A 72,089-nucleotide genomic window follows, 5' to 3' on the forward strand; every position below is an offset into this window, starting at 1 on the left:
GCTTTTATTGATCGTCTTGTTAATTACTTTTATGATTGATTGACGATCAAATTATTCATTGATACTAATAATGAATGAACATTTTTCAATTCGTTAGTGAACTAGCGACTATTGACCATTGATAAAATTATACATCGTTAGAAAATATTGACAGGCTGGGATATAAATATTTAGTTTTGGATCATGTGATTATTGTAAATTAATCTAACTCGTAATAGTAACATTTTAATATTTTTATATTTTAAGCACTTCACATCCTTCTTCTTGTTTGAATCATTGTTCAAAAGCGGTATGATTATGTAGCATACAATTTGAACAAACAAGTGAACAACCTAACATCTTTTCCACCAATCACAATAAAGATGTTTGTAACAATTTTATAATGTATCTATCTTATTAACTCCTAGTAAATGAGCTCATCATGTATATAGACAAAACGCTTTAATTTGTCAATATTGTATCATCGTTACATTGTTAATGTTTTCTTATTTGCATTCATCTTTACTATTATTAGCACGCATATCAGATGTCATAAATTGAATTTATATGCTTTAAATTTTCGAAAAACAACCTATAAGGAAAAAGATAATGAAAAACTGAGTTTAGAGAAAACGCTTCTTGAAAATTTGATGACTCAAATCTACTAAAAAAATTGGTAACTTAATTATGTATTAATTTTGCTTGTAATTGATGCATCCACCGTAGATCTTGATAATCGAATGGCTTAAAATGGCTTGATGCATCCATTCCACCGTAGATCTTGATGCAATTTTTGCTTGTAATTGATGTAATTTTTGCTTGTATAAAATGGCTTGATGCATCCATTCATCTTTACTATTATTAAAATGGCTTGATGTAATTTTTGCTTGTAATTGATGCATCCACCGTAGATCTTGATGCATCCACCGTAGATCTTGATGATCGAATGGCTTAAAATGGTTCTCCGTTCTTATTTTATTATAGTGGTTCTTATTTGAACCTCTCCCTATATATATATATATATATATATATATATATATATATGAATTTTATACGCCTAGCTCAATTCATCAAAGATGTAATACCGAAAAAAATGTCATAAAATATATCAATCTAATTAACACTTCATCTGCCCACTAATTCAAGGATTAGGAAAGGAAACATGATAGTTTTGAGAAAAAAAAAAGTGTATTTTTATTAGTTGAGTGGAGAAAGGGACCAACATTTTATTAAAGTCAAAGTAAAAAAGAATGAATTGAGCGGAGAAATTGTATTTTTGTGATTAAAATATGAATAAATACTTGAATTGGTGGACAGACCAAAAATGCAAGTAGGCCTTGAATTAGTTGACGGAGTGAGTAATGTGTATATTAAGATAAATTTAATAAAAAAAAATTGGAAAACGTATAATTATAAATTCAAACTTGAAACTTTAATTAATTTTAAAAATTAATCACAAGGCAACAAATATGTTTAATTTTGGTGAGTGAAAAGGGTAAAAAGGAAATGAAGGCGAAAACGGTTGTGGAGCCCTAGATGTCGGGTTTTGACAGTGGAGTCAACCAATTTCATGATTGGTAATACTGTTATTTCGGGTGGGTGGGCCCGCTAACCCGCCATGTGACTTTGTTTCTTTGTCGGGTTCTCTTCTACCGGGTTTTGGGAACAAACCGATACGTGGCCGTTTCTGATAGGCCTTGAGTTCCAAACATGACCGTTATTAGCAAGTAAACGTCTGTCGCCACCGGCGGTTGCGGGTCTATTTAGCTTTAGTTCGAGAGAGGTTATTTGAGTTGATTCAAGTGTTCAACAATTCATTCCTAAAAGAATAAGATAGGTTGTCAAATTAATTTAAAAGAGAATTTCTATTACAAGCTTCTTCCATATTTACAAGATAAAAATTGAATATTCAAGTATTCGCAGTAGCTTTATCTCTAACAATTGAAATTATAAAAGAGATTTTTCTGTTATAAAAATTGTAAAAAGTCGACTTTGAATTTGGATAGGAGATTGTTAGATGAATGTTGTTTGGTTACTTATATTAAGAATGAAAGTTTTGTGACAATTAATAAATTTATAATGAGTTTATATTACATGCATCTTTCATAATATGAGCAATTGTAGAAATTTTTAGTAAAATATATTATTATTTTTTTATTTCTTTATATATGTCATGTTCCACCTACTCTTACATAATAAAGAATTTTTATTATTTAGATAGAACATTTTACCCCATTTGGAGTTGAATTATTAAAAGGCACAAGGTATTTGCATTCCTCAATTATGACACGATAATATTTATTTTGGACCTAATAACACCTTTTAGTTACTTATCCTTATACATCGATCTCAGCTGTCATGATAAAGATGATTTGACATAATCCACCAAAAGCATATTAGAATTTCCAATTTTTGTTGGTCTTTTACCAAATCCAATATTTGAACTTTCTTACTTTGGTTAGACATGGCATGTTATTTTATTAATGAGACTAATTGTGTTTTCCTATCCAAGTGCTAGTAAATTGACCACTGAAAGGATTTGATTAAACAAATCAGTTTTATCAGAAAGATTAATACGTATAGTTCACCTGTGATGGTATTATTTGATGCTAATTAATCACCAATTAAGACAATGGAATTAATGTTTGAAAATTCTTTAAGTGGACCTAAAAGTTCATTTGTGAATGTATATTATTTGATACGAGGCACACCCATAATTAGGTCATGTAAGTTGTGACTGAAGAAATGCATGATTCACCTAGCTCTATCGTGTTTTCAAATTCTGTATTTATTATAATTACTGAAAATAATACGCAAAAAAAATACTGAAAATAAAAGCCCCGCAGCGGAAATTAAGTTTCGGAATAATGTAACTATGAGTTTTGCCTGATAATTTTTTTTTTTTTTTAAATGTAGCTAGGTAAGTACGTACTTATTTAGTTGGACATCTAGTGAATCTCAAAAAAAAAAAAATATGATTCCCTGATGACACAGTACTTCATTAATTATTTATATATACAAAAATATTTAAAATATCTAGTAAATTTGCATCCTATTCTACTACATTAAAATTTAAGAATGGGCTCAACTATTCGATTTCGTAGTTCAAATTTGATTTTGAATACAGTTCAGCTCGATATTGAAAGACAGATTGTAAAGAGATTTTAGTTAAGCCTGAGCCCAACAGAACTAGGGCGGTCTAATTGGTTATCGGGTTTTGGATAATTTATTAATCGAACCGAAATTCTCGGGTTCGGGTATCCAATAACCGAAATTTTTGGTTATTGGATCGGTTTCGGTTATCACTTTAAAAAAAAAATTGGGTATCGGTTAACCCGAATCGGTATTCGGGTTAACCGAATAACCGAAAATTATTTAATTAATTATTTTTTAATTATTAATTAAAAAAAATGGTTTTTATCTAAATAAAATTATGATATATTTAAAGTACAAGAGTGGGCTTTAGTTTAGTGGATAAATTGCTCTATGTATATTTTGGAGACTAGGGTTCGCAAATTATTGTGAGTTTTAATTTTTATTGAGAGTTTTAATTTTTTAAATGGGTATTCGGATACCCATTGGGTAACCGAACACTTAAAACGGTTCGGGAATGGTTAGCGAAATATGACATATGTAACCGAACCCGAACCGATCGACAACCCTAAACAGAACACAATTGGATTAAAATTATAATCTAATTAATGTCCTAATTAATTAATAAACCATTAATGATAATCAACCAAGACGAGAGTGTAGGATTATAATTTATAAATATATAATATTACTCCCTTCGTCCCTGAAATAAGTTCATCTTTCTTTCTTTCCATTTTTGGACAACTACCCCACCACTAATAATACTTTATTTATTCTTACTTTTCACTTTTTCACCACTCCCGATACTAATTATAACACATTTTCATCTTTTCACCACTCCCAATACTAATTATCACACATTTTTCTTCACTATCAATACACTTTACCAGTTTTCCTTAAAACTCGTGTCGTCCCTAAAGAGGAACTTATTTCAGGGACGGGGGGAGTATAATATTATTTATATAATAAATATGATTAAAATTTCTGATTTTTGTGAATTTTAAAACTATTAATCCGAATCTATTCGATCCAAAAAAACCAAACCAAATTTCAAATTGGTTTGAATCGAATATTCAGATTTCGAGTATTTTGCTCACCCCTAAAAGCAAAGGCCCGTGTGTTCTCTTTAGTTGTAAATTTATCATGGGAAAAGGAAGTATAAATAAAATTTCACTCTTTAAATCCTTCCTTTCTTTTCCTTTTTTTTTTGATCAGAAAAATCAATATATTAGAAAAGAAGGTACCAGAGGTACCAAAATCAAAGATACAAGGCGAACGGTTCACCAGAGCACCAATCTAAGCAACACAAATCAGAATCAATGACTCTAAAGACTTTATTCCAGCTCCAAAGTCTACCCTTAATTTCCTGAACCAAGGGTTGAATCTCCCAAACCTTTCCATCAAAACGGCTTTCGTTCCTTGCCTTCCAAAGGAGCCAGATGGTGCAAATCCAAAGAGCTTTGAGAAAATCACCACTCTTCTTTCCTCTCCCCAAATTAGAGAATAAAAGGAAGTGTTGAAGAATACCTTGGGGACGAACCGTAGTCATCCCAATCCATTTCTGAACATAATCCCAGACGTCCCCAGCTTTTGGGCAAAGGAGAAAGAGATGATCGGCTGACTCAACGCTTGAAACGCAGGCATTGCAAAAACTCTCCTCGACGGACATCGGAATGTTTCTTTTCAGCAGATTGTCACAGGTGGCTAACCTGTTTCTGAGCAGCCTCCAAGCTGTTACTTTCGGTTTGTAAGGCGCCGAGGTCTTCCACACCTTTGTGATTGATTTCATGACAATGATCTCCGGCAAAGTGTCGTTCGTGGCAGCCACCAGCGAAGAGTAAGCTGACTTTGTTGAGAATACCCCTTCCTTAGTCGCCTTCCAATTCCATCGATCCTCAGTACCTGCACAAGGAAAAAGAGAGGATATTGCTACAAACAGAGAAGCGGCTTCCCCGAGTTCCCTTCCAAACGGCTCCCTCCTCCAATTGACTTCCCAGGACCACTTACCATCAGCCCAGCTCCCAGATTCCCCAATCGTCACATCCTTATTCAAACTTAATTGAAACAGTCTCGGAAAGACAACATATAGAGGTTTCTCCCCCACCCATCTATCTCTCCAAAACTTTGTATCTCGTCCGTTCCCGACCTCTCTCGAAATGTTCTCCCAAAACCATCCCCCTCCCGAACCCCCTCCTTTAGCCACTAGGCTCGGCCACCACCCCCCTTTACCAGATCTTTGGCCAGAACACCTCATCCCCTTCTCTCCCCACTCCAAATCCCCATAAATAGCTTTCACTACTCTCGCCCACAGCAGATTTCTTCCCTCAAGGAATCTCCAAATCCATTTCAAGACTAAAGCACAGTTAAACTCCTCCAATTTCCTAAACCCCAGTCCTCCCTCCCCTTTCTTTGCACACAAATCTTTCCATTTCACCCACGAAATACAATTCGAGTTCCCGTAACCCCCCAAAGAAAATTACCGCAGATCGAGTTAATAGCTTTCACTGTCGCTTTAGGAATGAAGGAGAGATAATATTATCCCTCCAAAAATGATGTGATAATATTATCTCTTATTTGTAGTGTAAATGAAGAATGAGTAAGGGTCAAGTAGAATATATGGGAAAAGAAAAAAAGAATTTAAAGGGTGAAATTTTGTTTATCCTTAGAGAACACGCCATGTATAACATATTTTTGCTAACTTTATAAAGTAGAGTTAATTGTTGCCAATGATCTAAATATAAACAAAAATTAGTTTAAGATTTTCAATGATCAGGGGCTAAACTCTCCTCAAAATTAATAAAACCACGATTACTTGTATCTGGCACCTAGTTTACAACTGTGTATGGTAACTAACAAACTAGTGGTTTTTTTTTTTCTCTATCTTGGACTAAAATAATGTTTGAACTGAAGATTCTTTGGACCTAATCAGGCTTCTGTTTGTTCCCAAAAAACATAGTAGTAAAAAATAGGTGTTTCTAATTATCCTGTGATTCCGCACGTTTGCTGCCTACATGCATGTATTTGAGGGTTGGGTTCCCAGATAAGAACATAATCACCAAGTCTGGGATTAATTATGGGTTTAAATTTAATGTAAGGCATCAAAATATAATCACCAACGTGGAACTAGTATTGCCCACTCACATGCATCTTAGAACCTATAAGATATCAGTAGTAAATATAATTTGTGCTTTCTTGATATATAGCACCAGCTCTGTTCCTAATGGATTCTAAGTAAAATAAGAAATGGACATTTTTTTATCAATTCGTGAACTTTCGTGTATTAAAGTAATTTTAACAACATTTTTGAAACATTGCAATTATTATTCACAACTTTTTAATTTGCTGCAAATGAACATGTCAATTTTTGGTCATCGAAAAGTTAATATGACATGTTTCATCGGAGTCGATCTGCGTCGCAGTTGCACGACTTCGATATTTTCAATCAAGTTAGTGTTATATGTTCAAAATGTCAAATATTTTACTACGTAAAGGGGAGATTAATTTAACAACAAATTTAAACGTGATAACATTTTAATATTATTTTAAATGCCATGTTAAAATTACAAAATAGATAAAAATTTGTGCATTGAATTTCATCATTAACCCAATAAGAAGTAATCAAGTAAAGTTAATTGTAGGTGTGTGTTAATTGGCCTAACGATAAATTGTTACTGTTATAGTATAAAGGTCTCAAGATCGAATCCACAATGATACAATCTTTAAATTTAATTATTAATGGATAAAATATAAAAATCAAAGACAATTGCATTGAATACTTAAACTCCAATTAAATTTTAAACCTCGAAAGAGTAAAAAGTCTATTGACAATCGAATTAAAGAACTATGGGAGCTGCTAATAGTTTTTTTTAATCAAATCGACTTTGTATGATTACTTCCGGTTGGGCCTAAAAGAAAATGAGTAGACAGTGGTGTATAAAATGTAGTATCATTCTTTTTTGTTTTAAGGTGTGTTCTCTTGGTTGTAAGTTTATTATAAGAAAAAATTAAAAAAAAATTAAAAAAAAAATTATCATATTTTAATGGTCCTTATTCTTTTTATCTTATACTAGTATTCTTTTTGGTGGGAAAATATAATGTATGAAAATATGAGAATGAAGAAAGAGAAAATAGAGAAAGAGAGTGGAAAGAAAGAACAGAAAAAGAGAGAAGGAGAAATATAGAGAGATGAGTTAAATGTATAATTTTTGATAGTAAAATTGAAGGATCATAAAAATATACAAGGATAAATATCATGAAAATCTTTGAACTATACCCACTTTATCAAAAATACCCTGAAACTTTGAAAATGTTCTCTAAACCCTCAAACTATTAAATTTTTATCAAATATATCTCGCATCTATTTTTCGATTACCAGAAACGTGATATGGCTGGTTACCACAATATAATTTGTATTCTATTTTTTTTAATTGACATGGAAAAAACGGCTTCGTTTCATACCATATTCTATCGTGTTTATTAGCGTGAATTTCAAACACGATAGAAGTTAATTTTAAATTTCAGAGTTGATTTTATTTAAATGATATGGTACGAAACGACGTCGTTTTTGTCATTGCATTTTAAAAAAATATAATATAAATTACATCGTGGCATCCGACGAGTCACATCACGTTTTTTTTGACCAAAAAATAGATGCGAGATATATTTGATAAAAACCTGATAGTTTGAGGGTTTAGAGAACATTTTGAAAGTTTCAGGGTATTTTTGATAAAACGGGTATGCTTCAGAAATTTCCATGATATTTACCCAATATACAATATAGGAAAATATTATCACACCTATAACTCGTGATAATATTATCATAAATTGGAGTGAAAAAGTGAGAAAAGAAACTATCCAGAAAAAATAAATTTGAACAAAAAAAGTGAAAAAAAATGAAAAAATTATACTACTATGTATTTCATCCTTTTCCATCAAAGGGCACCCCTAGGGCTGTAAACAAACCAAGCCGCTCGCGAACTATTCGAAGTTCGGCTTGAAAAAGGCTCGTTCAAGTTCGTTTAGAGAAGCTCAATAAATAAACAAACCAAAGTAGTATTCGGCTCGTTAGCTCGTGAACATGTTCGTCAAGTGATTCAACTTGAAAAATATAAATTATTAGTAAATACAATTTATATTTATCCATTAAAATTAAGGAAATGGGTCCCATCATCCACTTTAATCTTTTAATCTTACAAACACTCTTTATTTATAAAAAAACTCACTCCAAATTCAATCTCAACCACATTCATAAAGTGGTGGAACCATTTTTCCATTACATCAAAATCATCATCAATTTATTAAATCTCGTGTCCAACTAAAGTGCCCCACTTTTGACGAACGGAGGGAGTATTTATTATTATATTTATAAAATATAAATATAGTTTGATATACATTTATTTGTCACCCAAATTTATAAAGAATACTTTATATCTATAACTATTGATAAAGCTTATAGATAAATATATTCATCCAATAAATTATCTGTTATTTGGTAGTGTAGAAAATAGAAAGACGATAAATGGAAATGAGGCGAGAATAAATTCTCTCTCCGTAAGGCAAAATAACTTTCGCTCTGTGCTCGCGGATCTACAATAATTGCCCCCAAGATACAACGATTTAGGGATGATAGACGAGTCCTTAGCACTAAGAGATCGTTATCCGGTCGAACGGTTTGATATACGGGACTGAGTATGTAATCTAAACTAATATGACAAGATTAATTATCTGAATTTGTTGGTGTGTTTAATCTCATTCTGGAGGGCCCTATTTATAGTAGTCCAGGGGTTTCCTTGAACTGACGTAACTATTTGGCCAAACAAGTGGTCTGAACCAGCGTGTCTCTTCGGTCCAGAACCGCCGCCACGTGCCCTATTTGGATAAACAGATCTGAACCATCGTGTCTCTTCGGTCCTGAACCGTAAATATAATAGATTTGAACAAGTAAATATACCAAATTAATCTACTCAATATGTAGATTCCAAAAATATCATTTTAATTCCATTAATTACCAAAGTAATTATGGCATTAAAAAACTATTTATTCCAACATTATCTAATAAAAGTAATGAATTAATAGATTTTTTTAAATAATAGATTATCAATTAAAATAACATTAATTACACGTACAACGTATATTTTTTCTGCTAGTTGAATTAAATCTCTAATTAATTTTGTTTGTTATAAGAAAATAATTAATATATTTATTATTTTAAATAAAATAATTTATTGTTTTGAATAAAATAATTTATTTATAAAATAAAATAATCAATATTTTGAATATAAATATAAATTTAGAAAGTTCGTATAGGCTCGATTAGGCTCGTGAGCCTCAAATTATTCGTAATGTAAATTCGAGATTCGCTTCGGTATTAAACAAATCAAACTTGAGCACACCACTATTCGATTCGGCTCGGTTTGATTACACCCCTAGGCACCCCCTACTAGCTACTGGTAAACTTTTTTAGGGCCCCTTGGAATTCATTGCAAGGTCGCACCTCTCACCGGTATTGTCTAACACTCCCAAATTTGAAATTACTAGACATAACTTGTAACGTACGTAACTCTTGACATATAGTATATATTTTTTAATGCAGACTTAATTAATTAAGTATGCAAGAAAACAAAGTTTATAAAAGTGGGCGTTCATGAATTCCATTGCAAATTAATTAGCTGTATTGCAATTTGCAACTTGCTAGCAAAGATCAAGAATTTGCTGCCAAAACTTAAATGGAAGCAGGCTGTATCATCAACTGAGACAACAACAGTTCAATGAATATACATATTCCCATGACCTACTTCACAGTATGAGGTCAATTTTTTATTTTATTTTATGTTATTAGAATTGGATATTTTATCCAATTGAATATTCTTTTTTTTATATATAAATTTACAATATTAAATAAAGAAATTAAAAGGCTGCGGCACAGAGAATTCGAACGACGAATCCAAACCTTTGACATTAAACATTAACTCCTTACCGCTTGGCCAACACACGCACATGCCTCTTTCTCTTTAACACATTTTTAATTCGCCCTAGTTATGTATCTTGATTATCACATAAAATGTGTAATTAAATATATAATTATATCCACACACACGTGATATGAACATAGAAACCTTCACTTCGAAACGAACAAATAAATATTTATATGTGTGCGCGGGGGCCGGGGGTTCATGCACCAAAAATACCAGTTTCGAATCTTACGATATATACAGCTATAGCCTATAGCTCAAATAAATCGGATGAGTAATGAGTTATTTTGTCTGCACGCTCTTGGTGTCTTTCACTTTTATTAGTATTTTATAATTATTTACAAAAATATAAAATATACCATACATAAATTTTGATTAATATTTACAAAAAATATAAAATATTAATTAAAATCCAAATATATTGAGTTTCCACAAATTTCAAGCACAATAAAATACCTCGAAACCAACATGAAACAAACTATCACAAAAATATATAAGTACACTTGACTCATCTAAGTATCTGAAGTCCGTAAATAGTTATATCTCTCAAGTCTCACCTAATGTTCACTTGATTATGATTATCACTAAAGGTGGCGAAATGACGGATATACCCTTCAATTCCTAATTAACTGTTCCTAATCTTCTGTGGCAAGTCCTTTGAGAAGGTCCTTTGCGTGAAGCCCAATTCTCTTTGCATCTGATTTCTTCATGATTCTCAACCTTTTGCATGACTCAGCAAACATCCTACAAAAATAATATAATTTAGTTTAATATATTGATGCATATTTTCGTTTAAAGCTACAAAATTGTCACCAATGGCGTATGTTACACCAAAATATAGGAATTTACTATAATTATTATGACGCGTGGGAAAATTTGGGTGTTGTATTTGTATATACTGGTAAATGCATCATTACAATTTACAGAAATTAAGACGAAAACAATCTCTTTTTTTTTGTAGAAGTTGATAATTGTGTTTGGTGGGAAACGTGGGCCTGCATAACATTCTACATGCATAATGATGCTGGATTGACTTGGAATTTTTGACATTTCCTCTGTGAATTATCATCACAGTTTCGCAGGTGTCGGCCATACCTATTATATACATTGAAGGGTTATTTGCTATAAAATCCACCAATTTTAAGTGAATTCTGATTATTTTTTTCATAATTTTTTGATTTTAAAATAAAATAACACGATTTAAGAGAGTTTATGACACTACAAAATTCTTCCAAATAGTAAAAATAGAGTATTTTATTTTAAAATTGAAAAGTTAGGGAAAATACCAAAATTCGCTGAAAATTTGTGTATTTTACATCAAATAATATATTTAATATGTTGATTTATACATCACTAATAATAAAGAGAGTATATCCAAATTTTCAATGTCAATGTCACAAAAATTTGTGTGAGATTGTTTCAATGTGATTATATCACAGCCAGGTTAATATTTCAACTAAAATATTAATTCAAATCTTGACTTGTCTTGCAGCAGTGTGACAATCTTATATGGAGTAGTATATTATAGTTAATATTAATTTTTTTTTTACCTATGCACCTTTTTATTGATTAATTAAGTATTTATCTGTAAAACAAAAGGTGTTTTTGCATAAAATAATTATATGGATTCGAGAATCTTTTTTCTTATTATTAGTTACAACGACTTCATTATAATGAAAATTAATTAAGTGGCTGCCCAATAGAAAAAGTGACAACTAAAATGACTTTCAGGTTCAAAATTAAGAGATGAAATTGTGGGACCGGCTAAAATTCAAGAAAAAGTCACCTTAATAAATTACTTATACACCTAAATATTTATAGCAAGTTTTTATTTACCTATCCATTTATGACGACTTTACTATGCGTACCTAAATACTGTGAAATGATTCGTGCATGCTTGTTCTTTTTATGCATTCGACTATATATATTAAAATATTAATATTAAAATAGGATATAATTAATGAGAGAGAGGTACCCCCAAGGGACATCTCCAAGGAGCATCCAATCGCCATCTTTATCCTCATAGATAGGAACGTACTCACAGTTTTCTGCATCTTTCAATGCTTCTCCTGTTTACATTTCAAACCAAATTAAATCATAAACGCTTTGATTGATAATTTACAATTTTACATTAATATAAAAACAAGTTTCTTGTAATTAATTACCAATCACAAGTTTCATATATATATATTCCAAGGCAATTTAATAATATTTTTTCGACTGGGCACATTATTGGCTAAAAGAATTAGAATTAGAAGTATAGTATTCTGTATTAATTATATCTCGTTATGTATTATTTATTGATTGGACATATCATATCATTAGCATCATAGGTGAAACATGGCATGTATAATTAGATATGTAATGTAACATAAAAATCAAAAATGAATTAATTATGATCCTTTGTAACATAGAGTTCTAGCTAGCTTAACTAATTAAAGTTTGGCAGTTTTGAATTAATTAGGTCAATGAACCTAAACGTAAGTCCGTCCATTTATTGACGCTAATAGGAAGTAGGCATGTGATTTGGACTCGCCAAAATTAAATCATGTAATTGTATCTTAAATAAGTCTAATTAACGTGTGTTTGTGTGTGTATTAGATATATGGTCGAACATTATAAGGACTTAATTTTTTTTTTTTTTTGACTTGGGGGAGCAGTGGGGTTTGAACCCGAGACCTTATTGTTCACAGACAGGAGATCGCACTGATTAGTGTCCCCTTGGGGACATTATAAGGACTTAATTAATAGACATGCAATGGATATTAAACTCTTTAATTAATTTCTTTCAGATCTTGATCTCATATATATTCTATCGTATTCATGTAGAAAACATAAATTACGAGTATAAATACAACATTTAAGATCCTCTATATGTATATATATTGGTAGCTAGCTATTCTTGATTTTTATTTTTTTTTAAATCATACCACAATTTTGCATGGCCATGCATATTTGAAGAAGTATAAAATTTAATCTCAAAGAATAATAATAAATTAGTAAAACTTACCAATGCCAAAGCATCCAAAGAGTTGTTCAAGAGCCATAACAAGATGAGAATAGCACTTGTGATTGCTCAAATCAATCTTCCTGAGAAACGGCGCCCCATCGACGCTAACTTTGACGTACATTTTGATCCCGACATTCCTCCGGCGGTACGAGCACACCGGCGGCCAGCCCACGACGGGCGCGGAGATGTCAGCAAACAGCCTCTTCTTGTCCTTGACAGTAGCGCCGGGGAGCCCTAGCCTGAGCTCCGTCTCGAGTGCCAAACAGTTTTTGTTGTCCATGACTGTTTTTGGTTTATGTTTGAATGAATATTGGAATATGGTTGAAGAGAGGAGATAGGGTTTTATAGATGGAAAAGCCAGGTCACGCAAGCTAATTGGTCGGTCACATGAGAAACAATGGGTGGGGAAGTGTTTGTTGCATGTAGCAGTGGAATGAGCCGGCAAGATTAAAGTTGTGTATGGGCGCATCGGACGGCTCTCCATTTGGGATGGATTCTAGGGTTCCATCACCGCCGTTGGATGTGCCGCATCGGGACATTGCATGTGGCCTGCCTCCACATATTCAAATTTCTCTCTTTTTTTATTATGCCAAAATCAGAAAGTCTAATTTTATTTGATTAATTTGTACTCGCTGTTTAATTTTACCATGCATGCATTACCATATGATCTTTTTTTGAGAAGACAAGGACTGATTGCTTTGGTTACTTAATTACCATTTCTTTTGTTCTTTTTTTTGGTTTTTGTTAATTATACTTAGTTTTAACATTTTTTATTGTTAGATATCTCAAGGTTTGTAATGTTTTTATATATATAATCCCTGTCCCAAAATAAATATCTCCTGCTATTGAAACACATACACATGTCAAGGAATTAATTAAGTAGATATATAATTAAGTTTTACTCTTGTAGTCTTGTTAAAATTGAAATTAAAAGTAAAAAAATTGGGAGGATGAATGGTAAAATTGGAAGTTTTAAAACGAAACACTTGTGGATGGAGGGAATGTGTAGACACATGTTGTGTATTTGTTACTTGGCACATGATAATGTGATATATGGGATAGCATCTTAATTTTGCACATAATTTACATTCGTATAATTAGAGTGTTGAGATGCAACGTGTTTTATGACAAGCATGTTCCATATTTGTGATAATGATAATGCCACCACAAATATTATGTCACTCAACTCTTTATGCAACAAAGGATCAGCTACATATATATATATAAGACTTGCATACAATCGTTCCATATTGTCTTTTTCTTTTTTTAGCATAAATTCCATATTGCCCTTGAGTTTAAGTACGATATAAAGGCAAGTGGATTTGCAACAATAGGACTATCATAAAATAATTTTAACCAATAAATAGACGGTTCGACTCACCTAGAGATGTTAGCGTGTGTAGCTTTGGTCATAGTATAACATGACCAAATACAAAAATTGAACTTACATGAAAATAAAAAGGGTAGAAACCCATTAACCGATATAAATTCCCCTAATATACAGCTAAACGTGTATTAATAAATTGGTAGGTGTTCTTTTTGACCCCATATATCCCCCGCTCACACATGTATTAATTCGAATTGAAGACACTTAAAAGCCAAAAATAATACTCCCTCCGTCCTTATAAAATATAGGGGGAAATATAAAATACTCTCTCCGTCTCTGAAATTGAAACATCTTATTAAGGGAGAGTGATACGAGTTTTAATAAAAGTTAGTTGTGTATTAGATGAGTGGCGAATGAATCCCACAAATGAAGATTATAAGAGTACGTAATAGTGAGTGGAATTGTTTCCAAAAGTATATTAGGAAGATGTTTTGGGGACGGACCAAAATGGAAAGAGATGAATATGTTTGAGGGACAGAGGGAGTACCTTTTTTGAAAGAAAAAATCTATAAAATATTCATCATTTATAAAATAATAAATTATAGCCATTTAAGATATTTTTATCCTTATGTACCATTTCATGCATTGCTCGACACCGAAGTGTTGAGTTCGGTGTCGAGCACTCAAGTGTCGATTGTTGAGCGCCGAGCAATAGTTCAATTTAAACAATTACTCGTGACACCTTGAGCGTCGAGCATTGCGTGTCAAGCATCGAGCAATAGTTCAAATTGAACTATTGCTCGACACTTGAGCGTCGAGCACTGAACCGCCGAGCATTGAATCAATTCAAATATTAGGCGAGGCAAAGCAGAGGCGAGGCGAGACAGAGGAGCGACGCGACACAGCGAGGCAGAGGCGAGGTGGATGTGCGCCTTGCAAATCTAGAGAGAGAGAGAGAGAGAGAGAGGAGAGATGATTGATGTTGGGAGGACTTGCTGAGGAATTTTTTTTTAAGGGTATAAATGTCAAGTTTAACGAAAAGAGGGTAGTATTTATATGTTTTAGTTTGTGTGGGTAGTTTTTTATTTTTGTGTTTGAGAATGGGTAAATCCTACTTCTAAATAGTACGGATTTTAATAAAATAGTTGTATGTGTTTTGAGTGGAGTACGAGTCTCACTTTATTGTGAGTAGGGATGGCAATGGGCCGGATCTGGACCGGATCCTGCTTGGTCCAAATCCAGATCCGGATTTTTTTACTTAGGCCCAGATCCGGTCCAGATCCAATGGATCCAAAAAAATGAGATCCAGGTCCAGATCCATAAGATCCACAGGGTCTCGGGTCCAGACCCGGATCCATACTTTTTGTCTTCTAAATTAAATTTATAAATCTTAAATTAATCCCAAATAAAATTATAATTATTGTCTAGATTTTCAACAATTATTCAAAATAAATGAATTAACCATATCTATAAAAATATTATCGAAGTTTAATAACAATAAGAATATAATAATCAAGTACTAAATAACAGTGGAACAATGTGTCCTCTATTTTACATAGAAAAAAGAAAATTAATGTTATCAATAATAATAATAATAATAATAATAATAATAATAATGAAAACTAAAATTTAAATTAAAATAAAAGTAAAATATTATCTTTAATTGCATTATATATTATTTATGAAAAGAGATATATAGATTAGTCATAGATATTAGATTAGAGTTAGATAAAAATAAATAACATTATATATATTTTTATATATAAATGGATCCATGGACCGGATCTGGGTCTTAGATTTTTTGCCCCAGATCCAGATCCGGAAATTATAGGAATAACCCAGATCCGGTCCAGATCCATTGGGTCCATTTTTCCTATGGTCCAGATCCTAAAAAATGGATATGGATCTGCGGATCTGGACCGGGTCCAGGATCCATTGCCATCTCTAATTGTGAGTAAAAAATTTATCAAAAATAGATTCAATTTTTTTTTTTTGTGAAAATGGAAGGAGTAATAATTAAAGTTACTAAACAAAATAATATTGGATCTGAAAGTGATAGATACATATACTATATCTCTCTGTGTGTAGAGCTGGTGGAGGGCTGGATACAGTCAACTTAAAGAAAATCAAAATAAAAGTATTATTAATATGTAAAATCGAGTTTGTCTGAAGAAGGAGGTACATAAGTGGCGTAGGCCCACTTCCAGTTTTCAAATGTAGAGAGTTGAGATTTGAGGTTACTCACTCAGTCTTCAACTTGGACTGCCCAAACATTAATATTCTCATACACATATTTCCCCACACGCTACAAGTGTCACTATGTTTATTAATGTATTTCTTTTTTAGGTTAATTACGTATAAATTACTAAATTTTTAAAAACTTCTTATTTTACAGATTAATTTCAAAATTTATATTAAAATTACATAAATACTTTTTTGTTTTAGTTTTTTTTTATAATTTTTCTATCTCGTCCATTCCCCTCCAAACTTAATGCTAAAGTGATCGTCTAAAATAATGTTATCTCGCTAATTTTACTATCTCTGCAAATCGATGTTGTTTTATATTGTGTAACAGTGTACGATATAATTGAGAATTTCAGGGGTAGGTAGTATATCACACGCTACGAAAAAAATTACAATTATAATCATGGGGAGTTAATAGAGAGATTTTCTAAGGTTTTCTCAGTATGGAATTTTCTTTTTTGTGGGCCATTATATACACATAATGCAGGATTATATTGTGGTTCTCTCATCATCCACAAAGAATAAGAAAAAAAAAATAACATTGAAAGATATATTTAGTGGTATATTGAGTTAATTATATCAATTTCTAAAAATCAGCCACAATAGTATTACTATCTTTTAACGTATCTAACTCGGTTTTCTTTTGAGTGAGGTTGTGAGAGTATTTATTTCCCTCTAAAGATAATCATTTGTAATTTTAGAATTGAAACATTGGGAAATAGAATATGAGAAGAATCTCAATTATGACGGTTGAGAACTATAATCGCAACCACAATATCTCCTCAACATTTTAATTACACTATCATTACGCGACCATAAAACATTCATAAACTCCACATTGATTAATCATTTGCACATGGATTACCAAAAAAGAAAAAGAAAAACAGAAGTTAATTAATTAACACTTGTCGATGCTCTCATTTAACCTAATCCTATATTTTAGTATTTGTTTAAAAAAACAAATCATTTATGGAATATTCGATCCTGATTGCATGTGCGTGTATATATACTCTCTTAATTATGATTAAGTGACATTATCTGTCTCTCTCTCTGCCTTGATATTCGATCACTTAGTTATGATATATACTGTTCAAAGCCAAAATCTTGTTTTAGATTCTTCATTTACATCAACATCTTAAGTTAATTAATTAGAAAACTATGAAGATTTTAGAAACAGTATCGTAGGTTCGACTGTGTTTTTCCGACAAATCCATATATATGTTTCTTCTAGACAGTATTCACTCTGTTTTTTAATAATAATAATAATAATAATAAATGCCGAAGAAAAATCGTAATCTGATTTACAAATTCACTTCACTTATTCGTTAGGTTTTGAACAGTTAATCCGATCAATCGGCCGCTTCAATTAAATAATCACCAGTTGAATTAATTTTCAGTAAATCATTAATTTCGATCCCATAAATAATTTAATTATATATGGAATATTGCATAAATAATGTATTAATATAATGTTTCATATATCATCAAGAAATGTGGCATGCAGATATATATGATGATGACGTTCAATTCATATGTAATTAATATTATCCTAAAGTTTTGAGACATTTCACATCTGAAGTGAGACGGAAGGGAGTATATAACAAATCCTTATTGACAATTAAGAGTAATATGCTATATATAGCCAATATATAGGAGAAATGAAATTGGGCATATGTTTTGTATTCATCAAGGCTTACCAACGTGTGTGTAAATCGCTAAGATCCTACCAATCATTTTACTGAAATTCATAAATATTATTCTAATCGCTATTCTAAGAAAATTACTACTATATATGTTTAAATCTAATTTTGAACCGTGTTAGATCGTTTAAAATAGAATTTTTTAAAAATGGAAACAATCAAAAAACTGTGTTGTTGGAGTCAGAATTCATGCGGAATTAAATACTCATATGTCTTACACTAAAAGAGTGTGAAATCAAGCATATGAATGGAACACGATGGCCCACGCGCAAATATTGAATTATATTAACTAAGAAAAATATTAGTAACAAAAGACTTAGAATTAAGTAGAAATAATGTCCCTTCCCAACCCTACATATGTTTCCTTATGTTAGACAAATTAATAAAGAAGAAATGTGGAATATGGGGAGTGGTCTGAGCCACTGTTTTAGTGCGTGTTTGTTTATCACATTTAGACACCAATAAAAGATATATATGCCCCCAAAATAATATAATTATTAGTATTACATCAAAAGTATATATTTTGTTTGTCTTCAATTGTTTTAGCCTACTACATCAAAAGACCTACTTCTTTAGCTAATTTATTACAAGGTGCTCTCTAAGCTAATCATATAACACTACACCTTAATAAAAGAAAAGAGAAAATGTGTGTGATAGCTTAGTGATAGAGTGGTTAATGTCTGATGCAAAATATTTCAAATTTAAATCTATCGTGATGCGGTCTTTAAATTTTTTGATTATCCAATCAAAAAAACAAGAAAAAGAACAAAAGTAGTGTTGCGTATGAAATTCAATCGATCCAACTATATAATCTACTCCTTCACATAAAACTAGTACGTTCATTCGTACGATGCACGACAAACATTGAAATTAAACGATATATTAAATAAATATAAATACTACCTCCGTCCCATAAAAACATGCATAGTATGGGACGTCAAGGGTTTTAAAAAATCCAGTAAAGTGTAGTGTGAGTGGAGAAAGGATCCCACATTGATTGTGATGTTTAGTGAGAATTATTACTATAAACGAGCTATGTTAACGAGGTCTGGTCCTTAGTTTGCGTCTCATTTGTGCTTTCAAGGGTTGTCTAGGTTTTTTCTTTCTTTTCTATAATAATAATCACAATTTAATAACTAAAAGTGGACTACGCATGTTTTTATGGGACAAATGAAAAATGAAAGCTATGTATGTTTTTGTGGGACGGAGGGAGTATTAAACAAAATTAAAATATAAACAAATACAACAAAATATGTTCTAAACATAAAATAATTCACATCAATTACTCAATAAAATCATGAATTTGAAAATATAAATTTTCAACTTTGTATAAAGTGTAATAATAAATATAATTATTAAATAAATTCAAAAAATCTTCGATAATGAAAATTAGCATTACGCATTATTATTATTACTCATCATAATAAAAAATAAATATTTCCATACACAAACATAAACAAAAATAAACAAAAAGTTGTAGTAAAATTTTAATGAAGAGAGAGAAAACATAATATTTTAAATTTTATTTTTTTTCATAGCTTATTCGTTTTAAATTTATTTTTAATGATTTTTAAAAATTAAAATATAAAGAAATAAAATGAAAAAAGTAAAAAATTGGGTGGGGGGGGGGGGAAGAGAGGGAAGAAATAGAGCGAAAAAAAAACTTTTTTTCATATATATTATATAGATAGTTAGTTTGTAACTAATGTCGATGTCAAACTTTTGTAATAACTCATGCAAAAGATAAAATCTAAACAATAAGACATATAGTTTGTGAATCAATCGTGCATGGTTACAGAACGACGACGTTTTGAATGTATTGGATTTGTTTGGTTGTTTAGTTATTTATCCTTCATTATTATAAATAAATAAATAAAAACATAAGGAGGTCGTGTGGATGACCGGATAAGATCCTTTGGAAATTAAATTTTGAAAATGGTATTTGGTAGAATCAAATTAAATTCACACGCTGGAAATTAAAATTTGAAAATGGAGCATCCCTACCTGACCTTCTTCACGTGAACGACAATTCTTGCCCTGAAATTGAGAGGTCTTTTCAATGCATTAATTTGTAGAATGTTGAGGAAAGTGAGAAGAAATAACTAGTAAGTTAGGACATCTTATTATCGTATTATTCCCTTCATTTTCTTGATGAATTATGTTTCATATAGTACAATTTTTCATTATGTACACAGTTTGAGATGTTGGAGTTTCAAAAAAATAAAATTAAGATTAAATATACTAATACACTTCGTTAGAGGTTTTCGAAAAATATAACATGATTCTTGTGAATCAAAATACTGTCACTCGATTTTGATTCACACAATAATGAAAACGAGATTGAATCGTAGCAACAAGAACACAAATACGAAGATGAATTCAAACTTGTATGAACACACAACAAGAAGATTTACGTGGTTCCAATCGTTTCCGATTGTACATCCACGGGAGGGTGAACGAGAGATATTATTGATTTCACAAGAACAAGACTCCACCATTTACAAAGAAGAGTAAAAGAAGAATGAGAGAAAACTACCCCCAACTCACAAAACTCTCACCACGCAGCACACAAGTTGTTACAGATTTCTCTCTAATCCCCAGATTACTCTAAGTAACTAACTACATAACTAACACATTTTATATGCAACTAATGATCCAGTAAACAGGCTCCACGTAAGCATTTATCTTAACCTCACAATGAACGGCTGAGATCAATTGTTGTATCAACACACTTAACATTCTCCACCTTGTTGAAACAAACACAGAGCTCAGGCTTCCCCTCCACTTAGCTCCATCACAGAGCATACCAACCAGACCTCAGTAAGATGCTTTAGCAGCAGCATCAATGCTGCTTCTTGAGCAGTTTCACAAGATCCAGGCAATGCAGAAACTTGGCTGAAGGTAGTGCTTTTGTTAACATATCCGATGCATTGTCTTCAGTGCCAACCTTAACCACCTTCACTTTTCCTTCTGCAACCACATCTCTTATGAAATGATATCTAACATCAATGTGTTTACTTCTCTCATGAAACACTTGATGCTTGACTAGATGTATAGCAGACTGACTATCACATCTAATCTCCACACTTTTGTCTAATTCCAAACTCATTTAGAATCCCTTTGAGCCACAAAGCTTCCTTCACTGCTTCAGTTAGTGCCATGTATTCTGCTTCTGTGGTAGAGAGAGCCACCACAGATTGAAGAACAGACTTTCAACTCACAGCTGCACCATGAAGAGTAAAGATGTAGCCCGTTTGTGACTTTCTGGTGTCAACATTCGATGCATAATCCGAATCAACATAACCAATTAGTACTGACTTTTAACTTTCATTAGTCTGCTCAAATAGGATTCCAAAATCAGAAGTTTTTCTCATGTATCTCAGAATCCATTTCAATGCTTCCCAATGAGTCTTCCCAGGTTCACTCATATATCTACTCGTGTGACAAATCAGGTCTGGTGCAAATCATGCAATACATAATACTACCAACTATATTTGATTATGGTATGTTAGCCATGAACCTCACTTCTTCTTTGGTTTTAGGCTTCTGTTCTGAACTAAGCTTAAAATGCTGACCAAGGGGCACTTGTACTTCCTTTGCCTCACTCATACTGAATCTTTTCAGTACTTTCTTGATATATTCCTTCTGATATAACCAGAGTTTACCACTGCTCCTGTCTCTTGAGATATTCATTCCTAGTATTCTACTAGCTTGCCCCAAATCTTTCATCTCAAAGCAGGACTTCAAATCCATTTTAAATTGTTTGACTTCTTGTTTGCTACAGCTTGCAAGAAGCATATCATCGACATATAACAAAAGATAGGTCATGATATTACCTTGTGAAGATCTGAAGTAAACACAGTTGTCAAATAGAGATCTTCTAAAACCCATTGCCATCATATGTTCATCGAACTTCAAGTACCACTGGCTTGAGCTTTGCTTAAGACCATATATGGATTTCTTTAGTAAGCACACTTTCTCTCTATCTCCAGCTAGTGTAAAGCCCTCAGGTTGAACCATATAAATGTTTTCTTCCAAATCACCATTGAGGAATGCAGTTTTCACATCCAACTGCTCTAACTCCAAATTTTGTTGGGTAAGAATAGATAGCAGAATTCTAATTGAGGTGTGCTTCACAACCGGGGAGAAAACCTCATTGAAATCAATCCCTTCCCTCTGTGTGAAACCTTTTGCTACAAGCCTAGCCTTGTATCTGACCTTTTCTTTTCCGTCAACCAACTCCACCTTCTTCTTGTACACCCATTTACATCCAATGCATTTATGCCCTTTAGGTTTATCAACCAAAATCCAGGTTTTATTCTTTAGCAAGGATTCTAGTTCTTCTTCCATGGCCTTTATCCAATGATCTTTCTCACTACTGTTCATTGCATCCTTATAGCATTTTGGTTCCTCATAGCTTATTTCTTCAGCTATGTTGAGAGCATAAGAGATCATGTCAGCATGACCATATCTGTCTGGTGCATGTGATTGTCTCCTTACTCTATCCCTTGCTAACTGATAGTCATTTAGATTATCAGTTAATTCTTCATCAATATTTGTTGTTTCTTCATCAGAGACAGCAACTCCCTCATCATCATATTGATCAGCAATCTGTCTTTCTCCTGGTAACTCCACCTCAAACTGAGTTTCTTCTCTTTTACTAGTATTTCTGTCCAAATTTTCAAGAAATGGGATTTTGTCTTCAATGAATGTTACATCCCTGCTAATAATACACTTTTGGTTACCGGGCTCTATACACCAGAGTTTGTAACCTTTAACACCTTTGGGATAACCAATCATTACACACTTTAGAGCTCTAGGTTGCAACTTATCTTGTCTGATATGTGCAAAAGCCTGACATCCAAACACTCTCAAGTAATCGTAATTGCAAGCTCTTCCACTCCACCCTTCATTTGGTACTTTAAAATTCAGAGCTGCTGATGGACACTTGTTAATAAGATAACAAGTTTCTCCCCAGAATTTGGCTGGTAGTCCAGAACTTGTCAGCATGCACCTCACCCTTTCTAGGATAGTCTTGTTCATCCTCTCAACTATTCCATTTTGTTGAGGGTTGGCAAGAACAGTTTTATGTCTTTGAATTCCCTTTCTTTTACAGAAAACTTCAAATTCTTCTGCCAAGAACTCACCCATTATATGTTCTCAGATATTTCACCTTAAGCCATGTCTCATTCTCAACTTCTGCACTCCATTCCTCAAACTTTGAGAAAGTATCAGGTTTGTGTTTTATAATGTAGACCCAGAGCTTTCTGCTGTAATCATCTATGAGTGAAAGGTAGTATTTTCCTCCACCAGGTGTACTAACCCTTGCTGGCCCCCATAGATCACTGTGAATATATTCCAGAGGCTTTTGTGACATTTTCTTTCCACTAGGGAAATGAGCTTTCTTACTTTTCCCTAGAATATAGTCTTCACACGTTTTCAGTTTAACAGCAGTGGAAATCTTGAGTAAATTTTGCTTCTGTAACTCTTTGATTCCCTTTTCACCAACGTGAGCTAACCTTCTATGCCACAATTCAGATTCACATGCAATGTTCATCTCCACATTACCAACAACAGTAGAACCTATTAAATGATATAGACTGTTGTTTCTTACTCCCTTTAACACTGCACTGCTTTCCTTCATCACATACAAATAACCATCCTTCGACAGAAAATTAAATCCCCTTTTCTCTAACATCCCCAATGATATCAGGTTTCTTTTTAGTTTAGGGATATACCTGACCTCCTGCAGTACTTTTAGTTGTCCTTCATGGTTCTTTACTGTGATGCTCCCAATGCCTTTTACTGGACATGATTCATCATTTGCTAGCATCACTAATCCTTTGTTCCCATACTCTATGTCACTAAACCATTCCTTTATGTGACACATATGGAATGTACAACCACTGTCCATAATCCATTTTTCACCAATGTTGGTACTCATGATATTGAGCATCTCAGCTTTCTCACATTCTTCAACCACATCAGCCGAATTAGACTCCTTTTGTTGCTCAGATTGCTTCTTCTTCCAAGAATAACAATTCTTGAGAATATGGTCTGGTTTGCTGCAGTAGAAACACTTTCTTTCCTCCTTATTCTCTTCACCTTTCTTAGGTTTCTTGAATTCCCTTTTACTGCCATCATGTGGCTTCTTTGCTTTCTTATCCTTTTTGAATTTTCCTTTCACATTTAGCCCTTCAGCCGGCCATTCAGATTTTGCCCCTGCTGCTGTCTTCTGCAACTCTTTGGCTTTGATTGCAGACTCCACTTCATTCAAGGTGTGGTCTTCTCTCGGCCATACAACATGGTGTCCTTCAAATGTTCATAAGACTTCAGAAGTGCATTCAGTAGCACTATTGCGTTATCTTCATCACCGAGAACAACCTCAATATTCTCCAAATCATCCACAGCCTTATTGAATTCATCAAGATGCTCTAGTATATTCTTATCATCTGTTATTCGATAAGAATATAATCTTTGTTTGAAGTATAACCTGTTGGCTAAAGATTTCTCCATGTACAGAGACTCTAGCTTCTTCCACAAAGCAGCAGCGGACTTTTCTTTCGAAACTTCTCGCAACACTTTGTCACTTAGGTTGAGAATAATGGCGCTATGAGCTTTCTCTTGAAGCTCTGCTTTCTTAGGATCTGTGACATCTGCCTTTGAATCTTTAAGGTCAGCTTCATTCAAGAAACTTGCGAGACCTAGTTGCACGAGCAAGGCTCTCATCTTGATTTGCCAAATTGCAAAATCGTTTTTCCCATTGAACTTTTCAGCTTCATATCTTGTTGTCGCCATTGCAGAGAACTTCTACAAATATTCGCCGCAATCTCACAAATCCAGATCTCACCGGAAAGCCACCGATTGCGATCAAGATTCAAAACTCGCCGTGGATTCACCGGTTCCCACAGACGGCGCCAAATGTGAATCAAAATACTGTCACTCGATTTTGATTCACACAATAATGAAAACGAGATTGAATCGCAGCAACAAGAACACAAATACGAAGATGAATTCAAACTTGTATGAACACACAACAAGAAGATTTATGTGGTTCCAATCGTTTCTGATTGTACATCCACGGGAGGGTGAACGAGAGATATTATTGATTTCACAAGAACAAGAATCCACTATTTACAAAGAAGAATGAGAGAAAACTACCCCCAACTCACAAAACTCTCACCACGCATCACACAAGCTGTTACAGATTTCTCTCTAATCCCTAGATTACTCTAAGTAACTAACTACATAACTAACACATTTTATATGCAGCTAATGATCTAGTAAACAGGCTCCACGTAAGCATTGATCTTAACCTCACAATGAACGACTGAGATAAATTGTTGTATCAACACACTTAACAATTCTTTTTATATGTAGCATAGCAACAACATCAGATAGATATATATTATTCTAAATATGTAGGCTAAGCAATTAATGTTTACTGCCAAATGTGTGAATGGCCAAACTCATGGGGCCAAGCACATGTTCCTCGTATACAAAATACAGTAAATTAGGATTGGAATTTAATTCAGTTTATGAAGATTGATATTGACATGGATATTTAAGTTGTGGAAGAAAGTTGGTTCATGTGTATCAAATTAGTCCATTGATGAAAATATTACACTCATCCGAGGAATCACCGACACATCCAGAAGTTACCTAAATTTCGATGATTTGCCCATTATAATTTCATATATTTAACACTCGCTATCTAACTATGGAAAAATATTACCAAGTACATATTTGCATAAGAAAAATATTTACCCTCCGAGAAAACGTATTTAAATTACTCGCAGAAATTTGTAATAATCAAATGAAACCTAAATGCATTACTCCAAATTTATTCGTGTCGATATTCAGACAAAATTTTCACATAAAAAAGCATTTATACATCACAACTGATGGGTCAATTGAATAAGAAAATACAACATGCTCTTAAGTTGGCCAACTACTGGTGTGTTTATGTTCTATGCTGAGAGGCTGTAACATCACTACTCCAAAATCCTGCTTTTTGTTTTTCTTTTCTCAAGGAACCTCTTCTCCAGCACCAGAGCATAAAGCAAGATAAATACAAAATCCAACTGTCAAAACAAAGATGGTGGAGAGTATACACATTTGTAATATTATGCCATACCAGTAAGGTGGACGTCGGCCTCGGGCAAAAAGAAAAATCAATCTCAGATTTAAGACGTAACTGATCATCCTCCAACTTCCACTAGAATACTTTCTCCATTCGTCTCGTTACACTCTAAGCTCCAGCATCGATTCCCTACTCAATCATATCTCTGAAAATAGCAATCTCTTTGAGAAATGTTAGCCGGTGTGCAAACTATTGGATGGCAAGATCCTTGAGTGAATCCAACTTCTCGACATTTCCATTGGAAGACACGCACTGGTCAGCAAATGAGCTGTTTGGGCTTCCGTTTTCAGACAGCTTGTGATTTTGGCGGTAAGATGAATTTGAGGCAGCAGAGCTGCAACTGCCCACAAAGTACGTTGAGTGGGGGAAGTACTCAGCACATCGAGTTTTCCATCCTGGAAAGAAATAACGAATTCAGCCAAAGATAATGATGCCGTGTTTCTACTCTTAACCGAAGACAACTTAATCTTGTTTGTTTAAGGAAAACAGAATGATATTTTGTTCCTACACTAGCCATTTTACATGTCAAAATCACTTACAATTCCACAGGATCATAGATAGGAAGCATGCAACCAAATTATTTGCGCATAATATGAATTGAAACTAAACATAGCAATTGAGAATGAAATGAAACAAGGGAGCACTGAAAAAATAGTAAACCTAAACCAGAACCATAAAGAGAAGACATAAAAGTAAGGTAAGAATTGATAGCCATAAAAATTTTAAACTTATAGATACCTCACCAACTTCGGTTAGTTTTGCATTGAAATATGATATTAAAATTGTGGCATTACAACACTTTCATTTTTTTGCAATAAAATCATGGACCAATTTCCGGTAAAACAGATCCTGTGTCTCCAGCAAACTTAACCAAAACAGTATCTTTTCGCAGGAAACATTGGATCCCTTTTACCAGTTCGGTTGATGCATCAATTCCAGAAAATTAACAGTTCATATCGTAATCCGATAAATCAAAAAGTCGGTGTTGTTTTTGCAAAATCGACCAAAGTTCATAGTTTTAAAGGAAATAACCCTCAAAGAAAACTAGGTCTACTAAGACCTACTTAGTTGAGATATGCATTATTTATAATTATAATGTATAAGGCCAAGGAGGTCCCCTTCTGACGCTGTCCCTACTCTCTAACTTTGGGAACTAAATCGAAGATCTCAGTGATGGGGCCAGGCAGCCTCGCCCCACAAGCACCAAACCTTTCCCTCCTTAGCTAGTACTCCATTCCTAGCCCTTTTCAACTAACCACCTGTTATTCTATTAACAATCTACAACTTCGAGCTTTCTACATTATTCAAGGTTGAAGTGTTTTCTCTCGTAAGGAAAGAGGATTTCTGATATTCTACTATTTTCCTATTTTGTCACACAAGATTCTAAGGTTGTGAGACCTACTTCTTTGACCAGCTGCTGGCCAACTAGGATGTCAGCACATGTCTCTTATACAATATACATTACATGGGGCAATAAAAGATACATAACTAGCAATGCTTGAGATCCATCATTATTAATTCTGCTTCTAGATTTACATGAATTAAATCATTCAATGCAATGTTTCAGGCTGGAGTGTAGAGAAAGATATTTTCACAGCAACAAACGTAACAAAATGTGAGTGATCTACCATAATGTCTGACTAGCAAAACTAATAACCATTCAATTGTATTAAGAAGTGAAATGCATGAAGAAAAAAGACTCACTTGATGCAGCATCATGGTCGTCCAAAATCGAGCCTAGGAGTTTGTGAACTGCAATGCAATCCTTAAGCCTCCAATTTCTAATTTGTCCAAGTGCTGCATTTCTGCAAGGAACGTGTATAATCTTCAGTGTTGCAAAAAACTCTATCCTATTTAAGGGAATTGGTAAATTTTATAATAGCATACGAGGAAGACAGGTCGCCAGAGGATTCTTCTATTAAGTTAATAGCCTCTTGCTTCTTGTGTGGTTCCAAAACAAACATCATTTCTGCTACAGCTGCTCTGTGCCTCAAGGAATCTGAAAAGAAGAGACTCAGATAACAATACTATAGTGGGATCATTTGCAAATTACTATCTCTATAAAGCATGCAAAAGTACTACCTCTATTGTTCTCTAGGAAAATAGAGTTTGCCTCGGTGAGAGATTTCTTGTGCAACTGACTGCAAAAAGGAGGTAGTATAAACACAAGGAACCAACTAGATTGAATAAATGGTCAAAAGAAACAAAGGCATATCGAAGCTAAATTGTCCCCTTTTTTCCTAGAGAAAGGAGGGTGAAACAAGAAATAAAGAAAAGAACCTGAATGCAGGACGCTCAGCTTCTATAACACCCCAGATGAGTTTTTCCACATCAGTTACTGGAGATGGCATGGATGACACTTTATGGAAGAACTTTATCTGCAGGACAGTAAATATAACACTAAAAATAAAAAAACTTGTACAAAACTATATGCAGAAATAGAAGTTGCCTCACTTATGCATTACACTGATGAATTATGGTTTACTGATCATACCAAGCAACGGTGTACGTCGGGGTTATTGGCATCCAATCGTAGTAGATGCTTAACTGCCTGCAAAATATAGAATAAGAGAATCATTCTTCAAAACTAGAATTTGAGATGCCACAACTGCGTGCCAGAAGAATAGGAGATAAAGATCATCCATCATGAAGTTGACATTTCCCAAAAGAGATTATCAACTTCTATTTGTCCTTCCGAATTTTCATCGATAAAACAAAGGACAGCCGTTGATCTATTAAGTTGGAGAAAAACAGTAGAAGAAAAATGTCTTTAATAAAGCATTAAGTTGCAAAAGAGTTTACCTGCAATGCAAGTAAGATTTTTTGCTTTCTCATATTAACTTCAAAAGAAAGCAAGTGAGTTTGTAAGGAATCAGAAGAGTGCTTCTGGAGAAGTTTCAAGTACTTTGTAGCTTCCACCAAAGGATCTTCAACCTATAAGTAAAGACTAAATCATCAGATGTAGTTGTATTACACTTTTGCTAAGTGTATATTCTCTTGTCTGGAAGTAAATCTAAATGTAGTGCAAAACAATCCTCCCAATGGAAATGTAACAAGTACCTGCAGTAACTTCTCACCATGTGGATCAGGATCTACCGGCTTTACTTGCCTTTTTCCAGATTTTAAAACAGCAGTAGCGTTTGATTCTTCCTTCACTTCTGCTTCCTGCATAATGCAACTATTTTAGTGCAAAGCTATCTGAAATTAATCCTATAGCAGCTATGATGGCAAAGTTGGTTTACTTTCTTAGCTCGGGCTTCGGCCTTCCTCTGCTTTTGCCTCAATTTCTTTTTCTGAGAAGGAGCCATCTTTGACATCTCTTCATCTTCTTCTGCAGATGACTTTGGAGGAGAATCATACAACTTCAAGTAGCATCTGCATGTCAAATTAATACATTTAGCCCAAGCAGCAAACAAGAAACCAAAGTTAGCATGCTTGCGGACAAACTTGTACCGTCCCATACCTTATAGAAATAAAATTTATACAAATATTATTAAGTCTAAAATGCCAAAAGCATCATAACTGGAGCAATAAACAGAGACCAATACCTTATGGCTCCATCAGCTGCTTTGCGGAAATAAGAATGAGAATGAAGGCGATCTTGAAATTTCAGCATATCGACATAAGTTCGAAGAGTCATTTTTCTTAAGCAGTACGAGTGGAAGTCAAACTGATCTTCCGTAATGTCTGCATAATGCTTTTCTACAGCCAGGAATTTCTTCAATGCCCGCCCCAGGTCCCCCTGACGCAGATAACTTTCTCCAGACGCTAATTCATACCTTAGATACATACGTAGCAAAAATTGATTCATTAAAAGATGATATCTTTTGGCCATACTTATGAATTAAATAACTCGACAAAATACACACCACATGCACTGCATATCATGGAGATTATTGTGCTGCTCTCCATCTTTAGTGAATAATACAGCTGTCTTTTCAGCCAATGCAACCTAGAAATACATAAGCATTAGCACATCAACATAAAAAATCCTGACTTTAGTAACATACTGGAAGGCTTATATAATAGCACCAAACCTGATCAGCTTGCAACATACGTTTGACACATTCACTGTTCACGTAGCGGTCAGCAAGATCCATGCATCTAGCTTCATCAGCCAATGCAGCAGCTGCTACTGGATCACCAGCATGCTTTAGTATCCGGCTCTGAAGAGTGAATTATCAGTAAACTACGTTTAGCTATTGCACATAATAGATCATTGGTGCTCTTAGGATATGATGCACCAACCATAGAATAGCAACATGAGACCAAAATGGGGCATGAAAGAAAATAGTTATATGGAGTATATAACAATTAACAACAATGCAATAAGTAAAATTTACGAATAAACATCACAATGCATACTTATGAATAAAAAATTCTATATTTACGAATAAACATCACACTGCAATAAGTCATATTTTCTATTTGTCCTGTCTTAAGGATTTTTGCCTCCACATAGTAATAAAGTTGAGACTTGAGATTGCTTCAGGAAAATATACACTTCGTTAACAACACATAATGTAACTTTAATAGATTCTTAAGAAAGGAATTCGGAAATGGAATAAAGAGTTCAAGGAGGTTAAGAATTCAAGTATGTTTACTTACCTTCACCGAGTATAAATCAATGACAGTCGGAGTGTGTTCAATGGCCTCGTCAATTTTTTTGAGAGCAACATCATACTGACAGCGTCTGTCATAATGCTGTACACACGAAGCTTCTTAACACAACTAAAATATCATGCTAATACAAAGTACATATGTAAGATGAGCCAACAAGCAGGAAGGCTAAGAAAATACGAAAAGTTGCAAACCTGTGCCAAATAAAACAGAATCCACATAAGTGTTGAAGGAGGCTCCTTGTCCACCCTGAAGCAAAGCAACGTGTAGAAAATGGAAATATCAATTGGATATTTAAAACAAAATGGAGTTCTTATCGAAACATCATGCCATATCCATCTGATTTAACTTATATCATCTAGTTGTCTTGATTATCGAAACAAAATGGAATTCTTATCGAAAAATTGTAGGATAGAAGCAGGTTAAATGACCTCCCAGGATATGCACCAGTTGTCTTGATGGTATGCTCCAGCTCAAGAATTAGCTGCTCCAAAATATCAGCCTATACAAGAATTGTGCAACGACTTTATACACTAGAAAGGACAAAATTATTCCTTAACCCCAAGGAAACAGTCATCAGTTAGCCGAAAAAACTAACCTTTCCAGGATGGTCATACAGAGGAGAAAGATCGGAAAACAGAGATGGAACGCCCTAGATATATATCAGAAATTCAAAGCAAGTCATGCACCGAAATTTCATCAAGTACATATTAAATACACAGTTGCAAATGCGTACCTTCGTCAGAAAGGGGCGAACATAACTTTCAGCAGCCGAACGGAATCTTTCATCACTCAGAAAATCAAGTGGTATTCTCTGTTCAGTATGAGTTCAGAAACAAAAGTAAAGCATCAGAGGGTGTATCGCACTCAGAAACATTAACAATGATTGTAGACCGAAAATTCTTGAAGCACAGGGTGGAAAATATGACATTATTGGAAGAGCACTTAAGAATGTGAATGTACAACTTGTATGCATACACCAGAGATGTTATGAAGTTTCCAGTGAAATGTACAACATGTTATCTTCTTAAAATACAACTGTATTGCATGAGATAGTGTAGGGTGGTGACTCCTAAACCTGAGCATGAAAGAATCATTTTAAAGTACTTATTTTTATTGCTCATTGTGCTAATTTCAACAACTTGATAAGAGGAAATGGAATATGCAAGGTGGTCACTACAAGTCAAAAGCACATATTCAACAACCATTATTCCACTAAACTTAATTTTCAGAAGTATGAACGAACAAAAGAACTGTGAACCACAGTTTTTCATGTACACAGTTTGATTTGAAGTCTACAAACAATTCACTAGTTGTTCAATTTGATGCAGTATGAACACACACCCAGCACTATAGAGAAAGATGCTTATGATTCAATGAATCAGAAGCAAGGGCAAATAGTTCATCACCTTGACTGCAGACGACCTTGTAAATTGCTTGCTGAGTGATGCATAAAGGGATTCTAGTCGATCAATTTCATCAGAAGAATACTGGCCATTTGCTGAATACAGTCCCATACATCTTTGAAGGCCTTCATAATACCTATCATTATAGAAGATTCAGAAGTGCAATAGGAAAGGCAAATAGCAAGTTAACTAGTAATGTAAAATTAATTACACACTACGTAATCAGATCTCCAAAATCAGATGGACCAAGCAAAATACAAGTTCCAAAGTGGGAAAGATAATTCATTTAGAATAGTAGAAGAAGGACCGCACAACAGTATCATGAGTACTTCGAAATTAAATTTATTTACTTATATGATTCAGGCACAACACCAATGATGCATGTGGATACAGGGAACCAATATCTGAGAAAGGACTTCATAAACAACTCACTTTTGAGGTAGACGTGTGGTGCTCGTAAATACAATCGTCAAGCCCACAAATACTTCACACAAAATATAGATTTTACTCCAATCTATCACAGTATACATCATTGATTGGACCCTTCCTACTATCAGTACATTATTTATTTAATTATGATTGAATGTAAAGTTGATTTCATCTTTCAGATCCCGTAACTAGAGGATACCTTGGAATTTCTCATTTCAATTTAAAAGAATCTTGCTAAAGTTTTCAACTAACTAAAAGCCAAGTCCTTCGGAGGTCCATGAGATATTGTTTGTTCAGGAAGCGGAATTATCGACCAGAAATGTCCATTTTTCAATTTTATGCGCAGTGAGAAGCCACACTTCTGTGATAATTGAGCTTCCTTTTGTTCCCTGATTTCTTATCATCTTTTGATTCATAAATTGAGGTATATTACCAAAGAATTGTATTTCTGCCAAGGTAATAACCAACCACAAGCTAAGAAACTTATGGGGATGCGGTAAGGCACAATTCCTACATATTCAGAAGCCAACTTTTTTGGAAATTAAAAAGATCAATTCTCATTTCAATGCCTTAAGAACAGGATGGAAATTTCAAAATTCAAACAAATATAATAACCTAATTCAGATACCCGTAATTGTCAGGATTCACAGAAAGTAGTTTCATGTATAACTCTTCTCCCTCACTGAAGCGGCCGAGCTTTTCAAGCAGAGAAACCTCTTGCTCCTTGTAAGATAATGTATCCACCTTCACCCAAAAAAGAAAAAAAAAACATTATTTCAATAGTCCAAGCGAAAATTCGTTCATTAAACACTGGAAGCTATATCCGCACTCACTATCTTGAATTCTTTCTTGTGCAACTCCTCAAGAGCCCTCTCAACCAATCCACATTCTTCCAGTAAAGAAATCTGAAAGAAAATGTTATATTGGGATGAATAAACTATAACTCACCACATCATATCAAATGGTCCTTACGAGATGACTCCTAATAGAAAGAAAGCACAGGCGAAAAAACAGAAAGACAATAATCATTGCAGAAACAAATAAACTTCTTGCTCAACAATCTACATGAATCAACATTATCTTTAGGCCCACTGAAGTGCATCAGATGCATGTTATCATTGAAATAAGCTTCGATGCCAAAGGTCACCAAGAATTACATATTTATAACTACACAAACACTATACATCTATTGTATGTACCACATCAGGAAACAATTATAAGAATATTCATTAGCTAACCAATAATTACATGAATTCTGAATGTTTGTGTACAAAAATGAAAATGGATGATTAGCAACCAAGTTATGAGGACTAACAATGACAGCGAAATAGTTCAGACACGAGTTATAGGAAGGTGTACAGAATAAAGAAAGAAATACTGATTATAGATAAGATGCAAAAAGATTATGCCATCATATAGAAGAGCAACAATAACCAGAATTGAGCCAGTGAAATATACAATAATGTCATCCCGTGACGACAATATAGTTATATCTAACAGCCAAGGAGAAAGCAATGGCAGTACCAAAGACTTCAGGCAAGTATAAAATCATTTCTGACATACTACAATTAAAGCTAATGAAGCATTACCTTGTACAAAAGCATTTCTCCATGCTCACAACGTTCATTATCAGGAGGGTAGTCATCCTCCAGAGTCCCTTCATACGCTTGAAGGATATCAACTGCCTTTGATCCACTGGAAAAGTAATAATAAGCAGAAAATGAAGACCAAATCAGCTATCCTCAGAAAAATCTCTACAAAATTGGCATGTACAAATCCTAGATTCATATATATATATATATATATATATATATATATATATATACACATACATATACATTAGACCAATTAATACATATACTCAATCTCCGCTAGATGCATGCATTTATTCCAATGTGCATTGACCCACAAGACACATCTCTGGACCTAATTGTTTTGCAGTTATAAACGATCAAATGCAATGAGCGGTAGAATAAGAATTATTAGAAAGAAAACACAATAGCATGTTATTTAATATACTTGGAATTCAGATGTTGGGAAACAGCAAATCCAATCCAATTCATCCGATGATTTGGTTTCAGGGTGAGTAATTGTTGTCTTGTCTCGACAAAACCTTCCAAGTCACGCATTTGAGCCTGCAAAGCAATTATGAAAATTGTATAGGACATCATTAGTGAGACATACTTATGCTCAAGTCAAAGCAGTAGAGCATAATAAACTAATAGGTGACAGTATATTTTCAAATTCATTGTTCACCAACTGCATTTTGGACTTGTTGAACTTACTTCTTAGTTAAGAGATATATTTCTAGCAAAGAAAAACATGCCTGTAAAAGAGATAGATCCCGCAGTATTTCAATGTTATCAGGATCAATTTTAAGTGCATTACGGTAACACTTGATTGCTTCCCTGTATTCTCTGTCGGACCGATATAGAAGACCATAAACATGCCAGCAAACATGACTCTTAAGATCATTCTGCACAAATGAGAAATCAAAATTAGGACAATAGACTGCAATAAAAATAAGATGAGCAAGAGTTCGTGAGAAGGAGAGGAAAATCAGAGAATAACCTTCAATCCAAGTCTGACAAGTTCATATGCCTCAGACTTGCGGTCCATGCAATTCAAAGTTAGCCCTTTCATTGATAAGGTCTCTGTCATCCATAAGAGCAATCAGGCAACAGGTAGAAGCAATTTAGAAAAACAGGATATTGACTGACATCCAGAAATTGAAATTCTCTTCTCCATATATCTTTAAATGATCAATAGGAGACCAATATGTAACATAACCTCAGAGGTAAATCTTACTAGTTCTTTACTCTAATTCACATAATAAAGACAGTAGTTATAATACCATCAACATTATATTGGCAATATCAATCACACTTTGCACATTTCTGAAAAGGCAAAATTATACTGCAACATATGGTAAAAGAAGGTATCTAAGCAGCAACAGCAATAGAGATGATGTACTCCTAACATAAGTCCTGTAGCAGACGACAAAGATTGGATAGAGCACCCACAGCACAAACCCACTTTACAAAATTTCCATAGGGTTTAAGAAAAAGTATACCAGATAAATTTTGACATACCTCCATGATCAGGGAACTTCTTTAAGATGGCATCAGCAGCCTTTAAACCTTTTTTGTATTGTTTGGTTTCATATGATTTCTGCAAAAACAAAACACAAAGTTTGCTCAACAATCGTGATAAATTATACACCTGGGGCCATTAGAATGCTGCATATAAACAAGACATATGTTGCCATCACTTCTGAATTAGCCTCATACATACTTGAAATCAAATGACATAAATTGCATAATACAGATATAAATGCTAATGCCAAATGAAAATTTTCATAAAATCACCATCGTTGATGAAAATACATTTCAAAGTCCAGATTATTCAAAAAAGGTGACAAGTGAGAATAAAGTCGACACAGATTATAATGCCCATTTGACTATGCAGCAGCACGAGGCTCAATGAGCACAACCAGAGTACATAAAAGCTTCCTAGAGCTGAGGGCGCATATATCAGGCATCTTTTGGACTAAATTAAGAATAATTTCTTCGAATGTCCCCCAAAAGAAAAACAGCACCGCAAAGAAAGCACTTTTAGCATTCACACGCTGTGATCTTGCTAATATGCAAAAGTTAAGGTTTGTATAGGATCAAATCACATGATTTTTATTCAGAAAGATGCTGCTTTGCATGCTAAAATGACAAAAATGAATTACACGAAATCATAAACGCAATGCCGCATGCTCAAAATAGAATTCCTAGAAAAAGAAGTTCAGCATAATTCATCGAAATTAGATAAAGTAACATAAGAAACAACTCAACGACAATTGCAGCAATCGGACAAAATATCTTAGGGTTTTACACGACGCCATATTGCAAGTCTAATTACTGAAATTAACGAATATATCTAGCAAAACGGTAGTGACGAGGGACAATCTTAAGAGCGAGAAACACTTACGACGATGAGTTTAAAGAGGTTGGCCTCTTTGGCAGGAAGCGAAGCGCCCATCCTAACAAGCACACTGAAAGCCGCCCCAAGTGGTCGAGATGAATTTCAAAGGATTTTGTGAAGTTAGGGAGATAGAGAGAGAGTGTGATAAGTGCGTCGACAAACACAAAGAGAGAGATAGAGAAAGGTTTTGCGGTGAGGTGAGGGTGGCGTTTATCTGCTGCAACCCTACAACTCGAAGAGAGTTCTAACACTCGCAAATTACTGCCAAAAAGTCAAGGGTCTCATTCGAGGGTAATTCTGTCATTCCACCCCACGGGATTTTCTTTTTTCTTTTTCTTTTTTCAAGAGAGTAGGGTTTGGCTCTGGCTTTCGCAGGATCCTCTCTTTTTTTCTTTTTGTTATAAATCTTTTTAACAAAGGGCCAGGTCAATTTATCAATTCAATAATTTTCTTCAAATATATCATTATTAATTATTTATGCCTTTTTATTGTAATTGAAAGTTGAAACAGATCAAAAATCAGTCCTATTTCTTGTTCGTTTTGTGGCCAAAAAATTCTTTTTCTTTTCTTTTTTTGATATAACTTCTTTTTTTTCACAAAAATACAATATTGATTACACAATCTCCATTGGTGCAATTGCAAACTTCTAAGAAAATCCAAATTATGAACATTCATGGCATGACTTAATTATGAGTGGAGGCACAATAGTCATTTAAAAGAAAGGGACAACATTCAAAACACACACAACTTGTTCTCATTTTATTTCTCCTACTTTTGAAGCTGTCATCATTTGAGAGTCTTGTAGCATGCTGATATCAAAGAAAGGCTTCTCAGAGTTTATTCATTTTCATCAAATCGTGCTTCTCTTAAAACAAAAAGATCACTGCAATTTAGAAATATTTCAACTCAGTAGCATATGTACCCTATATCTTCCACTGGAACTGGAACCACAAGATCAGAAACCGAAAATCAAATCTCATATATGAGACTAAACATGCTACTATTACTTAGAAAGAAGAAGCAATGGAGCTATAAGCTTGGTCTATTTCATCTTCTGTCATCTCGACCGTTGCATCACTGTCATAAGGGTCATTTCCAGCAGCTTTATCATTCTTCCCACCTTTCTTAACCCCACGATTCTGTGCCTTTATATCGTTTGGTGTATCATCGTGCTCCATATTCAGAAACTCAAGCTCATATATTTGTTTGCAGGCCATTACTTCTCGACAAAGATCTTCCTTGCTAGGCGAAGTGCTGCCATCAAACTGGGCCAGCTGCTCGACTACACGAGGAAGGCAGGCCCATTGTTCTGTAACATGATGGACACCCTAAATATGAAGGTGGCATGTATGAGTAAATAGAAACATTTCAATTAGAGGTCAGACATGAAAACTACAAACAAAACTTATCACTTTCATTAAGCACCAACTAATCAGCAGACATGACATATATACCATCATATATTCCTCATTAGTTTCATACGATTCCCATAAAAAAAAAAAAACTTCATTAGTAGCATCATTTATGGATTTGACTAAAATTAGCTTATTTAAAATTGTTCCATTTGCCAATAGTTTTGTGAAAATACCCATGCAAGTACTCTGCTGCTATGATAGATATAAATGTACTATAACTGTACAGAAACCAGTTGTATTCCAAGGTCAAAAAATAAAAAGGGAAAAAAAAAGTTAAATTTCATGCTACCAGAATAAAGTGCACAGTTTAATAGTAATAACCAACCAAAAAGCTGTACCTGTCCTTGCTTGAGAGCATCTATAGCATCTTGTAAACAAGTCAGAATTCCTTCAGCAGCTATCTTTTTTATCTCACTTGGGCCTGGCTGTAAAAGATAATCAATAAATTATGTATTCTATAAGGAAAACAAATTTAGAATCAGATTTACATAAGACAAGTTATGTTTCTAGCATGATAAATTTAAAAAATCAATTAAGCTAAGATAACAATTTAAATTTAGTATTCTCAAAGTAACCATCACTAGCTCTTAGTTATTGGACATATATGACCCAAGTCAGTGGTTCCTTTAATGTCTACTAGATTATTTGAGCTTATACAAACAACCTTCCACAACTATATGTTGGACCTCAACAGGCAATTAGAAGCTACAGAGAAAAATAAATTAAATCATCAGCACACATATTTTATATATTTCCCACCTTGATTTCTAATCATTCGCTCCACGTCAGTAGCATTTACTGTTTTTCGGATTAGTAACAATGAAATTGCATTTTCAAAAGCAATTAGAATAAAAGCATGATGGTTTAGCAAGAAAAATTACGCATACATCATGGGAACATCATGGTAGGGACTTCATTTTGCCCTTTATGAGATCTTCTCAATAGCAGCATGACCATATAAACAAGGTAATTAGACTCTTTCTCTGATTATTAGATTCTTTCTAAGCTTCAGGGGGATCTGGTAATATCATATGCAATCTTGGTAACACTTTGTTGGTTTGGGTTGTCTTCTCACAAAGTAGTAACGTCAATTTGAACAATGCCAGATGGATGAAAGATGTAGGACTCTGAAACAAAAGTCCAGAAAATAATACAAGCATCCAACGTTGTGCTCCTTGCATACCCCCACCAAGTATTAGTGAGATCCATAAATCCTTATGATATGTTGATAAGATATGCAACACGAACAAACAAACTATCTCAAAAACAAGTGATGACACATAGCTTTGTCTGTTGGGAAATCAGTTCCCCATCCAAACTTGGTAGAAGCAAGAAATAAGAATAAAAATAGACACAATTTAACAACACAAGAATTTAACGTGGAAACTCCAAATCCGGAGAAAAAACCACGACACACTGAAAAATTACTATATGATAAATTTCTACAATCACACAGTATTTCTCACCCTCTCGACTCACAACCACTACACTCTTACAAGCCTTTGAAAACCTCTCACCCCTCTAAAACAAAGAGCAAGGAATTTCAAACTAGAAGTAATCACAAGACTAAAGGTAGTGATTGGTGCAATTGTATCAAAGACCTTGGAACTCCTTAAATAGCCTAAGGGTCTCCACCTACTTTGATAGCAAAACCAATGTGGGACAAAAATCCCCACTTTCATTTTTAACACAATTCCAACAATCTCCACCTTGTTAAAAATGAAAGAAAAAACACCATTGTCTTCACCGACAATTATGATTCTTATCACAAAGAACCATCATCCTCAAAAGAGAATAAACCTACTCCACCAAATGAGTAGAACACTTAGAATAAACCATTCTAAGAATTTTACTTCGGCACATGTCGAAAAAACCTTGCTGAAATTTTTGGTGCAACCTTCTAGCTTTTGGCCCTCCTAGAAGTCATCAGCCATCGACATACTTTTCACCACACACCTGCATCCATGCCAAAAAACCATGCACATGTGGTCCAACTAACATCGTCACATCCTCTATCATGGCCATTGGACATGCCATAAGGATATTCATGTCCTCAAAGGACATCATCAAACACGATGTTAGCTGCTTGTTCAGAGCTTTCTGCCGAATCCGCTCCACCTTGACGAGCTCCACCTGGACAGTTTCGCTTCGTATGGCCGGGTTTTCCGCACCTCCAACAAACAACGCCCTTGGAGTCTTTCTTCCTCCCTCTGCTAAAGGCCACCATTGCTGAATTTTCCGATGAAGTACGTCCTTCACTCATCAGCCTTCTTTCTTCCAAAAGAAGTTTGCCCGTGACTTCAGCAAAGACCAGAGTTTCCTTCCCATAAACTAATATTGGCTTCATGTGTTCATAGGAACGTGGAAGAGACAAGATGAGTCTCAACGCCTTATCCTCATCTTCAATTTTTGCTCCAATACTCTCCAGTTCAGAGATAATGCCATTGAGAATACTCAAGTGATCTGAAATCTTCACACCTTCATCCATCCGTAAGGTATGAAATTGTTCCTTCAAATACAACCGATTCGAGATGCCTTTTGCTTGGTACAGAGCTTCCAGCTTTTCCCAAAGCTCCTTCGCACTCGAAATCCCATGTACATTTGCAAGTACATTCTTGGCCAAGCAGAGACGAATTGTGCTTGCCGCCTTCAGATCCAGATCCTCCCAATCTTCATCACTCATACCGGACTTGTTGTTTGCGTCATCATCTGCACCAGGCTTTTTGACTGCACCCGGACGTCCTTTCAGGGCCTTGTGTAACCCAGATTGTATCAGCACATCCTTGACTTGCACTTGCCACAAGCCAAAATTTATTATTCCATCGAATTTCTCCACGTCGAACTTCATTTGGACTTGAAGTTGACTTGACGTACCGCTTCTCCACCAAAATGAACAGCCGTCTCGCAAGAGACACCCCGCCCGGATCTTTCTCAAGAAATCCTTTCTGATGTGGAAGATCAGACAATGCTGCAACCACAGAGCATACTTGGAATATCAAGAGACCTCAGCCAGGCTCTGATACCAATTGTTGGGAAATCAGTTCCCCATCCAAACTTGGTAGAAGCAAGAAATAAGAATAAAAATAGACACAATTTAACAACACAAGAATTTAACGTGGAAACTCCAAATCCGGAGAAAAAACCACGACACACTGAAAAATTACTATATGATAAATTTCTACAATCACACAGTATTTCTCACCCTCTCGACTCACAACCACTACACTCTTACAAGCCTTTGAAAACCTCTCACCCCTCTAAAACAAAGAGCAAGGAATTTCAAACTAGAAGTAATCACAAGACTAAAGGTAGTGATTGGTGCAATTGTATCAAAGACCTTGGAACTCCTTAAATAGCCTAAGGGTCTCCACCTACTTTGATAGCAAAACCAATGTGGGACAAAAATCCCCACTTTCATTTTTAACACAATTCCAACATTGTCCTTAAGCATTTTCTTTTGAGATACCTTTACAATACGACTTCTAGTTTCTGTAGGGGCGGAAAGAGTAAAAACTATAGAAGAAAGTAACCCAGCAGTTATGGTCAATCAATAATTCATCATAAAGCGTCTGCTTCAAAAAAAAAATCATCATAAAGCATCTCCTCTTAGACAAATTATTCTTCTGGCTGGAAGCAAGCTATCACCACAAGCAACTTTAAGCCCTGAGAGATAAAGCCCTATAGACAGCTTACTTTCTCTTCTTGGTTCTCCAGCCATGATATAGTTCTTTTAAGATCCTCGACAGCCCACTTCTTCGCTTTGGCAGGAGAAAAGCTCCCTTTCATCTGGTAAGATATGAGGATATATCATCAAGAACAAGACAGAAATGCAGATGACAAGTCAACAACTTATATACGAACAAAAGTTGTTATAAATGGGAGGTAAATATTTCCATGTCATTTTTTATTTTACTTTTTAAACAAAAAATTCCTATCTCAGTTAAACGATTATTTAGCCAGAGAATATGTTGTGGAAGCTAATGGGATTTAGAAGAATGAAGAGCAATATATACTCCAAATTGAAGAACAAAGAACGACAGTGAGAAGAAGCATTTTTCCCCATACAGAAAGAGAACATTATAATACCTTGGAAGAGCCAGTAGCCTTCTTTGAATGTAAGCCAGTTTCTTCTTGTTTTGAATATTTAGTGGATGAAGATGGCTCTACATCAGAAAGTAGAAATTGACATTTAGTTGGGTCATAATCTCAGAGGTTGAGATCTGAACTATTACAACCATACATGTGAGAAATAAAACAAGCAATTACAGACATTGTGTCTATAAGTGGTATTTTCGGTTGCATCTTAAAGTAAACATGACGGAACTGAGTAAAGTCAAGATACAAGAGCCACGATATGCCAGAACTGAGATAAGCCAAAACTTCACCAACTACCTTTCCCATCCCATTATTATTTACATATCCTTAAATAACCTTTTTATTACATACATATCCCTAAATAACCTCGTTAGAATAGGGATCCTAAAGAAAAATATTTGGGAAATCAGTTTCTTTACCGCAGAATAATTTTCATGTTAAAGTCAATATTTCCAATAAATGAAGTTTTCTTTTTTTGTGACACTATTTTGTCTCCACCATGTTTGTTTCATCTCCTTCGACCCTTGGGGCAAGAAAGTAGGATGAAACACAAACATTAAAATGCAATTAGTGAACAAAAACTGCACATTTGAATATGCTGAAGAAATATCCTCTTTCAACTCACTAAAACAAACAAAATGTACTGTATATACCCAGTGGGACTACAATGTGGCCACTACAGTTGCTGGTAACTATCACATGGGTATAATAATAATAATAAATATTATTATTGTCATTATGTAGACCTTTTCTAGCTTCATGGGAAATGCATTGTCTTCTCCATGGTTTGCCAGCATGCAGTAGGAATGGCTCAATATCCACAAGTTTTCTTTGGACGTAACAATCTGATATCCAGTCCTAAGCAAGATGAATCATTATCATCGTTGAAAGGCAACAATGAATTGATATAATAAGAGGAAAGAAAGAGAATAATTGCAAAAGGACTTCTTTGAGAGAAGCTGTACAAGTTTCAAACTTAAACATGAAGAAGAACTCTACATGAGTGAAAGCAAATCCAGTGAAGCACAGGGCAAATGCCTGAACCGGTGTAGAACAGCAAGTCTAGCAAAGATGTGTGAAACGGTGTGCAAGAATGAAGAAAGGATGTGAATGAATAATCATCCAAAATAACCACTCAACATCCTCCGTCTCAAACAGTTAGAGGAGTTGACAGACTACAATTACAAGAACATTCTCAATCAGGCCAATAAGTGGTCACTCAAAAGTACACTACAATCCGGTGTGCATGTTCATGAGCATGATAACAAATTAATCGTAAATAGCTAGAAATTATATGTATTACTTACAAATGTTTCAGTGCACTATGGCTATATTCAGTCAAGAACTGAAATACTTGCATGACCGAGTTAACTTCACAATCAACCAAACCAGGATAATGTGTCGTGTCCATACAATAACAGAAAACAATCATCGATTAATGCAGAAAGTGCCAAACCTTGGATATAATAGTTCCACCATCAGCTTTAACTTGCCTAAACTTTGGAGTGTTGGAAAATGCACACACTAAAAGGGTGCAGTTTGAGTTCCAATCAGGCTGATATTCAGCCCCCATCTCCAGCATCTGCGACCTCAAAACACCGCGTTCCGGATTCACAAACCCAGATAGAACAAATGTCACCCCTTCCTAAAAACATGATCATGAAGTAATTACTAAAAAAATAAAAAATAAAAAAACGCAATTCGCAATCAAATCACAGTAATACCATCAAAATTGAGAAATCTGAGGTGCCTGAGCCGGTAGCAGTTTTGTCTTCCCCATTTTGGTCCTTCTTAGACTTTCCACGATTTGTTAATTGTTTAGATTTTTCATTTTCATCACTTTCCTCTTCTCTGGAACTCATCCACGAAGGCAAATTCCTTTTTCTTGAGTTTGATTCAGACATTATAGTGTGTGGCCAAAAGCTCCTCCCTCACTCCAACCACTATACCACCTCAATTTACAATCTACAAATAGCAAATTCAGAATATTTTTTAACACAAAATTTATGAATTTTCATTTCTTGGACTCGTATTGATGATTATAACTTATAGCAATTCTTATAATCATATGCTAACAGCAGTTAATTCGAATTAGAGTAATTAAACCTGCATGCACGACGAGTAATCATAGCGACAGAACCCCATTTTGATGGATTAAAGATTCTTTGACCCCAAAAGCTGAACTAATCCAAATGTAGCAAAGTAAATAAATTATTATAGAGCGCACTTACTGCTGCTGCATCAACAGTGAGACTTTGCCATTGACAGGAACTCAAAACTTCTAACGCTTACCTTTTTTTGCATTAGCAAGCTCAAATTGTGAAGGAATCAAGACTCCAAGAGAGTGAAGTATTATTTCACCTTCTTATATTTTCAAATTATTTCTTTTTTATGGGCTTCTCCCCTGAATTGGGCCTAGAGTCCATAACTAATGTGGCCCAAAATAAATGTTCTTTTATTTCAGTTTTCGAAATTTAAATTGATAAGAAATTTTCTCGCCAATCCAAATTGGCGTTTAATTATTTTCTTTAAATGATTACGATCATCATTTCATTAAGCCCATGTTTGATTGGGTGATTTTAGATATTGAAAAGTGATTCAATTAATTGAATCAATTACTTGTTGTTTGATTTGAGTAATGAGTTAATCATTACCCTTATTTGAGGGTAATTCAATCACCCAATTTGTTACCCCTCAAATTAAAGAGGAAACAAAAGAAAGGGAATCCCTTACTAATGATTCATTTTCATTGTTAAACCAAACAATCAATAAAAGTAATGGTTATTATTACCATTCCACTCCTTTATTTGATTCCATTCTCTTTCCATTCATCTACTTGAACCAAACGAGCACTAAGTATGCAACTAACTACACAGTTACCTTGAATATCTGATGTTCTATAAAATTATGAATTAAGCTGTGAAATGTTTGGCCATTTTGAAAAGCTAGCAGATGATTGCATGATAGAAGTATTAAGTATTATTTTTTGAACTAATTGTCGTTAGAGGTGAGCAAAATATCTAAGATTAAATAATCAAATCAGTCTAAATCGAAATATTAAAATACGATTCAATTTTTTGGCTTTTTACTTTGGTTCAATTTTATTTTAAAAAACAATTTGATTTTTTAATTTGGTTGGATTTAATTTTATAAAAAATGAACGAAATCGAATTATACATATAACTATAATTTTAATTTCTAACCCCAATCACATTTCATTTTCACAATTCACGTAATAAAAAACACAATTTAATTTCATTAATTTTGGTTTTTTCATCCTTTCAAAAAAAAATTGGGTTTATTCATTTTTTGAAAAAACTTTTTGGTTTTTTGGGGTTTTTGGAGTGTTATGATGGATTATTTCAACCTTTTCGATTTAGTTGGTTATAATTTTAAAAATTCCGATTTATCTAGTTTGATTTATTCAACTTATTTGGTTCAGTTTGATTTTCCTTTAAATGATTTGATTTTACCAAAATAATCAAACCGAAAACTAAAGACACCCCTAAGAGTCACTTTGATAGCCTAGTTAAGGTCTCATTGTATAGTTAATTGGCCTTTTTTATCCGTTTAGTAGGACGGTAAAATAAAGCGAGAAGCCCGAGTTTGAAGTTGGGCCCAAGCAAAAAACGTGGTTCCTCGAGGGAAACAAATACAGCGGTCACCCTCGATTACTGATATCGGAATGCTACAGTGTCCCTTGTTTAATTTATTATTCACAAATTTGCCCCCAATTTCGATTGAAATAAGTTCACCTTCTGCACGAACGAGGACCATGAAAGCATGAGGCCGAGGAAGATGATGAAGAACAAGGGGCCCAGAGATTCCAATCCCTCAAGGCCTTACCTGGATCCGCCACAAATCTCGCTTGATCGTGTGTACCACAGGTTCTGTCAGAATGTATGCGTCAGTATTACTGGTGGGAGATTGGGTGCGGGGAGATGAGGGGCGGTTGATGCTTGGAGGGGATGAATGCGGGGGGCGGAGGACAATGGGATGGAGGCGCGCGGCGGCGACAAGGGGTGGGCGGGGAGGACAGCGGTCTGGTACGAGTGGATGAGGATTTCGATATCGTCGATGTCAAATTACGAGCTTAGAGGCAATGGGGTTAGCTTGTTGTGGGACATTTTGGATATTTAATGCTATTTTCGTAGCATTAGCATTTGTTACCAAACAAATGCACTTCATTTTCGTCTTTTCTACAATATACTATCAAACACACAATCCATGAATCATTAACGGTCCAACCCAGCATTGTTTTCTTGAATTTGTACGGCCGGGCTAAAGCTAAACCAAGTTTTCAAACATTACCTAAGTGTCGCAATAATTTAATCAATTTTGCACCCTGTTTGATGTTAGTACTTTTCTTTTTGTATATAAAACAAGAGGGTTAACAAATTCTCACTTTGCACATGAACTGTAAAATCTTTATTAAAATTACTTAATTATTAATTTCTTCTCATTTTGCATATCTGCCAATTTTTCATCGTGGTGACATGGCATAAATATATACTCATTTGATATGAATATGCCTATGTTGCATAAATATGACCGTGTGAAAAAATAGAACTGGCGTCGTAATGTATTGCTTGAAGGAAACAGCGTCATTTCGAACCCCAAGTTTGGTCGTAAAATGGGCAAATATGCAAAATGAAAAGAAGTTAATAGTTGAGAAATTTTAATAAAGATTTTAAAATTCATGTGCAAAGTGAGAATTTGTTGAAAATTCTGTAATTTATATGCAATTATCCGCCCCAGAGAAAAAAAAAAAGAGTTCCACGCAGCAGAGGATAATAAGAAAACGTTGTTCAGTGTCAATCTAAAAGCGCGTGGCTGAACAAAAGTCGTTGAGTAGAACACTTTTCAGTATCCCGCTCTTGCTCTTGCTCTTTGCCTTTCAATCAAAATTCGAAATATATTCCCAACTACCAAAACCCACTTTCTCTCACACACAACACGCACAGAAGCGGGCAGATATGTTGCCAAAGCCGAAGGAGGCGCCCGTCGCCGGCTCAGTCGACCCACTGAGCGGTCTCAGTGGGCTGTCACTCTTTCCGCGCACGATTGGGGCTTCAGCTGACGCTCCGGTGTCCGCCGATCCCAAGGACCTAGATTCCATCCACAATATTATGAAATCTTTGGTATGAATCTTTGTTTGTTTTACTTTTAAATAAAATTGGTCTGTTCATTGCGTACCCAGCTCTACGTGCGTGTTTAGCAGTCGCGACTCTCTAGCATTGTGTTTTGTATATGGAGAAATTGTTTGTATGTTTTTTCTTTGTGCCCCTAATTTGTTTCATTTGTGGAGTTAGTTCAGTGTCTTTATACAAATAAATATATACAGAACTTTGACGAGAAAGAATGAAAAGCAGTTCCTTACTTTTCGCATCTTAAGTGTAGCTGAGTGTGTTTTAGAATCCTTTCCTTAGAAATTTAGTGCACGAACTTCAGCTTCTGCCAATGGCCAAGTATTTGGTAGCAAACTACTTGCAGCTTGCCTTGAAGCTGAGAAAATTGTAAGATATAAATTATATTAGTACTTTGAAAATTCAACTTGCTTTATTCGAATTTGACATTTTAGAAGTTTGTTACTCCAGCTCGTACTAACTTATTTGCAACGGAGACTGTATCTGAGTTAGTCCTAACACCCTTTTCTTGGGCTCGTGTTAGAAAGAGTTAAGGAGTCCCGAAAAGCTCATGAGCGAGGCAAAGAAAATTGTGGATGGTGGAGCCAATCTTCTATCTAATTTTTCCAGTTTCGCTGAAAATGTGAGCATTACTTATGACATTGCGGCAAAAGCTAAGGACAGGCCACAAGAGAAAAGACCAGGTCTTGGACTTGCCCGTAAGAAAGCTTCATTTTCTCTGAAAACCAGTAGTAGGTGATTTTCTGGGGCTTACAATTTCTAAGCTTTCATTTTCTCAATGCTTCACTGAAAGATTTATGTGTTGATTATAACTATCAATGTACTTTTGCCTTTACTACAGTCACCCTCCAGTCAATTTGGAGCCAACTTTAGACATTGATCGCCTTGAAGATCCAGATGCCTTTTTTGATGCTTATGAGAGGATTGAAAGTAACCTTTTGTGTTTCATCTGATTGGTTATCTTCAGCATATGCTATTTGTTGCCTTGTATCTCTTTTCTTTACTCATCTCATAATTTTATTTGTTGCAGATGCCAAAAAAGAGATACAAAAACAAACAGGTGTTGGTGGGAACAACATAAATCTTTATAAACCATCAAATAATGAACGCCGTCGTCGACCAGGAATTTTAGGGTATGTTTAGATTTTTGTCTGCTGTATTCGTTGTTTTGTGATGCAATAACCAGTTTATAACTGATAAAGACATATTTATCTAGTCTGCATTTCATGATTGATAACTTCTTTTAATTACAGGAAGTCATATAATTATAAGCACCGCTACTCATCAACACCTTCTGAAAATGATGACATGTGGATGTCCTCCCAAGAGACAGTGCATCAGGACATTCCAAGTCCACCTAACGATGTGTTACACAAGAAGTTAATAGATCCTGATCCTAATCTTAGTGATGTGGAAGAAATTGAATTGGCTGGTGAGTAGATAATGTTGAAATTATAGTCAAAAGCATATTTCAGATGCTGATGGGGTTTTTATTTCTGATTCTGCTGATCCTATTACTACATGCACATTTTTAATCTTATACTATTTAATCTCATCCAATATCATGTGTACTTTGGTTAACCAGAATCTATGAAGAAAACAGAGAGTCGAGTCAATGATATGTTGGAGGAACTGTTGTCCTACAGTGATGATGATTTAGAAGGGCAGGGAGCCTTCAATATCTTGCAGGAGCGGTTGAAGATCAAAACTCTTGATAAGGAGAACATGCGCTACTTGACTAAACTACCTGATGTTGGAAGGACTGATATTTTGACTTCACCAGGAAGTCGTCAAATGCCTCGCAGGAGTTCAGTGGTTTTAGATAGTGTGCTGAAAAATTTGAATAAGGAACCTCGCGCGGAACAAGAACTGGTGGAAAATTCAGCTAATCTTGTATCTTCACCAACTCCTCCAAGGAATCCATTTGGATCCATATCTTTATTGAAAAAGAAGATTTTGCAGCCCAACCCTCTCAGAGATCCATTTTCACCACAGGACATTGATCTTTGTCCGCACCCAAATTCTTCTCCTGCCAACCCCAAGGATAAGCTACTTGGACAGGTTGATATCCTAAAGGATTTAGGCCATGAGTTGGAATCACATGTAAAGTTTGGTCGTACTGAATCTGCAATATCTGATATGGATTCTCAACAAGTAGTGCAAAATGCTGATAGTCTGCCTGAGCAGTCTTTAAGTGAAAATGCAAGCATGCCAAGAGAAAGTGGCAGTACTAAGGCAAATGCTTCTCCTGCCCAGCTCAGGGATAAGCTAGTTGGACAGGCTGATGTGCCCAAGGAGTTGGGCATGCTTAGTGAGATGGAGTCAAATGTCACGGTTATTAGCACAAATTCACCACTTTGTAATTCAGATAAACATGAAGTAAATGAAAATGCTGATGGTCTGCCTGAGCAGTCTTTAAGTGAAAATGCAAGCATGCAAAGAGAAAGTGGCAGTACTAGGGCAAATGCTTCTCCTGCCCAGCTCAGGGATAAGCTAGTTGGACAGGATGATGTGCCTAAGGAGTTGGGCATGCTTAGTGAGATGGAGTCAAATGTCACGTTTATTAGCACAAATTCACCACTTTGTAATTCAGATAAACATGAAGTAAATGAAAATGCTGATGGTTTTCCTGAGCAGTCTGAAGATGAGAATGCAAGCATGGATGCTAGTAGTAGGCAAAATGAAGAACCAAATAACAACAGTGGAGAAGCTATGAACATTAACAACAGTAAGAATTCTTTTAGCATGAATATTGTTATCCTTTATTTGATGCAAGTCAGGAGAATATTTAGCTGTATAGATTATGGCATGCTTCAAATGCCATATTCGGACTTGTTTATGAGATGTTACTTGCTCCAGAAATAGAAGATAATCATTTTCTGTTGTCACTTTTTAAATGTTAAATCTAATGTTGAGAACTATATACCTGCACGGCAGATGAATCAAATCCTTCTGTAATTGATGAGGAAGCCAGGAATGATGCATCAATCAGACGACAAATTAATCCAGAGCAACAGGAGGTTGTTTCCCTCTTTTGCTATTTTCTCTTGTTACATGCTCTTGGTGTTTGTCAATATAATACAAATGTCTTAACTTTTCGTGCTAACATCAGAATTTCATGCATCACAGTAAAATTTGAAGATCTCATCTTTACTATAGGTACACGATATTCCCAGTTTATTGGCTAACACTAAAGTTGTGTTCTCTATTTCAGGTGCATGCTGTCAAGCAGAAGAGAGGAAAAAGAGTAGCAGGTGATAAACGTATTAGAGATGCACATCCCATGAGGAAAAGCCTTGCAGGTGTTTATTTATGCAGTCACCTCTGAGTAAAATTAAAATGTACTATCAATATTTTTTGCTTTGGCTGATTGGGTATGTGCTGATTGATGCTGCAGAGGCTGGTACAACGTTTGAAACTGGAGTGAGAAGAAGCAAAAGAATTAGGATGAGACCACTGGAATACTGGAAAGGAGAGAGATTCTTATACGGACGAGTTGAAGACAGTGAGTATCTTTTTGTCTCTCAGTCTTTTGCTGGAAGCTAACATTTGATAGCTTCATATGTGAGAGGCCTGATTTATGACTTCAAATCTAGAATCGTGCAGTTTCTTAAATTACATATTTATGGTGTTGTAGGCTTCAAACTGATTGGACTAAAATACATCTCTCCGGAAAAGGGTAATGAGAACCTGAAAGTGAAGCCATATATCTTGTCGGAGAAGCCTGAATACAAGGAACTTCTTGATCTGGCAGCTCGCCATTGAGTACGTCTACGTGTGATCATTTACTGGGGGTTAATACGCTGGTAGGTTTTATCCTCTTACCTCTAGAAGAAGCTATGTATCAACATTTGATCATACGTATTTTCTTGTTTGAAAGTGTGCTCCGGAGGTTGGGATTTGTAAAGAGATCTCCATCAAATCTTTTGATGACACTAGTCTAATGTAAAATTGAAAAAGAAAAAAAAATCAATCACCTAAATGTCATTGAACTTTCTATTGATAGACTATGTATCTCTGAGTTATCTTGATAACATTGGGATCATGATTATAATACCTAAAAAGGTATTTGAAGTCAATTACCTTTCATGTTCAAATAGCATGCAACCATAGATCTAAGGATGGAGAGCTTTAGATTGACATTAATTTAATCAACTGTGTAAAGATTCAGTTTCGAGATGTGGATATTGGAATTATTACTTTATTTCACAACATTGACTGCAATTGAAATAAGAAGTTCTTAATCCTTGATTCATTAATTTCAAATATATGATCTTCATTGTACAGGATCTTGCATGATTGCTCCAATAGCCTAATTACCACATTTAGTGAACTTGTTCAATTGATGCACAGAAATTCGGGCTGTAAACATAGTTCTTAGTTGATTCAGTTTATTTTCATTTCATTGGATCTTTGTTGTACAAATCATATTTGATCACTTTTCATCCTTATTTAATAGATTTGTTATCTTTTTGTTATTGTAATTTATAATTAAAAACTATAAAAATAACTCCATACTTTATAATATCAAACTCAGAATAAATACAAAACTTTAATGAAAAAAGAGAACTTTGATTTATGTTAGTTTGATTTCTTTGTCATTGTAAAGTTTTATTTGATTGACTTGTTGAATTATGAATATGAATTAATATTTTTTTTTCGCAGAGTCTTATTTAGAATTGGATGATCGATTGGTTCAGTGGGTCAATTCGAGAATTTAATAGGTAGTTCAGTTTGGAAATTTGAAATATTCACACTCGAATTGAAGATTGATCTATTGAATTCCGTAACTTTTGACTTTAGACTATTCAAAATTAATTGAAATGATTTCGCCTTTGTATTTTCTTTTTCAATTTTGGTTGGCAGAGATTAAATTTGATGTTGATTGAATAATAATAATAATAATAATAATAATAATAATAATAATAATAATAATAATAATAATATGTAGCAGCATTATATGGTTCTTTTAAATAATAATAATACTATTTAATAACTGTTCACATTCCTTTTTTCCTCACGTTTATGTAAGATGAATAACTTGTGATTAAGGCGAGATAAAAGAAAGTGTATTATGGATGGTGACGAAATAAAACACGTGATACATACTGTGATAGAAAACGTACGTAGTAGGGGACGGATATATAAGTATTTGCATTAATTAACCGAAATATTAGAATAAAAATTCGAGGTTGTATATAGCCTATATGTAGGCACAAAACATAATACTTTTGATTTAAAGTTCGTATCAAGATTTATACTATAAATTGTAAATAAATATATAATTCACTTTCGAATTTTAAAACTATGGCCAAACTCATTTGAATGTAATAATTTAGATATTTTATCGCGTCTCAAACGTTCACTTATCTACATTACATGTTGATTGTTGACAAATAAAGTCACGGTTGGTTTTTATTAGTAATATCTTCAAAAGAAAAATAATCCAAAAGGACAAAAATCTACTAAAACTTTCCAATAAGATAATGAATGATATTGTTTTGGTGAAATATAAATTCAAATTAGGTAAAAATGTCGCACCCCATAATGGCATCGCGTTTTGAATGAGGCATACATTTAGAGCTCTTTATTTGCTCTTCTCCTTTTTATTAGCTTCACTTTAAGAATGTTAATGTCTCGTTTAATGATTTCATGAGCGGCTGCGGCCGTGGTCCGTCGTGGGGATTCAATTTCTTTTTTCTCTCCTTTTTAAGAGTATAACTTTTTTAAATTTTTATCGACATACTGATTTTATCTGTTTCTAATCAAGATAATTAACATTTTACTTTTCCTAAAAAGTACTAGGTTACTATTAGGAATTATAATGGCACAAGAATCACGATGCACTTATTTTGTTTTCATAACTCGTAAATTTTATTCGTTATATATTAATAGGTATTTTCATTATATTCAAACTATGTATTAAAAACAATTTCACCATAACGTTAAAAACCTTATGAAACAAAAAAGTGTTTGATTTATGGACTTTTGAAATACAATTTAATAATTCAGAGACTTAAAAGCTTATGTTTCGTATAATATTAATAAAAGATATATAGAATACGACGACGTCAATTGTGATTTGAAGGACCCTAGAATTTGTTGGTCTTGTTTTCGTAATTTCTTCCACGACTCAATTGACCCGTCAAATGAAATGGACTCGCGATTTGAAAATTTCAACATTTAATTTAATTTAAAAGTGTTGAACATATTTCACTAATAAATGACAAGATTTTTGCTATATATAGTGCCGGCTTGTTGGGGAGCACTAAAAATAGTGGAACGGTAGAATAATTCATGTTCGTCCCTCCACATAGATATCGTATTAATTCTTTTTATTATTTATAAATCCATCATTATTTTTATTTGTGGAGTTTTTTCTTTCATTACTTTTATCTATTATCTATTTCTTCAATCATTAAATAAAGGGGGTTTTGCAAATAAAATCACGAACAATTTTAAATTTGCAATTTTAACGTGACTTTTGAAGTGTGGCGAATTAAATCATAACCTTTTCAATTTTTGCAATTTCATCCCCTCAATTTTTTCCGGCCACCGGAGTGATGAGTTGGAGCTTATGTGGATTATTTTTTTCCATGTAATTAATTTCTAACTAAGATTAAATTGCTAACTAAGATTAAAACAAAATCAAAACCTAATTCTTTTATTTTACTTCTTTTTCGTCTTTAATAAAAATATATTTGATGTGTATCTTAAGTTAAAGATTATGACAAGATCTTCAATTTGATTTAAAATTCATTAAATATGAATTTGAAATAAATAATTTATTATAATTTAAAATTTTAAAGTGATTGTTTTTCTCCCTCCTAGCTCTTTTACAATGTTCTTTATTTTTTCTCTTTCTCCTTATTTTGTTATTATATTATTTCTATTTAATTTGTATCTCTTTCTCCTACAAAATTTATATATCTTCTCTTCTCTTTTGATTAAAAAAACATAATAAGTATTTATTTGTTGAATTATTTTATCAAAGCATACATAAAACTATTTAAATTAAAAATATTAATTAAAAAATATAATGCACAATTATCAAAAAATATCGAGACAATATTATAAAAGTATTTATTAATTTTAATTTTAATAGAAAATAATCATCAATAACAAAAAACTTTCGGTAAATTTAATTATTATTATACAATACTCATTGAACTTAATATTATACTCCTACTCATTAAATTGATAAAATTATTACTATACACTATTTTAAATCAAATACTAATATTTAAATTAATATATTTTTTGTTATTAATTAATTTGATTCATAAATAATAATATTTTTACATAATTTCAAATTTTAAAAATAAATAAATATATCGTGGCCGTGCATCGTACGGGAGGGCGTACTAGTTTAAGGAAAATGGGGGATACTAAAATAAGTTCGACGAAAACGAAGAAAAATAAAAGAATTAGGTTTTGATTTTATTTTAATCTTAGTCATAAATTAATTACGTGGAAAAAAAATAATCCACATAAGCTTCAACTCTTCACTTCGGTGGCCGATAAAAATTGAGAGGACGAAATTGCAAAAATTGAAAAGGTTATGATTTAATTCGCCACACTTCAAAAGTCACGTTAAAATTGCAAATTCAAAATTGTTCGTGATTTTATTTGCAAAAACCCCTTAAATAAATAATTAATTTTTTAAAGACTCATATTGCTTTAGTTAGGATTTATTTTCGTGGACGAATGAAACAATAAACTAGAAATAACTGATCATAACACTTAAAAACTAGAGTTAATTGTAATTTATGGCCTAAACTTTAAAGTCATTTGTAAAAATGACATGAACTTTGGAGTCATTTGTATAATTAGCCTGAACTTTGGGGTTATTTGTAAAAATGACATGACCTTTGAAAAATACTCCCTCCGTCCCACGAATCTTGACACATTTGATTTTGGCACGGGGATTAAGGAATTGTGGATTAGAAAAAGTAATAAAGTGATAAAGTAGGAGAGAGAATGTAATTAAGACCCCTTAATTTTGGACTAATTATTACCTTATCTGAAAATGTGTCAAGATTTGTGGGACGACCCAAAAAGAAATACTCCCTCCGTCCCACCTATTAGTATCCAACTTTCATTTTTTGGTCGTCACACATTTTGGTATCCATTTATATTTTTAGTAAAATTAGGTGGGGCCCTTACTCCACTTTAATTATTTTAACTCTCACATAAAATGAGGGATTCTTATTCCACTTACAACACATCAATCACTTTATTAAAACCTGTGCCGTTCTCAATTGGATACCAAAAGTCGGGACGGAGGGAGTACGTGTCAAGATTCGTGAGACGGATGAAGTAAAAAGTAAATAACATGAACTTTGAAATAATTTGTAAAAATTACACAAAACTCTATTAAATACAAAAAATGGTCTCAATTTTCATAAAAGTTATTAAAATGACATGAACTTACGCTCTCATACTCGAATTATGACAATATGAAAAACACGAAAGTGACGTGAAAATTATGTGAAAATTTTAAATTCACTTGGAATATTCTTAAAAAAAATTAATAATTCTCGATCTCATACTAATCATAATCTGGCATAAGTAGGGTTGTCGATCGGTTCGATTACCTGAACCCGAAATTGACATATTTTACTAACTGTTCCTGAACCGTTTTAGGTGTTCGGTTATTCAATAACCGCTTCGATTAACCGATTCGGTTATTTGGGTATCCAAAATACCAATTTAAAAAATTAAACTTCACAATAATTAAAATTCAAAATTAAAAAAAAAATTAAAAATTAAAAGTTATCATTTCTGATTTTCCGTATATGCGCATTGCAAGTACAAGCACTAGTTGCAAGTACAAGCATTAATTCATCAAGCATGAACAACGAACAAGGGTAGGTGTTGCAATTAGTGTACGAATCGAATATGAATAGCAAATAAAATTTGAAAGATATTCGAGTAACCATTGGAATATGCAATTATTTTGACGAATGTGAATCGAATTTAATAATATTTGCTTCAATTCGATTTGTTTACTTTACATCCGTAGAATTAACTTATTCTAAATTATAGTTATAGTCTATATATATATATAATATAACTATATAGCTCACACTTATATAGTTATATATTATAATTGACTATATATTGATATTCTAGTTTCATCAATAACCTAGTAGATCTTGTAATTATTGTTTGAGTATGAGTTAATTTTTTATATAACATGAATGTAACTTATAATACTTATTCTAGAGATATAGTTATTCTAGAATTAGAATTATAGTATGTAGACATATAAATATAGATATATATGTAGCTCATACTTGTATAGTTATATAATATACTTGTATATTTTTCAAAGTCCTTTAGTTAAATAACATAGATACAATTTATTTTATATTTATTCAATTTATTTAAATGTTTTTAATTATTAATAAATATATATTTTATAAGTTGTCATTAATTTTTTAGTAATTATGATTTTTTTTAATAATTTACCATTAATTATCTATATATATATAATTTATTCTGACGGTATACAAGTTTTTTCGGTATATACCGAAACAACGGTATATACCGGTTTTTCGGCATATACCGCGGTATCGGTATATATCGGTATACCGCGGTATGGGGAAAATGATATCGTTGCCGTACCAAAAATTTTCGGTACGGTACAATACCGTACCGAAATTTCGGTATTTTTCGATACGGTAAGTGCGATATACCGATTTTTCGGTATTTTGCTCCACCCCTAATCGGGTTAACCGATACTCGATTTTTTTTCTAAAAATGATACCCGAAACCGAACCAATAACCAAAAAATTCGATTATTGGATACCCAAACCCGAAAATTTTGGTTCGGTTATTGGGTTATCCAAAATCCGGAAACCATTTATATAGCCCTAGGCATAAGTAATCTTTCTCTCGCAAAATATTTTGAACAAAACGATTTTATTTTTATTACCTTCGAGCTCATAAAATTCTAATTACGCACATACAAAGAAGAAAAATTTGTGTTGAAGGCACAAATTATTTTATAAATTATTCATTGGATTATTACGAGCATGATAAAACATAATTGTGAGATAAAATAAATTATTTATGCTGGAAAATAAAAAATTGCGAGAGAAAATAATTCAAGCCATTTTTTGTATTTATGAAAGTTCGGATCATCTTAGATTTTTTAAAATTCGGGTCATTTTTATAAATAACTTGAAAATTTAAACTACTTTTTACATATTTTAAAGTTCAGACCATTTTTACAAATGACTTCAATGTTCGGGTAATTTTTACAAAGACTTCAAGGTCCGGACCATTTTTACAAATGACCTCAAACTTTAAGTTATTTTTTCGTATTTTTAAAAGTTCATGTCAATTTTATGGAGTATATGGTTTCAAAGTTCATGCTAATCTTTTGTATTTTTTTTTAACTTCAAATTATTTTTATAAATAGCTTCAAAGTTGGGACCATAAACTACAATTAATTCTAAAAATTTAAAATTTGAATTGTATTCATAGGTAAATAGAGTGAGAGAGTTTCTAAACAAAGCGATGAATATACAAGAGTCTATTTATAGGTGACAAACCATTGAAAAGACAACTTCACTCAAATTTCGTTAAAATCTAGTATAAAGTAAAAACTCAAATGAGGATATAAATGTAATTCAAGTATATATATATCATGTCACTCATCTTTAGCGATTTTGCTCTCGCGGGGAGCTTCTATTTTTCTTTTTCTTTTTTGACATATTGGATATGTTCCTTCAAATTTGCTAATTGTCTTCCTTAATATTTATACATACCTCTTGCTATATGTTTTTTTATATGAACCACTCGTCTCCTTTAGCAAATATGTGTCATATCGTATATGTGTGTTGGTCAAGCAGTAGAATAATTGATATTTAAGGTAAAAGATTTTAGTTTTGAGTTCAGTTTATTGCGGTCTTTGAATTTACTTATTTAATTATTAGTAATAATTTATAAGGAAATAAAATTTGTCACCGGTAAATTCACTTTCTTCTAGAAGACTTTTGTTATTAAAAAAAAAGAGCAGTTTTGTTATTGGCAGTGAAAGTTTGTGATTAATTTTATTCCATTTTCAAATAAAAACAAACAGATGAAGAAAATGATGTCCACTCTCCTCAAAAAAGAAAAGGATGTCCACTAGCAGTGGCATGGGTTGCATTTGAGATGATGATCCTCTATCCTTTTTTGGAAATTAAAGGAATGCTTCAATTCACCACTTTCATTCACCTTAGACCAATAATACAAAAATATTCCACCCCACGTATCTATTTTATGCTGTCCTCTCGTTTTTATCTTCATCATAAATCATAATCATGTTTCTGTGTCCAATTATTATTGCTTTTGATTACGTTTTGGTCCAACTTGAGTAATCTTTGAGTGATACACAACTACACATGTGCGATTTAATGTAATGTATCATATGATTATATATATAACATATGCTATTTATATGGGTAAATTTGGTTTAAAATCATAATAAATTTTCAAATTTTGGTTTTTTTCACAAACTTTTATTCTGATTTCAAAATACATAAGTAAATCATTTTTTTGGAATTTCCTATAGTGTGATTTTTCGGAGAATTTTTTGAATGATGTGGCGCCGAATTTGAATGATGTGGCATATTTAAGGGTTAAATACCACTTTTTCCCTCAACGTTGACACCTATATCACCTTTAACACCTTAACGTCACAGTTAACGTTGTTTACTACCTCAACGTTTCAAAATTGAAGCAAAATACCCCCATGTTTTAACGGCCGCCCCAAGCGCAGCTCTAACAGGATCAAACACCGTTAAAACGCAGGGGGCAATTAGATTGTCATGTCACATAATTTCCATATAATTACATTGTATTGCCACGTCGGAATCTGTCATCGTGGGAAATTCCAAAAAAAATAAATTATTATGAAGTTTGAAACAAAAATGAAAGATTGTGGGAAAAACCAAAATTTGAAAATTTATTACGATTTTATACCAAATTTACCCTATTTATATTGAATGTTGTTTTTACATATATAAAACATCAGATCAGTAGTGAATTGACGGCACTGAGTTACAATTTTATATCTGCCGGTTTATATTTTTTTTAATTCACCACTTTTTATTGAATGTTGTTTTTACATATATAAAACATCGGATCAGTAGTGAATTGACGGCACTGAGTTACAATTTTATAGCTGCCGATTTTTATTTATTTTTAATTCACCACTTTTTACAGCAACTTCATCATGTTAGCTAGTCACATAATTCATCGTAATTTCATAATTTATACTAGTTCCTATTTCTAAATGGAATTGTATATTCTAACCACCCCCTATAATTATATATTACATAATTATGTAATATATGGCATTTATAAATATTGAATGGTCAATATGTATATTTCTGTTAGTAATTAATTAACAATCATAGTATATTGAAAATCATTCAAGTTAAGTCCAAACATAAAATAGATATTACAAAGAAAATGAACCAAAACCTTATATGCTCAAAACATGTTGTTTGGTGCCCTAAGGGTTGAAATGACAGGTGTATGGGAGGAATACACCTGTAGGCTATTTTCGCAAACAAGGTTACTAAAAATAAACTCCTTTGTTCTGAAAGATAGTTTGACTACTTTGAATATGCACACTTCAGTTAACAAGAGGTGGCGATTGATACTGAAATAGAGGTTCAGTGGGTGACTTCAGTTAATTGAGCTGGTCAATTCCGTCCAAGTAAAACTTCAGTCGTAAGTAAAACAGAGTAGAGTTACTTATTTAACTGATTATCGAAAGATTGATCAGTTAAACCTATAACTCTAGCAACAGAATATTAAACTTAGTGAAATAGCATTGAAAGATTTTCTTCACAAAGAATCCCTTAGTTGCTCTTTTCAGTTAATCAGTATTAGAGAAACTGAGATATGCGCAAATACTGAATATAAAAACAAGTAAGAACACAAGGGATTTTTACGTGGTTCGGAAAACAACATTCTTACACCCACGACCAGATGATTAGTCTGACGATCACTCTGGGCATGTGCTTACGGGTGCACAGCAAACCTAAACACGATGCTTACGGGTGCAACGCAAACCTATCTGCAATGCTTACGGGTGCAAAGCAACCTATACTGGAAGGAAACTCCTTACAGCAACCAACTCATAGAGTTGGATTTACACACTTAGCTTAACCTAGCTGTTTAGTTTACTGGTACTAAACAACCATTGAGCTTGGTCTAAGTCTCAAGTTCGATTACAAACACTCTTCTCGCTCTTTTTAAAAGGGGTATTGTAATATACTAACTAGGATTACTGAGTACAGAATCTCAAGTAATCGGTAACTAGGCTAATGATTTATCTATGTGAAAATCCTAATTACAATAAGATAGTTTAAGTAATCAGTGAAACTGATTTTACAACATTTAAATCCTCTCTTCATCGATTCAATGCTTAAGGAAAATTAAGCTCTATTTGATATTCTATTGTAGCTTTGGCATTGAGGATTGAATCGGAATCTTCTCTTCTCTCTTCTTTCTGTCTATTTGATTAAGAGATCTTTTGAGCTATTTATAGGCGTCTCTAAAGAATAGATCCGTTGGCGGAGATCTTCTTCTTCAAATCCTACCGTTGGAGAGATAGCGTCTCTTTTCTGACTCAGGTACAAGGACATCTTCTTTTTGGTACATTAAATGATGTTGAAGAAGCATTTAATGTAGGCGAGTATGCTTCCGTCCTTTTCTTGATCAGTCGTTGACTTGATTCAGTTGACTAGTTGTGATATCAGTCTCTTCCTTCAGTTGAGTTTCAGTCTTTGAGAGCTTCAGTTGTAGTTACTCCAGTTGCTTCTTTCTCCTGTAATCTTTAGTTGAGATGTTAAGTTACGAGTTTTGGTATATCAAACCTCCTCACCTGCCCTGCTAACATGGACTGCCGGCTCTTCTGCCTTCTCACCGACTTACTCTTATTTAATCTAATCAGTGACTTTCCGAACTCGGCTTTGTCATTCATAACTCCTTGCTTTCTATCTCCTTCTTTATTATCATTATCGGGATTCGGTCTGAACGGTTTTTCGCTTTTTTTTCCTGTATATATGGGGTGGAATGCACTACTCACACTCACGCGCTACACGTTTCTTCCATTTTCAAACACATGTCTATAAGCATGTCTGCAACATATTGTAGGTGTTTTAAAAAAACTGATCTTCTAAAAAAAATTACTCCGTATATTATAAATCAATAAGTGTTAATAGGCAAAAGTGCCCCATTCCTTATTCATATTTTGAAAAATGCCAACCCTTATCATGGAAAGCAATCCATGCCCTAAATTACTAATTAACCCTTAAGTGGGTCAACATCAAATGTAATCATTTCGGTCTTCTTACACAATCTTACACATTTTTGAGTTTCAATGCATTTTTGCACAATAATGACCGAAATGATTACATTGAGTGCATGCAATAATTTTTTTTACACTGTATATATATATATATATATATATATATATATATATATATATATATATTGTTCATATCTTTAAATCGACCGGACCCTAATTAACACTTAAACAAAATATTAAATTAAATTCAGCAAAATAGTAAAAATTAATATAAAAATACCAATAGATAGAATACAAACTTTTATGTCGATATATCATCGATCCGGCCGGTAAAATGGCCAGAGAAATGTATCCGACCGGGTACATTTCAATTTTAAAATGACCCGGCCGGATACATTTTTCCTTGACAATTACCGGCCGGATCGATATTATTTAGGCATAAAATATTATATTTTATTCAATTTCATAAAAAAAAAAAAAAAATCAAGACGCTAATAATATATATCCATTCGTATCTATCTTAAATTTTTTATTTTTTTTCCCTTTAATATCTTAATTTCAATACATATATTCTTTGAAATTATTTGTATATATATACCTCTATATATATTGTGTTATTCTTGAATGTTGATATATAGTACTATATAACACTATATATATCGTGTAAATCAATTGATATCTTTAAATCTAATATATATATATATATATATATATATATATATATATATATATATATATACTCAATATCCGTCCCAAATAAATGCATGCTTGTTACCCAAAAAAATCATGCATGTTACCGATACATAAAGGTAAAAATATCTTTCTTCAAAATTTGATTCCCTTTTGATAGACATAAAGCCGATTGTATCGGTCCGTTCACTTACTTTAAAATACTAGGGTTTTTGAACACTTTTTACTTCACCACACACCTCTATCGGCTTCTTCACTTTTACCAGTTTCTGTCAGCAGTTTGCACCTTATACTTCATGCCACTCAACCTTTGTGCAGTGTATCGACGACTTTTTGGACTTCAATAGCTACCCTTTTACCAGCCTCAGCAGTCAAACCTTGCTCGATTTGTTGTGCAGCCCTTAGTCGCTCGCTGAACCATTTCTCAATAACAATTCTGATTGCCTCTAACATCGAGCATATAGGAAGTCTTCTTGCCCACAACAATCTGGAATTAAAAGCTTCAGCAGCATTTGATGTCATAAAACTGTAGCGTCGCACATGCATAGGACACATCGAACGAGCCCACTTCTCCGGCCCAATCCCCATTAGTTTATCGTACGCAGCTCTCTTCATAAACTTCAGGGCGTTCATAGCCCTATTGAAGTCGGACTTCTCGTACGCAAATGCAGCTTGTCGATAATCCTCGACCACTGCCTTACCGTAATGCTTCAGGTTATTTTGCAAATGGTAGTAGCATAGGCCGTGGGTTGCATTTGGTAACTCATTCCTGATAGCATTGGCAATGGAGATATGCTGATCAGAGACAATCAAAAGTGGATCGGCTTGGCCATAAACACGTCGAATGCGTGACATGAAATAAGTCCACGATTCATCGTTTTCTTTCGGGCCAACACCATACGCGAGTGGGAACAAACTCTCGTTGCCGTCCTTCGTCACTGCAACAAACAAAATACCCCTATTCTTGCCCTTCAAGTGTGTGCCATCGACGACAATCACTGGCCGTAAGCTGAACATGAAAGGGGTAGCCGAAGCTGCAAGAGCAACAAATAAGTGTTTGAATCGGCCATCATCGTCAACTTCCCACTCCACCATCGAACCGGGATTGGATTGTCTCAACATGTATAAGTACTTGGGCATCATCTCGAAGGACTGATCATGTCGACCATAAACCATCTCAGTGGCTCGATTACGGGCTCGCAATGCAACATCGTACTTGATCTGTACGCCAAACTCACGTCGCAGCTCCAGCTGGATGGCCTTCGGCTTCAAGATCTCGCAATCGTCGTGTATCTTCTGTGCTAAATATGCTGCGACGACTTTTGCGGGGGCCTTTATTCGCGCTACGCGCCCTAGCTCACCGTCGCATAAGTGCTCATTGGTGAACTTATACACTCCCCAAATGGCTCCATCTTGTGACGATGCATGGAGCTTGAAGGGGCACGTATCTGAATGCTTGCATTTGAAGTAGACTCGTCTGCTGTCTGATTTGCTGACAGAAAATTCCTTGCCCTGCTTCATGTTCCACAGACCGATTGCAACGATCAGATCATCTTTACTATTGAAATACATATTCTTTGACAACTCCCGAGGCAGTAGCTGATAATCTTCAATATCCACAAGTGCCGCTGCGGCGTCCAACGGGATAACCGGAACTAACCAATTAGTTAGTTCATCTGCTCCAGGAACCTGTTCGTCATCATCCTCGTCGATCTGCAAATTCTGCCAACCTGCATATTCAATCCCCGCCCTTCTCACGTTCTCTGGCTCCGACAAGTCTTCAGAGGCGCTTGTATCAGTCTCGGCTTCAGACGATGGAACATAATCTTCATCTACATTACCAGCATCCTCCACAAACTGAGGCTCGTACGTATATTGATCATCAGCTGGACCCCAACAACGATCAGTTGTTGGGCGATCCTACTGGTACGGATTTGGCTCATCCCATGAAGGCCAACCCGTTGACTGATCATTACCCCAAGTGACCGACGGTTCAACACTTTGTTGCGCCGGTGAATCTCCGGCTGATAGGTCTAAATAAGCATATCTTTGGATTGCTTCCAATCCGTCCCCACCTTCGAATGTTGCACTGGATTCACCTCCATACCCGGAAGATTGAGGGAGATCGAACGAAGGAACATACACTCCTCCACTGTAATCGTCTTCGACAACATAAATCTCAGGAAAATGTGGCTGGGACGCCAGCAACTGAAGCAAATCATTGTCATCGGCAAGAATATTTTTACTGTATACCCTGCCATTTAATCTCTTCGTCAAATAATACAAGCTGTAATTAGTGCTCAATGAATTCTCCATCATCAGGTAATTTATCATGTACACCGTACTGGCCATTGTGTCTCCGAAAATATGCAAATTCTTAGAAGAGCCGCCGATGTACTCATAACCATTGAAGGCACCTCCATAATTAACCACAAAGTATCTCTCATATTCATTCATCTACAGAAAAAATAATAAATAAATAAATATATGATGTAAATGGAATAAAATGTTAAAATACAACATATAACATGTTAATACACTCGAAAAACATCTATCCGCCCGGGGAAGTATCCGAGGAAATGTGTCCGGCCGTGTATTACATGATATATAATTACACACGGCCGGGCAAATTTTCAAGGACACTTGTCCGGGCGGATACATAATTTTCGAGCATATTAACATGAGTTATGTAGCAATATATATGTATAGAACTAAAATGCAACTAATAATTACTAATTAATACTTTAAAACATGATAGAATTTGCTCTAATTCACATGTATTTCCTTCAAACGTGGCTTTAAATCATAGTATGCTATAATATGCTAATAATTCACATAAGCATATAGGATCAAACAAAACATTGAAAATAAACAATAACCAACTTAAATTACATTTCAAACGTAAAATGACATACCTTTAAACGTTCGGATGAGAGAATTCACAAATAATAGCTTCACCACTTGGAAAATATTAGAATTTCTAATGAATTTGAGTGTTTTTTCACTTTGAGTGTTCGGATGAGAGGATGAGAGAATTCACTCATATATAAACAAAGATTCCTTCATTTCACGTGAATTTCAATGAAATTAGAGTGTTTGACATGAATACTTTACTGACAAAGCTATTTCACATCATATTTGTCGTTTATCATCAATTTAAAAAAAAAAATTATGTCCCTTAATTGAAGGCTAATTAATCGATGGAATATAAATACAAAAAATTAACACAATCCATATTAGCACTCAAAACACACATAGGAACCAAAAAAACATCTATCCGACCGGAACATATATGTGTCCGCCCGAAGAAACCTTATGTCCGGTCGGACACTTTGTTTTTCCGGTCGGACGCTTTTTTTTTTTTCCAATGTGTGTTTTGAGTGCTAATATCGATTGTGTTAATTTTTAGTATTTATTTTCCATTGATTAATTAGCCTACGATTTACTTGTAAAACCTTCGATTTTAATTCAAAAATAAATAAATATTATTTTCTCTGTCAGTATTTCACATGTTCCAACACTTATTTGACCGATTTCAATGTTTAAATTGATGAATTGATGTTTTTCTTACACTTTAACAACTTTTGTCATAGATGTGTAAGAACTTTTGCGGAAAACAATGCACATCCATCACATTCAAAGGGCATTTTCGGTTCTTCACTTATTTAGGGCATGTAGTGCTTTACATAGTAAGAGAGGGCATTTTTCAAATTATTCATAAGAGAAGGGGCACTTTAAATTTCGCCTCAATCAATAATGTATTAGATTTATAATTAAAATTTAAATATATTACGACGTTAAATACATTAAAAAAAATTAGGATAAAATGCAATATGCCCATGTATTTTCTCGAAAATGCCAAAAAAAAAAAAATCGCCAACAATTCATACATACGTGCGAAAATTGCATGCAAAATGTAATGATTTTGCACTAAATATTGATTTAATTTACCTTAAAATTAATTTCAAATAACGTTCAGTATATAATTAAGTAGGATGTCATGTTGCATTTATAACAATTGAAAAACATTTCTATAAATAATACTCCCTCCGTCCCACTAAACTTGACACACTTGCATTTTTTGTTTGTCCCACTAGAATTGACACTTTCCTAAAATAGTATGTGGTCCCTACTTTCTCTACTCACATAAAATAAGTGGACCCTACCTACTTTACACTCTTAACCATTTATTCTTAATCTCCGTGCCCAACTCAAAAGTGCCAATTTATTCTTAATCTTCGTGCTCAACTCAAAAGTGCCAAGTCTAGTGGGACGGAGGGAGTAGCACATTAACAAAATGATAGAAGTATTTTTCGTGACTTAATTCAACCGTCTCCTCATATTCACAGAGAGCATAGTTTAAGACGAGAAAAGCCAATATTGAATTATTGACTCTTGTTAATTAATTAATTATGGTCGAAAGGGCTTTTCCAGAGACACAAATAACCGAATTATAATGAATTACTATGCTAAAGTCAAAGCCAATTACGTGACGTCAAACACCACAAATTCAAACGTATTTCTCTTATCCATAGCTCTGAAATTTGAATGCATAATTTTACCATAGAATGGAAAATTTTATTTTCTTAATACTCCTCCGTCACATTTTCATAAGTATTCTTTTTTTAATAATTGAAGATATAACTTACTTTCTAAATTTAAATTATACTAGTATTAGTTTATTACTAAAATAATCTTATTTAATATTTGTGAATATATTATGGAATTATTATAAGGACAGGATAGAATAATTACATAAAAATTATATTTTCCAAATATTATTATTGTGTTCTCTTAATTTGTGTGAAAAAAGTAACGTGAGTTATCAAAATGAGATGGAGAGAGTATATTTTTTTATCCACTGATGTCGTGTCCATTATATTTAATTCGTAGGGTTATTTGATGATCTAATTTTTACTAACTTGGTTGTTGCTTAATTAGTTAATTCATTGTCATATATATTATTTTAATTGATTACTTCATTACAATATATATTCAATTTCATGATATAAATTCGTCTCAATATAAATATATATATATTTGTGTGTGTGTGTGTGGCTGTGGTCATAGCTTTAAACTCAATGTATTTAAATATTTTGTTCAAAATAAAAATATAATGTTGCTAGTTTTATTATTTTGTGCGCATTGTAATTTTTTTTATAATTTTTTTTAAATATAAAAAATATCTACAATGTGTAAAAAAGTAAAACTTACTAAATTAATATTTTATTTTAAACATAAAAAATTAAATACATGAATTTTATAATTTTTGTCATATTATGGCCAGGCTAGCCAAACAGCTTTTCCCAATAATGTAAAATTTTGAATTAAGCTGTAAATCTCATGAAATGCCATAATTGTATGTTAATAAAAATTAGGAGTAATAAAGATAAAATAGTTATGGGGTGGAAAACGGCATTCCATGTTCCAACTTCCAACTTCCAACAATGCAACGGAAGAAGAAGACAAGAGACGCAGCCCAACAACACTAAATAAATAAATAAACCTCATCTGCTGCCAGATTAATTAACTTCAGACATACGGATTTCCAATTCTATGTACTCCACCTAAAATTCGTTATTTCGCCCATTCTTATTCAGATTTTTTTTTTGTTTAAAATAGAAATTAGGCATATACACATTCCATTAGGTAGATTTCAATAATTATGAAGCCTTGCAGTGAATCTTAGGGCCCGTTTGATTTTCAGTATTGGATTAATCAGGATATAAATTATCCTGATAATTTAGTGTGGATTAGTCATGATTTCTAATCTTAGATGGGTGTTTGGTATCATTGGTAATTAATCCCAAAAAGTGTTTGGTATCCATTGAAATAGGTTGGATTAACATATCAAATACCTAAATTAGTAGCCTATGGAGGGGGTGGAATAATTAGTGTGGGTTAATCCCATGGGGGAGGTGGGATAATTAGTGTGGGTTAATCCCACAAAATAAGCTAGGGTCTTGGGATAAACCTGGAGTTGACCATATTAGTAACACATAATATCAAACACTACATAAATTCATATTAATTTAACTTATCCTATATCAAAGAGGCCCTTATAGTACTATCTCCAAAAAATCCAAAGTGTTTAATATCGAGAATCTCCCCAAAAAACTATCAAAATCCAGAGAGCGATATACACAAGAACATAAAAACAAGAAAATAAAAAGGCAAATATACAGTATATAGTATGGCTTGTGCCCACAGAGTAATGATGTCAGTTTTCCCTTTGTTCTAGAACACTTCTCCCTCTCCCCTCTAAAGATAAAGGCAAAAAACCTCAATTCAGGCGCATGTCGATTTTTTCTATGTTTCTTTGTCTTGATGAATCATGAGTCCTTTCTCCCAAATCCTGCTCCTTCTAGAAGCTTTGGGGTTAACCTCTCATTCCATACAATAATATCTACATCAGAAAGAAAGAAAGAAAAAAGTTGCATTATTTCATCCCAAAAAGAGAAAAGGGCCCTATTCACCTTTTCCGGTGTATATATAGGAAACAATCTTGAATTCTTGTTTCATTAGAGTTCTCTTACAATGGATTCGGATCTTATTCCGGCTCTCCCTGCTGATTTGGGTCTGGACTGTCTCATCCGAGTTCCCCACAACGACTTGTCTTCTGTTGTATCAGTCTGCCGGAGCTGGAACCGGGAGATTCGGCTGCCGGAGTTCTGGCGCCGCCGCAAGCTCTCCGGCCTCACCCGGAGAGTCGTCGTCATGGCACAGGCTCGATTCGACCCTACCCAAGAGTTTGGCGCCCGCAAATTTGCGGCCGTCCCGGCTTACCGTTTGACGCTCTGCGAACCGGAAACGGGTTTCTGGGCCGAGCTTCCGCCCATTCCGGGTTGCCCCGACGGCTTGCCGATGTACTGCCAGCTGGTCGGGGTCGGGTTGAACCTGGTGGTGATGGGCGGGTGGGACCCGGAGACGTGGCGGGCCTCTGCCGCCGTCTACATCTACGACTTCGTCGGCGCCACATGGCGGCGCGGGGCCGACATGCCAGGCGGCGAACGGCTCTTCTTCGCGTGCGCGTCGGACGGCGCCGGAATGGTGTTCGTTGCCGGCGGGCACGACAGCGAGAAGTGCGCGCTGAGGTCCTCGCTGGCGTATGACGTGGCGGGTGACGCGTGGCAGGCCATGCCCGACATGGCGGGCGAGCGGGACGAGGCGAAGGGGGTGTGCCACGGTGGCGCCTTCCACGTCATCGGCGGCTACCCGACAAACATGCAGGGCAGGTTCGAGGCGAGCGCCGAGTCGTTCGACGTCGCCACGTGGCGGTGGGGTCCGGTCAAGGAGGGCTTCTTGGAGTCCGCCACGTGCCCGAGGAACTACGTGGACGGCGGGGAGGGGAGGCTGCTGACTTGTAGGGATGCGGACGTGGTGGCGTGCGAGGGATCCACGTGGCGGGTGGTGGCTGAGCTGCCGTGCCACGTCAGGAACACGGCGTACGTGACGGCGTGGCCGGGGAAGGTGGTGGTGATCGGGTCGGAGAGATTTGGGGAGCCCTACAATGCATTTGTGTTGGACTTGAAGAGTTGTAAGTGGGAAAGAGTGGAGGCAGAGGAGGAATTCAAAGGCCATGTTCAATCAGGATGTTGTGTGGAATTATAGAATACTGTTATAATTTGTTAATTTTTTTGTCCCATTTTACAGTTTCAACTCAAAATGCTAGAAATGATTCTTCTACATCATCAGTTGTGTTGCTCCCTTTGATCAACCCTAATTATTGTATATACAATATTACCTACAATCACATTTTCTATTAGGTTTAAAATTAGTAGTATGATATCGATTATTATATATTTATGATTTGGTGCTATTTTATGTACTTAAATATCTGCATTAGATTAGCATAATACAAATTAATATATAATCTAACAGTTTCCGATTATATAACTAGTAGTGTGCCACAAACAATTGAGTTGGTATAATTCTGTTTGAATGGACTGGTAATTTCACAATAGTTATGGTAGCTAATCATTTCAAATTAATACTACAATTTCAACTGAATTATGTTTGATATTATTGCAATTTTCCATGGGGAAAGAGGTTTAACCTTATGCCCCTTGCCATTCGCGTAGAGTCACATTAAAACTTTTTTTTTTTGATCAGTAAAGTAAAAATTTTATTAAAAGAAAAGGGATCAAGGCATCAGGAATGCCAATCAAAACAACAAAACAAGTTTGAAGTCTTTGGAACACCAAGAAGTAAAAGTAATTCCTAACTCCACGATTTTGTAGGCCTCGTTCCAACTCCAAAGTCTCCCCTTAATCTGTAAAACAAGTCTATCAATATCCCAAGCCTTGTCCCGGAAACGACTATCATTCCTGCTTTCCCAGAGCAACCACACTGTTCCCACCCACAAAGCTTTAAGCAGTCTTCTTTCTCTCTTCTTTTTTCCAGCCGCAATGAAAGAAATGAAGTGTTGAAAAATACCTCTCGGATTTGCCGTTTTGATGTCAAGCCATTGAAAGATCTGGTCCCACACCGCCGCTGCTTTAGGACAATAGAGGAACAGGTGTTCCGTCGTTTCCTCACTAGAAACACAGGCATTGCACCATCTCTCCTCCACGCTGATCTGGACATTTCTTCTACTCAGATTATCACATGTTGCCAATCTGTTTCTAAGACATCTCCATGCCGTCACCTTGGCTTTATTTGGTGTTGGGGCCTTCCAAACCTTTGCCATCTCCAAAGGTAAAACTTGTTGCTCCTCTCTTGTTTTTGCCACAATTTCATATGCCGACTTGATTGTGAAGCATCCATCTGGTGTCGCCTTCCAGTTCCATCCGTCTATTACATCTACACAAGGAACAAAATCAGCTATAACCAACTGGAGATCCTCCGCAAACCCTTTCTCCCTCTCCCTTAACTCCCTCCTCCACTCCACCCTCCACACCCACGACCCTCCTTCCCAAAATCCACTTTCACCAACCAGCCTTTTCTTGTTCAGGCTCAAATTATACAGTCTCGGAAACACAAACTTAAGGGGTTTGTCAACCGCCCACACATCCTCCCAAAAGCTGGTATCAAGCCCATCCCCAATTCTTCGCCTCAAATTATTGATGAACCACCGATCTCTCCTTCCTCCTACCTTATCCACAATTTTCTGCCACCACCCTTTCTGTCCACCTCTTCCCGCCACCGAACATTCACCCCCTTCCCCCCACACTAGCCCCCCATAAATCGATTTGATCACCCTTACCCACAGAGCTTTCCCCTCCCCTAAAAATCTCCAGAGCCACTTACTTAACAGGACCTGATTAAACCAATCGATATTCCGAAACCCCAGACCTCCTGAATCCTTGTTTAGGCACAAGGCATTCCACTTGAACCAAGTGATACCCCCCATCTGTGTGCCTCCTCCCCACAAAAATTTGGTGAACAGTGAATTAAGTTCCTTAATCACCGCTTTAGGTATGAAAGCGAGGGATAATTGATATACCGGGATGGATTGCAACACCGACTTGACTAGAGTAATTCGCCCTGCCAATGAAAGGTGTCTCTTCTTCCAGCTTGCCACTTTGTTTG

The 72,089-nt window shown here is 34.4% G+C and overlaps 6 protein-coding genes across 10 annotated transcripts; 2 read left to right on the forward strand and 4 right to left on the reverse strand.

The window, feature by feature from the left end:
* Nucleotides 1-10,424: 10,424 nt before the first annotated feature.
* Nucleotides 10,425-13,392, reverse strand: LOC130992381 (auxin-induced protein 22C-like). Its single transcript, XM_057916987.1, has 3 exons — nt 13,054-13,392; nt 12,019-12,112; nt 10,425-10,787 (listed from the first exon to the last, which is right to left on the reverse strand). Exons 1-3 carry the CDS (start codon nt 13,331-13,333, stop codon nt 10,679-10,681), a joined length of 483 nt encoding a protein of 160 aa, XP_057772970.1. The 5' UTR covers nt 13,334-13,392; the 3' UTR covers nt 10,425-10,678.
* Nucleotides 13,393-26,126: 12,734 nt separating this feature from the next.
* LOC130992383 (N-terminal acetyltransferase A complex auxiliary subunit NAA15) lies at nt 26,127-37,201 on the reverse strand. Its single transcript, XM_057916989.1, has 26 exons — nt 36,901-37,201; nt 36,015-36,093; nt 35,494-35,576; nt 35,249-35,398; nt 34,942-35,057; nt 34,512-34,617; nt 33,756-33,827; nt 33,551-33,666; nt 32,497-32,629; nt 31,824-31,901; nt 31,686-31,739; nt 31,519-31,589; nt 31,282-31,336; nt 31,076-31,171; nt 30,505-30,633; nt 30,337-30,419; nt 30,016-30,246; nt 29,710-29,842; nt 29,528-29,632; nt 29,270-29,401; nt 28,962-29,018; nt 28,748-28,845; nt 28,550-28,608; nt 28,355-28,466; nt 28,172-28,272; nt 26,127-26,862 (listed from the first exon to the last, which is right to left on the reverse strand). Exons 1-26 carry the CDS (start codon nt 36,949-36,951, stop codon nt 26,657-26,659), a joined length of 2,706 nt encoding a protein of 901 aa, XP_057772972.1. The 5' UTR covers nt 36,952-37,201; the 3' UTR covers nt 26,127-26,656.
* A 508-nt stretch (nt 37,202-37,709) lies between these two features.
* Nucleotides 37,710-44,758, reverse strand: LOC130992385 (DNA-repair protein XRCC1). 4 transcript variants are annotated; one of them, XM_057916992.1, is made up of 9 exons: nt 44,697-44,750; nt 44,511-44,587; nt 44,129-44,369; nt 43,861-44,049; nt 43,151-43,262; nt 42,396-42,472; nt 42,003-42,095; nt 38,648-38,734; nt 37,710-38,222 (listed from the first exon to the last, which is right to left on the reverse strand). In XM_057916992.1, exons 3-9 carry the CDS (start codon nt 44,306-44,308, stop codon nt 37,902-37,904), a joined length of 1,059 nt encoding a protein of 352 aa, XP_057772975.1. In that variant the 5' UTR covers nt 44,309-44,369; nt 44,511-44,587; nt 44,697-44,750; the 3' UTR covers nt 37,710-37,901. The 4 variants fall into 4 exon arrangements, with proteins under 4 accessions (XP_057772975.1, XP_057772974.1, XP_057772973.1 ...); XM_057916991.1 differs by lacking the exon at nt 44,511-44,587 and having other exon boundaries at nt 44,697-44,758; XM_057916990.1 differs by lacking the exon at nt 44,511-44,587 and having other exon boundaries at nt 44,636-44,750.
* A 2,501-nt stretch (nt 44,759-47,259) lies between these two features.
* Nucleotides 47,260-52,029, forward strand: LOC130992386 (centromere protein C). Of its 2 annotated transcripts, XM_057916995.1 has the most exons (11): nt 47,289-47,545; nt 48,075-48,286; nt 48,393-48,481; nt 48,582-48,684; nt 48,805-48,983; nt 49,137-50,279; nt 50,489-50,571; nt 50,766-50,853; nt 50,949-51,056; nt 51,189-51,357; nt 51,839-52,029. In XM_057916995.1, the coding sequence occupies exons 1-10, from the start codon at nt 47,381-47,383 to the stop codon at nt 51,314-51,316; spliced, it is 2,298 nt and encodes a 765-aa protein (XP_057772978.1). In that variant the 5' UTR covers nt 47,289-47,380; the 3' UTR covers nt 51,317-51,357; nt 51,839-52,029. The 2 variants fall into 2 exon arrangements, with proteins under 2 accessions (XP_057772979.1, XP_057772978.1); XM_057916996.1 differs by lacking the exon at nt 51,839-52,029 and having other exon boundaries at nt 47,260-47,545; nt 51,189-51,548.
* A 10,832-nt stretch (nt 52,030-62,861) lies between these two features.
* Nucleotides 62,862-64,910, reverse strand: LOC130993786 (uncharacterized). Its single transcript, XM_057918824.1, has 4 exons — nt 64,904-64,910; nt 64,248-64,444; nt 63,659-64,070; nt 62,862-63,496 (listed from the first exon to the last, which is right to left on the reverse strand). The coding sequence occupies exons 1-4, from the start codon at nt 64,908-64,910 to the stop codon at nt 62,862-62,864; spliced, it is 1,251 nt and encodes a 416-aa protein (XP_057774807.1).
* Nucleotides 64,911-68,622: 3,712 nt separating this feature from the next.
* LOC130992387 (F-box/kelch-repeat protein At1g80440-like) lies at nt 68,623-70,364 on the forward strand. The gene has a single exon (XM_057916997.1). It carries the CDS (start codon nt 69,096-69,098, stop codon nt 70,167-70,169), a length of 1,074 nt encoding a protein of 357 aa, XP_057772980.1. The 5' UTR covers nt 68,623-69,095; the 3' UTR covers nt 70,170-70,364.
* Nucleotides 70,365-72,089: the final 1,725 nt, after the last annotated feature.

This window comes from Salvia miltiorrhiza, chromosome 7 (genome assembly GCF_028751815.1).
Source record: "Salvia miltiorrhiza cultivar Shanhuang (shh) chromosome 7, IMPLAD_Smil_shh, whole genome shotgun sequence".
NCBI lineage: Eukaryota > Viridiplantae > Streptophyta > Magnoliopsida > Lamiales > Lamiaceae > Salvia > Salvia miltiorrhiza.

What these genes read in the sequence shown, in the direction of transcription:
- LOC130992381 (XM_057916987.1), bottom strand. Translation starts at nt 13,333, where the DNA reads ATGGACAACAAAAACTGTTTGGCACTCGAGACGGAGCTCAGGCTAGGG. An exon ending in CTTTGGATGCTTTGGCATTG is followed by an intron (nt 12,113 to 13,053) that starts GTAAGTTTTACT and finishes AAATGTAAACAG; the next exon opens with GAGAAGCATTGAAAGATGCA. An exon ending in CTTGGAGATGTCCCTTGGGG is followed by an intron (nt 10,788 to 12,018) that starts GTACCTCTCTCT and finishes TTATTTTTGTAG; the next exon opens with GATGTTTGCTGAGTCATGCA.
- LOC130992383 (XM_057916989.1), bottom strand. Translation starts at nt 36,951, where the DNA reads ATGGGCGCTTCGCTTCCTGCCAAAGAGGCCAACCTCTTTAAACTCATC. An exon ending in ACAAGAAAGAATTCAAGATA is followed by an intron (nt 33,667 to 33,755) that starts GTGAGTGCGGAT and finishes TTTTGGGTGAAG; the next exon opens with GTGGATACATTATCTTACAA. An exon ending in TCTGGCGACCTGTCTTCCTC is followed by an intron (nt 28,273 to 28,354) that starts GTATGCTATTAT and finishes CGTTCCTTGCAG; the next exon opens with AAATGCAGCACTTGGACAAA.
- LOC130992385 (XM_057916991.1), bottom strand. Translation starts at nt 44,308, where the DNA reads ATGTCTGAATCAAACTCAAGAAAAAGGAATTTGCCTTCGTGGATGAGT. An exon ending in GTGGAACTATTATATCCAAG is followed by an intron (nt 43,263 to 43,860) that starts GTTTGGCACTTT and finishes CATCTTGCTTAG; the next exon opens with GACTGGATATCAGATTGTTA. An exon ending in ATGCTCTCAAGCAAGGACAG is followed by an intron (nt 38,223 to 38,647) that starts GTACAGCTTTTT and finishes CTTCATATTTAG; the next exon opens with GGTGTCCATCATGTTACAGA.
- LOC130992386 (XM_057916996.1), top strand. Translation starts at nt 47,381, where the DNA reads ATGTTGCCAAAGCCGAAGGAGGCGCCCGTCGCCGGCTCAGTCGACCCA. An exon ending in TGCTTATGAGAGGATTGAAA is followed by an intron (nt 48,482 to 48,581) that starts GTAACCTTTTGT and finishes TATTTGTTGCAG; the next exon opens with ATGCCAAAAAAGAGATACAA. An exon ending in ATACGGACGAGTTGAAGACA is followed by an intron (nt 51,057 to 51,188) that starts GTGAGTATCTTT and finishes ATGGTGTTGTAG; the next exon opens with GCTTCAAACTGATTGGACTA.
- LOC130993786 (XM_057918824.1), bottom strand. An exon ending in ACGAGGATGATGACGAACAG is followed by an intron (nt 64,071 to 64,247) that starts GTTCCTGGAGCA and finishes AACATGAAGCAG; the next exon opens with GGCAAGGAATTTTCTGTCAG. An exon ending in GTTGAGACAATCCAATCCCG is followed by an intron (nt 63,497 to 63,658) that starts GTTCGATGGTGG and finishes TGTTTGTTGCAG; the next exon opens with TGACGAAGGACGGCAACGAG.
- LOC130992387 (XM_057916997.1), top strand. Translation starts at nt 69,096, where the DNA reads ATGGATTCGGATCTTATTCCGGCTCTCCCTGCTGATTTGGGTCTGGAC.